The 72,089-nt window shown below is 47.2% G+C and overlaps 1 protein-coding gene across 2 annotated transcripts; it reads right to left on the reverse strand.

Moving 5' to 3' along the window:
- Nucleotides 1-16,406: 16,406 nt before the first annotated feature.
- LOC123425989 (zeta-carotene desaturase, chloroplastic/chromoplastic) lies at nt 16,407-39,485 on the reverse strand. Of its 2 annotated transcripts, none has more exons than XM_045109766.1 (14): nt 39,080-39,485; nt 37,619-37,743; nt 37,384-37,518; nt 36,991-37,063; nt 36,614-36,687; nt 24,422-24,508; nt 23,918-24,162; nt 23,734-23,821; nt 23,575-23,617; nt 23,332-23,488; nt 23,029-23,157; nt 22,775-22,847; nt 17,063-17,227; nt 16,407-16,873 (listed from the first exon to the last, which is right to left on the reverse strand). In XM_045109766.1, exons 1-14 carry the CDS (start codon nt 39,213-39,215, stop codon nt 16,715-16,717), a joined length of 1,689 nt encoding a protein of 562 aa, XP_044965701.1. In that variant the 5' UTR covers nt 39,216-39,485; the 3' UTR covers nt 16,407-16,714. The 2 variants fall into 2 exon arrangements, with proteins under 2 accessions (XP_044965701.1, XP_044965700.1); XM_045109765.1 differs by having other exon boundaries at nt 24,404-24,508.
- Between the last annotated feature and the right edge of the window lie 32,604 nt (nt 39,486-72,089).

Here is a 72,089-nt window from a genome sequence, read left to right on the forward strand (position 1 = left end):
GCTTAGTGTCGAGTGGATTATAGGATTACAGTAAATGCCAACCCGTGCACCAGTGGGGAAGGACGGCTTATATAGAGTGCGCTGCCCTTCATAATGGCCCGGTGAACAGGGGTGGAATGGTGGCGAATAAATGTCTACGTTACAGGTAACGTAAGCCTTAAATGTTAATAATGGTGTATGAAAACGTATGACCGTTGCTCTCCTGGGAGGTTACGATGTACAGAGTGGAATCTAGTCGGTACGTTAAACATGCTCCGAGTGCTCGTTGCCGACTGGATGATGGGGGAGTCCTTAGTTCAGTCGGAACTGTCTAAGGGCCTTGTCCTCTATGAAGGGTAGTCCTTGGGTAGGACCTATAGGGCAGGTCTATGACCCTACCCTGGGACTATAACCCCACCAGGGAGCCTCTACGTCGATGGTGACCTTGCTTCGGCGAACGGCAGCTTCGGGCACCACTGGAACTCACCGAGGGACTCGCCTGCAATCAAATCAGATGGGAGCTCGGGAGGAGGGGATCACTAGGAAGCTCCTGACAAGCTCTGGGCGTTCCTCTTCGCTCACCTTGCACGAATCCAACCGGAACCCGAAGCGGATCGGAGCGGTCGCAGCTGGAGCCCTCTCTAAGGCCCTTCTCTAGCTTGGGCAAGGTTTCGGAGTGGGGAGGAGATGTGGTGGAGTGGATGATGGGTTCCGCAGCTTGGAGGGGGCTCTATTTATAGAGGCCCGAGGGAGGTGTCGCGGGTCTTAACTCCGGCGAGCAATTCCAGTGATCCAGGGGGTTAGTCGGGCGGTTAGGTGGTCTGGTTCGTACCTACTCATCGTGAGGGTTCCATTTTTGGTCTAAATGCACTCGATCATCGATGAAGGACCCGGCTCTATGGAGCGGTTCTCTCTGGTCACGACGGCAGCAGAGTTCGCGTTCTGCACTGTCAGGGACGTGGCTATGGCAAACGTGGCGCGTACTGGGTCCAGGGACACGCGGAGCGTTCAGGTGAAAGGGGTGGTGTCGGACGGCGCGGGGCTGCAGCAGGGGAGGCGTTGGTGGCCGTGGCACCCGCTGCAGTTGCTGCTGTCGGAGCTGACTGGCTCGGCCAGCTCACCACCGACGCTCGCAAGCGTCCAAGGTGATGCGCGGCGCGTGGATAAGCTCGAGCACAGGATCGATCGGCTCTCGTCTATACTGTGGTGATTGACACTGCGCAAAACTGAACAGTGAACTCTAAATCTTGATTGAATCAAGTTCACAAACAAGGGCAACGGTGCATGCTAGGTGTACGACCGAATGAAAATGGCACGTGCACAAAATATTTTGAGCTGGAAATTTTTGGGGTGGTCTCTCATTGGGTGCAGAGACAGCCTGCAAATTTTCAGAATTTTTGAAAAAAATTTAGTCAGGTTTTATTAAAACACATTCTTTTGAGTCAAACTTGAGTCAAATAAAATTTGAATTTTTCAAACCTGTGACTCCAAGGTTGTTGGTGAAATGGGTTGAGGGTACTAAGGCTTTCTAAGGGTAGGAGTTTGGGTTTCAAATTCCAAAGGAATCACTGAGCTCCTTTGTAAATTTGCTGGGTTTAAAACTGATTACAGAAAATGCTTTTATTTGAATAAAATATAAAAGGTGGTTAATGCCTTCTAAAATTGTGGAAAAACAATGAAAATGAAGTCCTAGATGTTAGAGAAGTGCCAAAGGGTCTAAATCGGAATGGAAGGAGGAAAAGAAATCATGAAGAGAATTGACAATTCATCCTATAGAAATAAATTCCATGGTTTTGCAAAAGAATAAAAGATTCTCCCAAACCAATTCATTTAGATAAGAGGCCAAAAGAATCTTTTGTCAAACCAGGTAGGTTGAGCAAATAAAGCCCCAAAGATTTTCTTAAAGAGGTTTTCAAAGAACTTCAAAGATTTTTATCAAAGCCAAATTTTAAAAATCAATTTTGAAAACAATCCAAAAATCAAGAAATCCAAATTAAAATTTTGGGTGTTACACAAGACCTCCATTCGAGCGCCAAGATGAATAGGTCAATCATCCCAAGCTTCGATTCCGCTTTTGCCAAGGGAGAATCGGGTCCGAGTGAGGACAACCTCCACACTCAAAGGCTTAACCGCGAACCAGCTCTCGCCTAAGTCACAAACATACCCGAGTGAGGACAACCTCCACACTCGGGGCCTCGAGCATGAACCCACGTCCGACCGAGTATAAACAACCCCAAACAAAAGCAAATCAGAGCAGATGAAATCTGAGACCAATTACAGAAAAAATAGATGGAGGTCAACTCATTGGTGCGTGAAAGAGCAGGCCGAGGGCCCGTTCGGAGTTTGGGGTTACACCAAACCACTCGGCATACCGAGGCAAATTTAAACTTAATGTTTTCTCCTCCGAGTCTCACTCAGAGACCGAAGACTCCACTGCTTCGACAAAGATATCAAGGTCGATGCCCTCTGCTGATCTATGTGGCCGCCGCCATGAACATCTCAATGAAGTCTTCAAAGTTGGCACTCTTGTTGTTCACAACCCAAAGATTCTTCAACTTCTCCTCGTCCACTCCCTCGCAATGGATGTGGGTGAGCGAGAGGGCAATGTCGGCTCCGGCCCTCGTTGATGACGTATTCCATGACTTGAGCTCACTAGGGATGGCCTTCACTCGGCTCACGACGGTTTGAGCACCCTTCACAGGAGCGTCCTCAGGTGCCTTCTCCTAGTCAATCTCTCCAATAGCCGAATGAAGCAGCTTGCAAAAAGACGCCACATATCCAACACGTTCCTCCAATCGGAGGAGAGACAAAGCAGCGATATCCTTCAGGAGTCCTCTCTTGGGATTGAGCTCCTTCTTGATCCGGGACATCTCCTCCTCGGCGTCAGCAGCAAAGGCTACACTCAGCAGAAAACAAAGGATGAGAAATGTCAGTCAAAGGCTTCAGAATGATCGTGGGAAAACATTAGAACACTCGACGCACCTTGGAGCTTCTCGCAGAGTTCTACACTGAAGTCCTCAACGAACTGCTCCAGCTCAGCTTTCTTGGCGGTGGCAATCTTGAGGTTGGTTTCCCATTCGCAATAATGCCTCTTTAGCTCAGCAAGCTCTATCGCGGTCTTCTCGGCGCCAACCTTCACGAGCTGATTTTCTTCCTCCATGGTGCCAGCCGTCTTGAGCTTGGACTCAACCGCTAGTGTCTTCCACTTGATCTCCTTCCAAGCGGTTGTTAGTTCTTCGTCCCTCTTTTCAAGGGCTTCCTTCATGGTCACTAGAGAAATGGAATTCTTCAGCCTCCCAGAAAGGCGATCTCACAGGACAGACTCAGTCGGATAAGGAAAGACGACCGAATGGAGTATAAATTAGATTGCAAGAACATACCTTCAACCGTCCGCTTTTCCTGCTCCAACTGCTTGTTCTTGGCCTTCTCAGCATCGAGATCCAGTCGGAGTCCCCGTAACTCTTCTTCCATGGCGTCATCATGGCCAACGGGTCCACAAGCTGTCTGCAATCAACATAAATGAAAAAAGGCATAACATTATTCACAACTTTTAGACTACCACCGACTGCCACAGTCGACGGTAGCCTCGGGGACTACACCCAGGGGGTGCGCTCAGCGCGCCCCCACTAGAAGGATGGAAGAAAGGCAAGGGCTTTGTACCCCCCTAGATTTTGTCCATCAGAAAACGAAAGAAACTGAGACTACTGCCGACTGACTCAGCTGACAGTAGCCTCGGGGACTACACCGAGTGGGTGCCCTCAGCGCGCCCCCGCTGAAAAGCAACACCAACATCCAGTTGGTGTGTACACACTCGGGACACCCACTCGGATTCAAACTTACCCGAACATTCTTGGCCACGGCCTCACTGGCGTCATACGCCTCCTTCAATCGTCCGACCATCAGGTCCAGCTGAGCTAAGGCTTCCTTGCGCGCCTCCTCCTGATCCTCTGGGATGTGGAGCTGGAACATGCGGCGATCCGATGGAGGACGCAACGGACCCGTTCCGAGTGACGTCTCGGCCGAGGTGGTCTTACGGGCCACAGAAGTCTTAGTACTGGCAACACTCGGCTGGGAGTGGTGGCCTGCTTAGGCGACTCTTCAACTGCAGAAGGAGCCTCAGGGTCAAGTTCAATCACGTTCCATCGTTCTGCACATGTTCACAAAGAGTAAATGCCCAAGCATCAAATACCTAGTGAACCTTCAAAAAAATTCAAGACTTACCTTTGGAAGAAGCAGCATTCGCGTCAGTTTCCCCCTTGTCAATGGCCTTAGCTTCCAGAGAAGTAGTCGAAGTATCGGCTCTACAATGAACACAACAAGAATACAACAATCATTCGGTGAAACATAGCCAACAAAGATAAAGTCATTCGGCGACGACACTTACGCCAAATCGATGGGCACATCGACCTTGATCCGCGGCACGATACTCTTCCGAGGTTTGGAGCTTATGACCTTGGGTTGTTTGGCGGTCTTCTCCAGCGGCGTCATGGCCGCACTTCGACCCCATTTGGAACTACGGGTCGACATTGCCGATACACTCGGCTTTGTCATCCTCGAGGTCCTCAAGGTGCCAGCATGGGTCCCCGGATCCTGGCGCGCCTTGATACGGGCCTCGGGCAGGACCTCATCTGACGGAGACGGCTCCACCTCATCCCCCTCGTCATCGTCGTCACTCTCCTCCACCTCCTCATCGAGGTCTTCATCATCGTCATCTTCATCGCCACCTGCATCCGAGCCCTCTGGGTGCTCGGTGCCACTGTCCACATCGATGGGCATTCGGTCAACCACTCGGACAGAGCTGACTAGCCCGGTAAAAGCCTGCCAAATGGAAAAGATCACGTTACAAACAAGTATTCGGACAATGAGGAAAATCACTTGGACGTAAAGGGCAGTAGCTTACTTCATTCGGCTCCGACTCCACTGAGAAAGGAGGCAACGTGCTAGTCCCCCTCGGGTTGTCCCTCACCGGAGTGATGGCCATGATCTTTTCTTCTAGCTGCTTCTCCGTGAGCTCCTCCGGGTGAACATGAGTTCCGTCATCCGACCCCTTGTACATCCGCATGGGATGGCCTCTGGCCTGAAGGGGTTGGATCCTACGCTGAAAGAAGACTTCGAGGAGGTCCACTCCGTTGATGCCTTCGCGCATCACAGCAACCAGCGCAATCACCAGAATCTCTACATCAACTTTCTCCGCCTTCGACACGGTCAGGCAGGAGCCGACTGAACCCTATTAGTGGAATATGGTGGAAGACCCGGATGACCCTCGCCAACAAGAACATCCTGGCAGTAGAACCAAGAGTCCTGCCACCCCTTCACAGAATTGGGAAAGCTCATTTGGGGGAAGCTACTCTTGCCCCTGAGCTGGATACCTAGGCCTCCGCGGAGCTACACTACGTTGGTTTTGCGTCCCTACTGAGAGGACTTCTTAACAGTCATCACTTGGCAAGTAAACAGGTATTTGAACAAACCCCAGTGCGGATGGCAACCAAGGAAGTTCTCACACACAGATACAAAAGCAACTAAGTAGGATACAGCATTCGGAGGAAGATGATGCAACTGTGTATAGAAGAAGGCTAAGAAAGCTCGAAGGGAAGGATGTGGAGGCAGGGAGAAACCTCTCTCGACGTGAGTGACGAGCAGCACTCGCTCATCGTCTCTCAGCGCTGGCTCAAACTCACTGGCGCCAGGCAGCCGCCAGCTCCCCGGAGCAATGAGACACTCGCCCTCCAGCTCCTGCAGACGCCCGTCCGTGACCCGGGACGGTAGCCAATGGCCCTGGATCTAGCCCGGCGGGAGCGTCACGGTGCTCGAAGAAGATCCACACGATCCCCTCTTGGCTCGCTCGGCCTTCGTCGTTGCCCCTTTCACCATGGCGCTCGCTGGAAGGAGAGGGATCAACAGACGTCAACGCCGAAACATGGTGTGGGGTTCTGGCTGTGAGGCTTGGAGACGGGGAGAGAGGAGCCCAGATCTGAGGCACGGTACCTCCCCCCTCCCAGCCGAAGGCCTTAAATACCATCGAAGAAGATGCCCCATCAAGTGCGCTGCCTCCCCGAGGAAGATCCACGGTATCCCGATGGCAACGCGCACTGTAGCACGAGGCGACAGTGCAGGCACGGAAATCGAGGCGTCGCACCACTACCTCCACTAACCATGTCGCCTCCAATTTCGCCGCCCCTGCGTGCGCCTTCAATTCAAAATATGCAGAGGAAACCGCTCCCCCTCGCTACCCGAATGGACTCCACGTCCACGGCGTATGACGAGAAGGGTCGAGCGCTCTTTCCGCTTGTCCCTCCACGGGACCCCGATCATTCAGGCAACACAAAAAGGCGATCATGTCGGCCCTACCCCAGTATGGGTGGATCCGTTCCAACTCACCGACTGGATACATGGAGCTCTGGGCCAATGATCATCCATATCATCGAACAAATCTCCCCGAAAGGTGTTCAATCTTACCGAAATGTGAACTTACCGGCATGCCCGAACATTCAAGATTTCTTTCTCTTGAATCCGTAGTGGCTATCTAAGAGTCCGAATGACGCTGCCTCTGATGGTGACCCCTGTGTCTCCGAAACACCAAGGGAGTCATTCACTCGGCCAGAAAACCCCTACCGATTTGGGGGATAATGACGGGGTTATAATTAAGGGGTAGGCCTACGGACCCGTTTCCATATGACCCACCTAAGTACCCGTAAGGACATCAGTGTCCTACAAGTCATCGTGATTATCTCAACCTCACTCGGTCATCGTGCTCTCACTCGGACACATGAGGTCACTCGGTCTGCTTTCTAGCAATGAGACGCCCCCCGGCATTCGGCCCACAACAAGTCAAGGACAATGAAGAGTTTGCAACGGCCAAGGACTTAAACACCTGCGTGAAGGCCCATGAAGAACCGCGTTACCTGTAACGTTGCAATTAAAACCACAGTTTCTAGTAACTCCCATAGTTATTAACATTTATTGCCTTGTAATGGTGCTTGATCGGTCGTGGCAGCCTCTATATAAGCCACTCCCGGGCACCGACTCAAGGTTCAGCACTTGTAATCCTTTACATCCTTCATAAGCAAACACCAGCCTCAAGGCTCGAGACGTAGGGCTATTACCAATTCCGAGTGGGGCCTGAACTCGTAAATCCGTTTGCATCCACTGCGCCTAGCTAGACTTCGCCCCTTAGTTTGGACCCTTGGTACTATTGCTCGATCATTCCCCCGACAGGCGGTGAGGGTTGAGAGTAGGAGCTCATCTCCAACCTTGAAGCCGATATCATTGAGCTCATCAGAGAGGGTCTTGAGGCAGAGAGAATAGGCATCAATGGAGGAGTCGTTTTGGAAGATGTTCGAAGATACGGTGAGGAAGAACCAAAGGATGAGGGTGGCGTCGATGATGAGCCAGTTGGTGTCGTGGCCTATGGTGAGGAGGTTGGTCGCCGTCAACGTAATCACGAAGGGTGTACTCCCGAAAGAGAAGGTTGAAGTAAGTCTTCCATGTGTAGTAGTTGGCCTCCTTGTAGGAGAGTTTGATGGGGCTTGAATGGAGAGACGAACCACGTGGATGTGGATGACGTTGGGGACCTCAGAGTCGGAGTCGAAGGAGGGACCGAAGGGGTTGCTCCGGCCGGAGAAGGACATGGCGGCGGCAGGCGGGAGTGGCGGCTCGATGTAGGGTTGGGGTTTGGCAGTGCAGGGTGGTGGTGGGCTAGTGTTTTGGGTGAAGAGGAGGGAGAGGTGCGGGTGGGGGAGGGGCACGACGGCCAGAGGCAGGCGGCGGCACGGATGGGAGGAGGCACACAGCGGCCGGAGGGGACGGTGGAACGACAGCTAGCGCAGCGGCGAAGAAGAAGGCACGGCGCGACAACGGCTAGGGTAAGGATCGTGGATAGGCTGATACCATGTAGAGAAATAGGATGCAACTCTTAATGTGTTAATCAAATGCAAACGCACGTATATATGATGTGTAAAGTGAGCATGACCTTAATTATACAAAAATCTATGAGGTGGACCACGTATCCAGATATACATGGGAAATATGTTCAGTAGTAGATACATGTACATGATTTAGAAGGGACTTCATAGTGAGCTTGGTTCGGGGCCAAACTTCTTAAAACTAAACTTTACCTTTGCATTGTTGAGAATGTGCTTTACTTATCTATGGGAAGATAGGCCAATTTCTTAAACTAAATGTAAGTGACACAAAAGAACTGCGGTGATTTCTCACACGCATTCGACTTGATCAACGAAGCTAGCTGGTTCGCTTATAAGGGGGTTTCAGAATTCTTCACTCTCCGAGTAAATGGGTTCTAGAAATACATGCACGTACACTTATCCCTACAGACATACCTTGTCCCTACAGACATACATACACGTGGGCACCTTTAAAAGACTAATCTAACTCGGTTTTAACTGAGCACGCTGAAGCTTACAATCTTACTTCACACTTTAACCCCTCTGAATGACACAACTTACCCTATCGTGTGCCATTAGCAATGTCGTCATCGTCAACGCCCCCTGTTCCACTCCCATGCATCTGCGTGAGGCCGCACTAGAGTGCCCCCACCACTGGCCTCGAGCCCCTCTCATGCCTCCTCCTTCCTCCCTGCCATCGTCGGGGGCGTCGTCGGGGAAAGCATGTGCAGTGTGGCGGCGACAGATCCTCCGAGGCATCGATTTGGAGGGCCGTGGCGCATGCGCGAGCTTCTCCAACGACGGCGTTGTGGGGCAGCGACGGACGGTGAATGGCTCGATGGGACGCGTGGCGACGGTGACGAGCAGATTCGATCTGGATCCTTGGGGCCAGGCGAGCCGTCTCTCGTGCATCTTCCCGAGCGCACACCCCTACCACACACCTCCTGGGTGTGTGGCTGCACCCTCAACATGAGGATGCTGAGGTAGAGGGCCCGGGCATGGCGATGTCCCTACTCCGCCGGAGTTGGGCGGCGAGTTGTGGTAGATCTTAGGATCCCACATCTTGTGATAATAATGGTGGTTTGGCCCTAGCGCGCTTCTTCCGTCAAGTCTAAATCTTTCCTGGATGCCGACCTCTTGGATCTGACCACTCACGAGTTCCAATCTTTCCTGTTGGAGATCTATACGGATTGACATATGTCGCCGTGGATATCTATATATCATTAAGGCCCAAGTAGCGCACACTCATATTATCGGTCAGCACGGTCTATATCATAAAGGCTCAATGCGAAGCTTTGATTTCTTATTGGTGTCATGGCATGTATAAATCAAGATTCTCAATACATTGGTAGAGGTGGAGAAAGTCATGAAAGGCCATCAAGGAGCCAAGTCTACACCCGGATCGCTTCACCGTGCACAGTAGCGCCAAAAGGCACTGCAGCCAAACCATCCCTCACCGGCACCACCACCAACCCCACACACCTCCATCGATAACACCACAACGCCCAACTCCACCAACAGCTAGCACATCTATATGTCAGGCTCTGCTTACTGTCGAGAAGAAGAATAGGGGAATTCCGCTCTAACTAGCCTCTTTACTCACTGATTTAAGGCCGAAGGCCGAGTTATATTACAAAACCAGCCAGGAACACTGGCGGCGCACAAGGGGGAAACCCTAGAAAGATAGAGATGCCCTACACGAGCTCGATCATGGCTTTATATAGCCTACAGAAAGGAGAGGGAAAGTAAAGTAGAAAGAAGAAAGAAGAGGAGGGCGATCGTGCCGGAAGCGCGACAGTGACACTCGAGGTTACTATCACTCCACGATCTGAGATCAACGGCTGCCGAGGCTTCACTTAAAGCGAATCGGTACGATGGTCTGTCATGCGTCGGATCCTGGATGGACGGCTTCCGTTGCTTCCCGCCAATCTTCATGTTTGAAACAGAGCTGCTCATCGCTGGTAGTCCTTGGGTCCTGACAATTCCCCCTGAGAAACACCAGACCTGTCCTCAGGGCTGGAATGTTGGAAAGACTTTTTGTATGAAGGAGGCATCCTCCCAAGTAGCATCTTTCTCCTCCAAATTAGTCCATTTGATGAGCCACCTCACCACTGGGATCTGAATATCCCCTTGCACTCTTGGGATCAGTTTTCTCTCCAGTAGTTTCTCAGGTTCCAGCAGGATTGTTCCATCAGTGTGTAGTAGTGGCAGGTTGGGGTTTGGGATTGCTTGAGGTCCAAGGTGCTTTTTGAGTTGACTGACATGGAAAGTAGGGTGTAGTTTGAAGTGTTCAGGTAATAATAACTTGTAAGCTACAGGTCCAACTTTTTGGATGATTCTGAAGGGCCCATAGTACTTAGAGTGCAGCTTGAGGCATCTGTGCAAGCTAAGTGTAGTATGCCTGTAGGGTTGCAATTTTAAGTATACCATGTCTCCAACTTCCAGGGTCCTTTCTGATCTTTTTCTATCAGCATACATCTTCATCCTTTCTTGAGCCTTGAGCAGGTTACCTTTGATCTGGGCTGCAATCTGCTCTGCATTGAGAATGGAGGAAAATTCCTGGGCTAGATCAGCAGGGTATAGAGCAGCTTCAGACAACATATTTGGTGGTCTGTTATACAGGGCTTGGAAAGGAGTGAGCTGTAGTGAGGAGTGATAACTAGTGTTGTACCACCACCCGGCTAGAGGGAGCCACTGGAGCCATTTTTGTGGTTGTAAGAAGGCCATACATCTCAAGTAGTTTTCCAAGCATTGATTGACTCTTTCTGTCTGCCATCAGATTGAGGATGATAGGATGTGCTCATGTGGAGTTTAATACCCAGCTTCTTGAACAATTCCTGCCACAGGAGGCTTGTGAATATCCTGTCTCTGTCGGTAAAAATAACTGAAGGGAGTCCATGTAGTTTGAAGATATGTTCAGTGAATGCTTTTGCAACAGTAGTGACAGTAATGGGGTGTTTCAGGGCAATGAAATGGCTGTATTTAGTGAACCTGTCCACCACTACCAGGATCATGTCCTTTGCTTGTGAAATGGGGAGGCCTTCCACAAAATCCATGATGATGTGGCACCAAGCAAAGTCAGGGACTGGGAGAGGCTGCAACAGACCAGGATATTTGCAATGTTCTGGCTTGTTAATCTGGCAGGTAGGGCACTGTTTGATGAAGTCCACAATAAACTTTTTCATGCCAAGCCAGTGGAAAAGAAGCTTCATTCTCTGGTATGTAGCTCTGTGTCCAGAGTGGCCACCCAGTTCAGAGTTGTGTAAGGCAGATACCAGTTTAGTTCTCAGGTCAGTGTTTAATCCAATGACAATTCTGTTTTTGTATCTCAACAATCCTTGCTTGAGGGAATAGTTAGGGACAGCATTGTCAGATATTGCCAGTTGGGACAGAAGATCCTTGCATCTTTGATCATTGACATAACTCTGAACCACTTCAGTTAACCACACTGGTTGAGCTTGACTTGCAATAAGTGCTTGCAATCTGTATTTGACTCTAGATAAGGCCTCAGCAACTTTGTTGTTCTTTCCTTGCTTGTACTCAATTCTGAAGGTGTACCCTAACAACTTGATCAATAGTTTGTGTTGGATTCCTTCTGTTAACTTTTGCTCTTGTATATATCTCAAGCTCTGCTGATCAGTTCTTATCACCAGGGCAGAAGCAGCAAAATAGTGTTTCCAATGTTTAAGAGCTTCAATTATTGCTAGTGCCTCCTTGTCATAAGTGCACATAGCAGCAGCCTTTGGTCCAATGGTTTTGCTGAAGTAGGAAAGGGGTCTACCTTCCTGCATTAGGACAGCACCAATCCCATAAGCACAGGCATCTGTTTCCAATATGAAAGGCTGAGAAAAATCTGGTAAGGCTAACACTGGAGCTTGGGTCATCTTGTGTTTTAATGTATTAAAAGCATTCATTTGCTCAGACCCCCAAATGAAATTGTCCTTCTTCAGGGAGTGAAACAGAGGCTTGCAGATAAACCCATAATGCTGGATAAATCTTCTGTAGTAACCATTTAGTCCCAAAAAGCTTCTCAATTGAGTGACATTTTCAGGTGTTGGCCACTGTGTGATTGCTTCAATTTTAGTAGGGCCAGTAGCCACTCCATCACCTCTGATGACATGTCCAAGATACTCCACCTTTGGTTGAGCAAAGGAGCATTTGCTCAATTTTGCAAACAGTTGATTAGATTTTAAAGCTTCTAGGACCAGTTGTAAGTGTTGCAAATGTTCCTTCATATTTTTGCTGTAGATGAGAATATCATCAAAGAAGACCAGGACAAACTTTCTTAAATAAGGAGCTAGGATGGTGTTCATGGGGAGTTGGAATGTTGCAGGAGCATTTGTTAAGCCAAAGGGCATCACCAAGTATTCATAGTGCCCACAGTGTGTACTGAAAGCAGTCTTTTCAATGCCTTCCTCCTTCATTCTTATCTGGTGATAGCCACTTCTTAGGTCTAACTTAGAGAACATTGTTGCTCCCTTTAGTTCATCCAAGAGATCTTCAATAACTGGGATTGGATATTTGTTCTTTACTGTTTGCTCATTAACTTTTCTGAAGTCATTAACCAATCTCCATGTCATGTCCTTCTTCTTTACTAAGAGAGCTGGTGAGGAATAAGGGTTGTTGCTGTCTCTTATTACCTTAGACTTGATCATGTCTTGCACTATACTTTCCATTGCATCTTTTTGGTGATGTGGGAGTCTATAAGGCCTCTGATTAATCACTTTAGCTTGTGGTGTGAATGTAATCACATGGTTTATAGCTCTCTTTGGAGGTAAGGAAGTAGGGGTGCTAAAAACAGGGGAGTAATCCTCCAGGATTTTCTGTACTGGCTCAGGCACAATTTGATCCCCAGGGTCTTGCACAATGATCCTGTTTAGTATTAAGACAGCACCACAGACAGGCTGCTCAGGTATTGCTTCTTTGAGAGAAAGTTCTTGAACAGGAACAGTAGGTAAACTCTCATCTTGGAATATTTTCTTTTCTCCATCAGGTAAGGTGACCTTCACATGCATTTCATCAAAGTCTGGCTCAATAGGGTTGTATGAGGCCATCCAGTCAGCACCCAGTATAACATCATAACCTTGCAACTGTAAAACTCTGAAGTCAGTGGAAAAGCCTGTGCCTTGTAAGGAAAAGGGGACGTTTAATGCAATAAACTCTGACCACATGGTATCTCCATTTGCCACAATTACTTGTTTCTTCTTAGTGGGAGTGAGAGGACATTTAGCTTTCTTAGCTAAGGTTGGAGTGAGGAAGGTTGCAGTACTGCCACTGTCAATAAGTGATGAAGCTGGTATATTGCCAATCATAACTGTTACTGTAAAACTGAGTTTCCTAGTAGTTCTAATTCCCATCAGAGCATGCATGGAAATGTGAAGAGGGAGATCATCTTGATCAACAAGGGGAGGTGTTTCTGCTTCATCACTCTCAGCAGTGTAGTATACTAGTTCTGCATCATCAGGGTAACACTCCTGCAGAGCTTGGATTTGTACTTGGTTTGCCAGTTTACAAACCTTCTTGTGACCAGGAAACCATGTGTCCTTGCACTTGTAGCAGATGCCTTTCAGTTTTGCTTGTTGAATCACAGCAGCATTGGAGTTGGTAGGTACCTTACCAGGGTCAAATTGAATCTGTCTTTTCACTGTTTGGTTCAGAAAAGTTGGAGGAGGCCTTTTAACAGGTTGTGCTTGCTCCATTCTTCTGGCTAACCAGATAGCTTTCTCTAGGTCAGGAGGTTCATGGCATTGCACATGATGTTGGATGCTGTCTGCAAGGCCAGCAATGAAACTTGCCTTGAAATAATCAGGAGGAAATGCAGGATTATCCCTTCTGATCAAGTTCATTGACTGTTCAAATTTCAGTACATAATCATTGACAGTTCCATTTTGATTCAAGGCATGGAATGTTCTCACATTGTCACACACTGAGGATTCAGAAAATCTATCACCCAGCAATCTACAGAACCTATACCAGGGCAGGGTGTTTGCTGTGATTCCAGTTCCTCTCCACCATTCAATGGCAGGCCCTGTTAGATAGGTGACAGCAATTTCAGTTTTCTGTTCCAAGGGAGTTCTTGCTGCTTCAAAGTACATCTCAATAGTTTGGATCCAAGAGTCAGTATTAGGACCATCAAACTCCGGGATATTGTACTTAGCAGGCTTCACCAGAGTGCGCACTCTTCTGTTATCCTAAAGCCACTCTCTGTTGGCCATGCCAAATCTCCTATCCAAGTGTGCATTTTGGACATCACCTTGGTCTTGTTCCACATTGATCACCTGCTGGCCCAGTCCCACTTGTTGAGTAGCAGCTTGGTTTTTGATCTCCACCTGTGGTTGCTTGTTATCCACAAAGTGAGGATGTCTGTAAGGCGTCTTAAGTGTACCATCCAAGTTCAGTTCTTTTCCAGAAGCTTTGTCCACTAATGTGGCAGATCCCATAGTGGCAGGGGAGGTATGTGCATCCAAGAACTTGTTCACAGTGCCCAGTGGTGAATGAGCAATTGTGCTAGATTGGGGAACTTCTGGGGGGTTGTGTTGCACTTCTCTAGGTTTTGGAAAACCAGATATGAAAGTGGCCAAAGAACCCTGTAAATCACCCAAAGTTTTGTGCAAAGATTGAAAAATTTCATGCACCAGATCTCTGAGTTCCTCAAATTCCTGTTTATCTTGCTCTCTGTTTCTCTGAAGCAGTTGAACATCAAGTTGGAGAGAGGAGAATTCAAGCTGATCTGTGGAAGCTGAGTTTGTAGGGCCCACCATCTTAGCCATGACACCGCTAGAGAGGGTTTTGACAGGGAGGTGCAGTTACCTCTATGATGATGAACAGACCCCGAGAGGGATTTAACTACAGCCACTGCTGCAGCCCGAGCTTGGTGATGTTAATTCTACCGTCGCCAGCACCGCCGTCGTCGCCACCATAGTACACCGAATCTGGGAGGGTGGTGGGATTTTACTGCGCAAGCCAAGAGCTTTTGCAACCACTTGCCACCATGGTGTTGCCCAAACCTTCTTTCTGCTTTCTAGGGTTTTCACCGGCCAACCCCCAGCATCATCTCTACCAGATCTAGCCTATGCCGAGGATGAACTTGCTCTGAATACCATTGTCAGGCTCTGCTTACTGTCAAGAAGAAGAACAGGGGAATTCCGCTCGAACTAGCCTCTTTACTCACTGATTTAAGGCCGAAGGGCGAGTTATATTACAAAACCAGCCAGGAACACTGGCGGCGCACAAGGGGGAAACCCTAGAAAGATAGAGATGCCCTACACGAGCTCGATCATGGCTTTATATAGCCTACAGAAAGGAGAGGGAAAGTAAAGCAGAAAGAATAAAGAAGAGGAGGGCGATCGTGCCAGAAGCGCGACAGTGACGCTCGAGGTTACTATCACCGCACGATCTGAGATCAACGGCTGCCGAGGCTTCACTTAAAGCGAATCGGTACGATGGTCTGTCATGCGTCGGATCCTGGATGGACGGCTTCCGTTGCTTCCCGCCAATCTTCATGTTTGAAACAGAGCTGCTCATCGCTGGTAGTCCTTGGGTCTTGACACTACAACTGCTAACAGACTCCACCGACGACACCACAGCGCCCAACTCCACCAACAGCTAGCCACACCTACAAATGCTAACAAGACTCCAAAGATGGCGACTCCAAGGAGCAAGTGATGTGAGGACATCACCACCACCCGAGCGGACCACGTCCGATCTAAGGTTTTCAGGAAGATTGGATGAACAAAAATCACAACGGCACCTCCAGGGAGGAAAACGACGCCCGTGGACGTCGTTGCCGCCGGCATCGACCATGTTGTTGCAAGGTTTTCACCTGGATTTGAGCAGCGAACCAAACCTGCAGAAGGGAGAGTGCGGAAGCACACATGCGAGGAGCTGAAAGTGGAGCACCATGACACCGCTGCAAGCCTCCGCCACCAGAGACGCGCGTCGTCGGTGCAGAACCGCCACCGCATGAGGACTGGCCCACCCGGGCCCAGATCCATCGGTCAAAGCCCACCGGCAGTTCGGCACTGTGCCTCCACCACACGCTCACCACACCACCACCACACACCTAGCAAAGGGAACCAACTCGAGTCACCAGCGCCAACCTACTGCCGGTCGCCGCACCCATGAAGGCCATATCCAGATGGATGCGAGCCAGCCGACTGAGGCAAGCTGAGCGCCCATGGCCAGCCTCCGACCTGGACCAGAGCCACCACGGGAAGGCCATCGGCCCTGAGCCACCAGTACTACACCGACGAGGCAGCCGCTTTTGCCCCGCCCTGAGAACGAACCCTCAGATCTAACACGACGGCACCGCTCCTTCCCTAGCGCTGCGGCAACGAGATGCACTAGGAGCGCCCCGCCGCCACCTTCCCCAGAGCGCACGGGGCGTTCGCCGACAGCCTTCTCTGGTGGCGACGAGACAATTAGGGAGGAAGGGGGGAAAAACACGGCAGGGCTAGTGGGGGTTCCCCCGAGTCGCCAGAGCATAGCCACATAATGTATAGGATCACTGGTAATGGTGTGGGTATCTTTCCAGGCAAAACTCACATATTTCTCAGGATAATTCTGAAAATGTGCAATATATGGCATCAATCGTTCCAATGGGGGTGCTAAGGTTTAACTGAACATACACGCTGCCTGATCATATTCCTATATGCCACACGGACACCTGGTTGCCAATTGTAAGATGAGAACATGCGCTGCGCAAATGTGCCAAGGCTAAAGAAAAGGCAGCAGTGAATCTAATGCTCAAACAGGATTTGTAGAAATCACTGTGACAATCGCCTACAATCCTGAAACCTATAGTTTGGGCATTGTGGTTATGGTGATTGCAAGGTTTAACTTGTTTGCAACATTTGAACCTTCCCGGAGGCCTTCTCGACGTGATCAACAACAAGCTTCTTTCGAATGGCTAATAACTCCTCTCCAGCACCACAGATGTAGGCTGCTGTTCGCCTGCCAGAGAGAGTTGCTCCTTCCATGCTGTCGATGTAGTCCTACAAAAACAATAAAGGAGGTCATGATTTTGGTCACATTTACTATTTCCTAACGACCGTGTATCATCCCATGTTGCAACTTGCAAGCATTCCTCTGTTTTAAATTGACTCCACAAATTACTGAGAATTTGAACGCAAATTGTCTGCTTTGGCGGTCAGGACTATGTCAATGCTTTAGGTGTACTGTACCTGTTTCGTGTAAGAGCCAGACAAAAAGAAATTTTTAACTGGTGTCTTCTGGTCAGGTCTAAATGGATCATTTCCAGGAGCCTCGCGGTATAAGGATTGTCCGATCTTTACCACGCTCGACCATGTAACCTCCAAGCCTCGGGCTGATGGGAACAAATCTAAGACCTGCACAAAATTATAAATGCATTAGAATCGAGGGGACACCAGAATCAACCTCAGTGCTAAGGAGTATTAGTATTAGGGTTCGGCTCTCCTGCAGGGATCCCTGCATGCATTACTGTGCAAGGCCAATCAATGGACGACACGTGTCCTGATAAGCCCCACCTCTCAAAAACATTTTTTTCCTTTCTTGCATCTTCTATTGATGTGGTGTCTTCCTTTGATGCACCATATCTCCTTTTGGCTTGACTCTATAGGTTTTGAAGACTCTTCATGCTACGAAGACACTCTCAAGACGCTGATTTTGAATTATCATTTTTTTTCCAGTGTTACACGTCTTCAAAGCAATGCTGTTGTGTACGCTTTGCACTTGAGGGGGGGGGGGGGGGGGGTTGGCTTTGGTGCCAAACGTGCGGACGCCGATGATTACTTTACGTCAAGTTCCGGCTGGGCGATCCTTTGCCCAACAAACGTAACTAGAACACTAAGCAGGCAAGCAGCTGGATGCTTTCTGGCAAGCTAGCTTTGTACTAGAGTTACACGATACGTACTAGTCACCGGGTTGCTGATTGATCGCTCGAAAACACAAACGAGACTCGGTCGAGCTATGCCGGTCCTGTGATTTTCTATTGCTTTGATCTTTCTGATCTGATACAAAGACTACACAGGGGTATACGTATATATATTGCTAAGCTAGGCCTACTGCAAACCGACTCGGTTTGCAATACTACTACTAATCCTACTCGGTTTGCAATACTAACCAAATTAGGACACACGTGTACGTTTAGACTACAACTAGGTTAATTACTACATTCACCTCCTTAACCTTGTTGATATATCTTCATTGCTTGCACTCCGACTTTCTTCCTCATCTCGATGAACTTCTGTCGACCGAGGGACTTGGTGAAAATATCGGCAAGCTGGTCCTTCGTATTCACGTGCAGAACTTCTATCGTTATCATCCCTTCCTCAACGCACTCCCGGATATGATGGAACCGGGTATCTATGTGCTTGCTCCTTTCGTGATGAACCGGATTTTTGCACAATGAGATTGCAGCTTGGTTGTCAATCTTTAATGACACCTTCTGCACCTCCCGCTTTGCAAGAATAGCTAGGAGTCTTCTCAGCCAAACTGCTTGACAAGCCGCCGTGCTTGCCGCTATGTATTCTGCCTCGCATGAAGACAGTGCCACCACCTTTTGCTTCTGAGAATTCGGGCCAAGGTAGAAAACCATGCCCGTTGTGCTCTTTCGGTCATCAACATCACCTGCCATGTCACTATCTGAATATCCACGAAGGATCAATCCTTCCTTTCCCTTTCTGTACGTGCAGCCAAGATTAATTGTGCCTTTCACATAGCGTAGAATTTGATTGACCGCGCTCATGTGTTCGGTTGTCGGTTTCTCCATGAAACGACTCACGATCCCGACTGAATAAGCCAAGTCAGGTCGGGTATGCACCAAGTATCTTAGGCTACCCACAACGCTTCGATACATTGTGGTGTCCACCGGCGGATTTGAGCTACGCTTGCTCAACTTGTGACGTTGGTCCATTGGAACTTGTGTCGCGTAGCAATCTGACATGCCACACTTGTCCAATAACTTGACCGTGTAAGCCGATTGACATAGGGAAATCTCTCCGGAGCTTTGCTTCACTTCGATGCCCAAGTAATAGCTGAGTAATCCCAGATCACTCATGCTAAACTTGTTCTTCATTTGCGCCTTGAAACGTTCAATTTCTTGTACGCTATCTCCAGTGATAATCAGATCGTCGACATAAACTCCAACTAGCAGATTTGAGCCTTTGAAGTTCTTTGTATAGACTGCGTGCTCGAGGGGACATCTCTTGAACCCGAGCGAGACCAGACTTCGGTCTAACTTTGAGTTCCAAGCTCTTGGCGCTTGCTTTAACCCGTAAAGTGCCTTCTTGAGCTTGTAAACTTTCCCTTCTTCGCCTTTCTTCTCGTAGCCGAGGGGTTGTTCCACATACACTTCTTCTGTGAGATTGCCGTTGAGGAAAGCGGATTTAACATCCATATGATGAACCTTCCAATCCTCTTGTGCTGCCAAAGCTAGGAGCACTCTCACCGTCTCGATTCGAGCAACCGGTGCAAACACCTCATCATAGTCAACTCCTTGACGTTGAACGTAGCCCTTTGCAACGAGTCTTGCCTTGTACTTCACAATGGCACCCTCCGTGTCTTTCTTTAACTTGTAAACCCACTTCAAACCTATCGTCTTTTGGTTTGGAGGTCGGGTTACCAAAGTCCACGTGCCATTGCTCTCAATTGCCTTCATCTCCTCATCCATGGCGTGCGTCCAGCTAGGACTTTTTCTCGCCTCTACGAAGTTCGCCGGCTCCTCAACTCCGAACAGACATAGTCCGGAGTACTCGAGCGTAACTGGCTTTGTGTACTTGTAGACTTTCTTGAGGGTCTTGTAGCGACGAGGCCCTGAGGAGTCCGTTGTGGCTTGCGAGGGAGGCGACACAAATTGTGTCGGTGTTGATGCACTTGAGGAAGACGGCTGAGACCTTGGTGTGTCATCGACATCCGTGTCGTCGGCGTAGTCGTCGTGACCGTGACCATCATCTTGATTGTCGTCGTCACTATGCGCCTCGTTGTCGATGTTGTCGTCGAGATCTCCGCCTGTGTCGTGCGCGGCGTTGTCGCTATCTCCTTGCGACCTATGCGCGTCGTCGTCGGTGTCGGCACCATGATGATCACTACCATTGTGGTCACCTTGGTTGGGCGTCTTGCCAATCACCTGGACATCCTCCCCTGCATCATCATCAGTTGGAAATTCAACTGCAAATATGTTACTGTTTGGAGCATCGTCGGCTGCGGCGCTCCAATTCCACGCTTGGTTTTCTTCAAACACGACGTCGCGTGAAATCCGTAGACGCTTGGTTTGTGGATCGTAGAAACGGTATGCCTTGGTGCCAGAACTGCTCTCGTATCCGATGAACACCATCTTGGTGCTACGATCGGCAAGCTTTGAGAGGTGCGGCTCCGCCGTCTTCACATGTGCCACGCACCCGAATGTCCGTAGATGAGACACATTCGGCTTACGTCCGTAAATTGCTTCATACGGAGTCTTGCCGATCACCGCCTTCGTTGGAGCCCGGTTGAAAAGATAGACTGCCGTCGAGACAGCTTCTCCCCAAAAAGTCCCTGGCAGGTTCTTGCTCTTGAGTAAACTCCTTGCCATGTCAACGACGGTTCGATTGCGCCTTTCAACGACCCCATTCTGCTGCGGCGTGTAAGGTGTCGTGAGGAACCTCTTTATGCCAATCTTCTCGCAGTAGTCGTTGAACTCATTCGACGTAAACTCTCCGCCGCGATCTGTCCGTAGAGCGCGAACCTTCAGCTTGTGTTCCATCTCTGTTGCAGCCTTCAGCTTCTTGAATGCTTCAAATGCCTCATCTTTAGACCGTAGGAGAACGACCCACATATATCTCGAGTAGTCGTCTACCACAAGGAAGAAATACTTCTTTCCAGCGTGAGTTGCCGGGGTGATAGGGCCACATAGATCACCATGGAGCAGCTCGAGTGCATCACTTGCACGAAAGGTAGACTGAGCAGGGAATGGCCTGCGGTGCTGTTTTCCAACCAAGCACCCGTCACATACTCGATCAATATGGTCGATAACTGGCATCCCGGATACCATCTCCATCTTTGACATCTTCTTCAAGGCGTAGAAGTTAACGTGTCCAAACCTAGCATGCCATAACCACAAATCATCATCACTCTTGGCAAGCCAACACTCCAGTTGAGATTGATCAAGGTTGAGGATATAGAGCCTATTCCGTGTGCGATTAACACGAGCTAGCACGTTTCGGAGGTTGTCGAAGATCGTCATCACTCCGCTCTCTATATTCACCTTGCATCCATTCTCGTCAAGCTTTCCAATAGAGATGATGTTGTTGCGCAGCCGTGGGATGTAGTACACTCCGGTGAGTATGCGATGTTCGCCTGTGAGACCCTCAAAGAGGACAGATCCTTGCCCACAAATCTCCACAGCTGAACCATCACCGAACTTGACCGAGCCTTCAACATCAAATTCCAGCTCGAGGAATTTCTCCTTGCACCCCGTCATGTGGTTACTGGCACCCGTGTCGAGATACCACGACACGTTCTGATCACCGGATAACTTTGGTGTCACTTTTTCCTCATGAAGTAGCACCTTCCGGCTTGGTTTCACAACCACCGTTTCAGCGAGATCACAAACTTCGGCCATCAGAAGACCTGGACCTTCGTCTTCCTGCTTTGCCAAATTTGCCTTGATCTCCCGCTTGTTAGGCTTTGGACAATCCTTCGCAAAGTGACCCATCTTATTGCAGTTATAGCACTTGACCTCAGACAAGTCCAAGTTCCGTGGTTTCTGCTCTTTAGATTTGCCCGCCTTACCACGACCTTGTGGTTTGCCTTTTCCTTTGCCTTTTCCAGTTTGTCCATCGCCCTTCGTGTTGCTTGAGCCTTCGCCACCGTCACGCCTTCCTTTGCTACTTGGGGCCTCCCAATCTGCGCGCGAGTACATGAGTTGGTCATTACCTCCTCCTTTGCCTTTCCGACAGCCACGAGCATTCTCTTCCCATGTCCGCAATCGTCCGATCGCCTCCGTTATGGTCATGTCGTCGATGTCGTAAAGTTGTTCGAGCGTGCCGATGATGTACGTGAATTTATCAGTGACTGAACTGAAAAACTTCTCCACGATCTCGGTCTCATCGAGCTTTGCACCAAGCGCGCGGATCTCTCCCACCAAACTAGTAAGACGCATGGCATAGTCATTCACTGATTCAGTTTTCTCCATCTGCAACTTGTGAAATTGGCGCTTCAGCACTTGTGCCCGAGCCTTGGTGACGCGATCTTCTCCGATCCTCATCTCCTTGAGTGCGTTCCACGCCTCTCTTGCCGTCTCGAACTCCGCCAATGTCATCAGCACGGAATCCGGCACAGACTGGGCTATGGCGGCCATGGCACCTTCGTCGCGCTCCTCGTCGACGTCGTCGTCCGTGATGGCCTCCCACACTCGAAGGGATCGAAGAATAATCTTCATCTTCACCGCCCACACGCCGTAGTTGGCGTCGGTGAGCATCGGGTACTGGATGGGGATGTTGCGATGCGCCTGGACGTTAGCGCCGCTCGTTCCTCCACCACTGGTTGCTGACTTGACGCCCTTCTTCACCTTGTCGCCGTTCTTGTTCGCCTTGGCACCGCCGCTGCCGGACTTGACCGACTCAGCGTCGCTGTCCGTCATCGTAGATCGTAGATCGTCGAGGCTCTAGATACCGGGGGGGGGGGGGGGGGGGGGGGAGGGGGCTAAGGAGTATTAGGTCCAAGTGTCCTATTCCTCGTACCCCAAAGTCTTGTGTAATATATATACGCCTCTTGGGCTATGCAATAGAGATAAGTTGCATCCATAACAAGCACAATAAAATCACATTCTGTGGAACTGCTTCAAAACGAGGCCATGCTTAGATATTGGTCAAAGAAATCATCTGCATCAACCAATTAGAGTGATCCTTTCACCAACAAATTATGTACAAGCCCACCTGTTTTTCAACCTTGCTAATAATCTCCTCATTTGGCAATGGCATGTAAGGATCACCTGGAGTTAGCACAGCTCTGCAAATAAAGCAAACACGCAAGGTGAATTTATTTACAGAAAGATAAGCCGATTCGCTGCATGAACTTTAGAAGTTATACTGCACAAATCACCCAGTAAACTGCCCAGATTATGTAAACATAAACCAGTGTTTCAAAACGTCAAACAGTTAACTTTGTGAGTGCTGGATGGTAGCCTTACTGGATAAGGGAACCTTGTCCTTCAATGTAGTAGTCAGCAGGAGATGACAGTGCAAGGTCTGAAAAACAGGAGAAGTCTGCATCCGGAGTATAGAGTAGATTATCCAAGCCAACTGCCTTTTGGAGTTGTCTAAATCAAAGATAAAAAAAGCATCACTCAGCAAGGATTTGCTTTTGCACAAGCATATTTTAGCAGACATAAATGTACTCTTCCTGAAAATATCAGGGATGTGCCAGAGAATATTAATTGGTCTAACATAAATAAAAACAAAGAAGTAACAAAGAGCCCCAGGGTTGGAATTACCTTGATTTCTCCAAGTCTTGGACTTCAGTAACCCATCCATTGTAGCGAAGCTGAACAGTGACTACAGGAACACCATCTAACTTGTATATATTGTCAAACATATCCCATTCCCTCCATTCCAATGGTAGTAGTCTTTTGATCCCTGGGACATCACAAGCTGCACCCAACAAAAGGTGAAACATCAATTTATGCTTGAAAGGTTGGGAATCAATCAACAAAAGAAACATCGAGAAGAAAAATAACCTGCAACATATGCATCAGCTTTGATTATCTCACTACTTGTAGCCTGCAATGCCCAGATGTAGCAACATGTTAGTGAGAGTACTAACAGAAGTACCAGAACAGTGCATAAATACCTTGTATGATCTAGCAGTAATCTTGCTACGTAGACGAAAAGCTAACCTTAGAGATGAGAAGGCCTTTCACATAGGTCTCTCCATCAAGTGACTTATCGTAGAGAACCTCTCGGCATCCCCACCTCAAGTGAAACCTGAAGGATTTTGTTTATAATGCAAAAAGAGACGGTGGTACTGCAATATTTATTACATAGACAACTGAAGAGAATTATTGGTCTCTGTCAACATACCTACCACCCCTGTCTGTTATGTACTTTTTTATTGGGCCACTTAAGTAAACATCAGGTGAACCCTTTAGCATGCGCAACAAAGATGCCTCTGTCTTTGTGGCAAACAGGGTGAAAATAGTAAGCATGCATCGAGCACTGATATTATCACAGTCGATGAAACCAAGAGCATAAGCAACAGGATCCCACATTCTTGTGATGCTCTCTCGAGTACCACCTCTAGACATGAACCAATCAGTGAAACTTACCTGAAAAAGTGTATATACAACTTTATATCTAAATTTTGGAATCAGCTACAACTGAGTTACCCTTACGCTGGGGAAAAACTAATGAATTGTTCTGCAGTCCCATACGCGCATGCTAGACTAAACAGTTTGCAAGGAAGATGAAATGGAAGCAAGTGCACAAGGAACCCACTATCCGAATTTAAAATATATAGCATATATGCACACTACTAATGACACAAACAAAAAGAAGATAAATTCTTACACCATCCAAGTCTCGTACTTGTTGCAATGCACCATCTGGATCAACAAGAGCTTGAACAACTGGGCTTAGGGCGAGAGCAACTGCATTCCTTGCCTTATCATAAACCTGCAACACAATTTAAATATTTTACAGCAATACATACAATTAAACCATCTGACAGAGCAATTACACTCTTCAACAGCGAAGGTGTCATGTGGGGTCAGTCCTGTAGGCGCAAGGGCCCTGTACCGGCCGGCCCTGCACCTGCCTAAACTATGTCCTAGTTTAAATATAGAGTCCTTTTAGAATTAGGAGTCTGGGTATTAAGTTGAAAAGGTTTAGTCCCGAAGAAGGTTACCCTGCCAACACCCAATTAGAGTTGGAGTCTGTAATCCGGTCTTGTAATCAGGCTACTTATAGCCAACCCTTGGGATCAATCAAGCAAGCAGAAAATAATCTAAATCTCACCTCCCTTGCTCCTGCGCCACGGCGCCCCTCCTCACCTCCTTCTCCGACAATAGGCCGGCGAGGGGTTCGCCCTCGCCCTCCAACCTCTCACGCCTACAACCTCCGCGGAAATCCACCGGCCCGTGACAACTTGGTATCAGATTCCTCGGCGATCCCGGCGGCCATGTCCCCGCCGCCGCCGCCTCTACCGCAAACCCTCGAAGACCTCGCGGCCAAACAGCAGGAGGATCATGAGGTCGTGGTCGCTACTCTCAACAGCCTCTCCGAGGAAAACCACACCGCCAGGTCGGAACGCGCCGAGGACCGTGCCACCCTCCAGTCCATCGCCGAGACACTGAAAACCGTTCAGGGCCAGCTTGCTGATACGTCGCAGCAGCAGCGCGCGCAGAACCTGGCCCTCCTCCGGCTGGAAGGGAAGGGCACGCCTCAACTAGGTGGCCTCCAGAGGCGTCGTCCCACACTAGGGCCACGGCCAATTCGGCCGCCGCGTCCGATCAGGCTCCATGCCTCTATAAGATCGATTTTCCCCTCTTTGACGGGCCAGCGATCCACGGCCGTGGTTGACACGCTGCAACCTCTTCTTCCTCAGTCAGCGGACGCAGGATTCCGATAAGACGTGGCTCGCCTCCTACTACCTCACCGATGTCGCCGCATTATGGTATGGCCACCTCGAGGCAAAGCTGGGCCAGCGGCCGACTTGGACCGAGTTTCAAAAACTCATCGCCAACCACTTCGGACCGCCGACACGCACCAACCCCTTTGGCGAGCTGATCTCCACTCGCCGCTCTGGCACCGTGGCGGAATACTCCAAGCGCTTCCTCGAGAATCTCTCTCGTGTGCGTCCCATTGCCGACGACGTTGAGCGGGATATCTTCACCAACAATTTGGGCGAGCCCATGAAAACTCAGGTTGAGATGCTGAAACCGGCGACCTTGGACGCGGCGATGGACTTGGCAATCTCGTTCGAGCACCTCAATACCATCACCGGCGCCGCGACCACCGCTGCATGGCCCAACCATCCACTCCACCCCATGGCCGCACCTAGTTCGGCTTTACCGGACTCCTCCAGCTGAGATGGATGAACGGTGCGCTAAGGGCCTTTGCATCAATTGTGACGAGAAGTTCGCACGGGGTCATCGCTGCAAACGGCTTTTCCACATTTAGTCCGCCGACGACGACGAAGAGCAGTTTGAGGATTTCCAGGAGGCCAAAATCTCGCTCCTGGCGGTCACAGGAATTCCCACCAGCGACACCATGTAGGTCACTCTTCGCATCGAGGACCGTGACCTGGTCGCCTTGCTTGACTCGGGCAGCACTCATAACTTCATCCATGAAGAGCTGGCCACCGTCGTCGAGCTGCCTTTCTCCTCCAATCGCCGTCTGGGAATCACGGTTGCTAATGGTGATAAGGTGACATGCCGCGGACTCCTTCAGCAGGCTGCTATCACCATTGACAAGGAGCGTTTCATAGTTGATCTGCACGCCATCCCATTGGGCGGGTTTGACATCGTCCTCGGCACACAATTCCTCAAAACTCTCGGGCCAATTCTATGGGATTTTACTACGCAGTGGATGTCGCTTTGGCACTCGGATCACCGTGTAGAGTGGTCCAGTCTAGGCTCCCTCGGCCGGCCTGCGCACCTTCATGTGTACAACATTGCGGGTCAAACCGTCGTCCTGTAGAACTTGCCTCTTAGCTTTTGTGGCACCCTCTTGTCATAGAGAATGCCAGAAGCTTGGCGCCACTTCATCCATCTGGTTTTAATTCGATGGTTCACAACTTCATCGATATCCCCATTCTTCTGCAACATTGACCACAAACATCGAAAGGTGTCCTTCCGAGGCACCACCTGCCCATCAAGGCTAACATCCCCCTCGTCCTCGTGCCTAGTAATACTGAAAGCGCACCTCATGTACTCGGTCTTAGTCCTACTAAGCCTAAAACCTTTCGATTCCAAGGTTAACCTCAATAACTCCAACTTCCTGTTGACCCCCATCCGACTATCATCGACTAGCACCACATCGTCCGCAAAGAGCATACACCATGGGATATCTCCTTGTATATCCCTTGTGACCTCATCCATCACCAAGGCAAAAAGATTAGGGCTCAAAGCTGACCCCTGATGTAGTCCTATCTTAATCGGGAAGTCATCAGTGTCGCCATCACTTGTTCGAACACTTGTCACAACATTATCGTACATGTCCTTGATGAGGGTAATGTACTTTGCGGGGACTTTCTGTTTCTCCAAGGCCCACCACATAACATTCCGCGGTATCTTATCATAGGCCTTCTCCAAGTCAATAAACAGCATATGCAAGTCCTTCTTTTGCTCTGTATATCTGTCCATAAGTTGTCGTACCAAGAAATGGCTTCCATGGTCGGCCTCCCAGGCATGAAACCAAACTGATTTTTGGTCACGCTTGTCATTCTTCTTAAGCGGTGCTCAATGACTCTCTCCCATAGCTTCATTGTATGGCTCATCAATTTAATTCCACGGTAATTAGTACGACTCTGAACATCCCCCTTGTTCTTGAAGATTGGTACTATATACTCCGTCTCCATTCTTCTGGCATCTTGTTTGCCCGAAAAATGAGGTTGAAAAGTTTGGTTAGCCATATTATCGCTATGTCCCCGAGACCTCTCCACACCTCAATGGGGATACAATCAGGGCCCATCGCCTTGCCTCCTTTCATCCTCTTTAAAGCCTCCTTGACCTCCGACTCCAGGATTCGCCGCACAAAACGCCTGCTAGTATCATCAAAGGAGTCGTCCAGTCCAGGATTCGCCGCACAAAACGCCTGCTAGTATCATCAAAGGAGTCGTCCAGATCAATGGTAGAGCTCTCACTCTCCCCATTGAACAACTTGTCAAAGTATTCCCGCCATCTATGCTTAATTTCCTCGTTCTTCACCAGGACTTGCTCTCCTCCGTCCTTGATGCACGATTTGGTCAACATCCCTCGCCTTCCTCTCTCGGATCTTGGCCATCTTATAGATGTCCCTTTCGCCTTCCCTCGTGTCTAACCGTTGGTAGAGGTCCTCATACACCCGACCCCTTGCTTCACTCACAGCTCACTTTGCGGCCTTCTTTGTCATCTTGTACTTCTCTATGTTGTCTACACTCCTATAGAGATGGGTTTCATCTCCATAAGAGTGGCTGAGTTTTGACATTGGCTCGCCAAGCCTATCACAACCCTCCTCCTTCACCCGGGCTTGGCACCGGCTATGTTGAGACAACATAGGCGGAGTTGAAAGGGCAGTCTGGTGCATGTAGCTCCCGCTTACGCAGGGTCCGGGGAAGAGTCCGACCACTTCGGGTCTATTATACGCAGCCTTTCCCTACATTTCTGCAAGAGGCTGTTTCCAGGACTTGAACCCGTGACCTCATGGTCACAAGGTAGCAGCTTTACCTCTGCGCCAAAGCTCCCCTTCATACCAGAAATTGGTTGGGAGGTTGTTGTACTTGTGTCATACCAGGCCTGACATTACATATGCTATGGGGGTGGGTGAGCAGATACATGCATGAACCAAGGAGTGGGCATCTTGACATTGTGCACAAAATCCTGAGATACTTGAAGGGGACTCCGGTAAAGGGTTTTGGTTTGGGAAGAGTGGACATCTTGAGGTGGATGGCTATAGTGACTCTGACTGGACCAGTTGTCAAGATGATAGAAGATCAACTTCTGGCTACTGCGTGTTTGTGGGAGGAAATTTGGTGTCATGGAGAAGCAAGAAATTGTTGGTTGTGTCTAGATCAACAGCAAAAGCCGAGTATAGAGCATTATCCCAAGGGTTGTGTGAGATGCTCTGGGTGAAGTACCTACTGAGCGAGTTGAAACTTCTGAGGAAGGGACCCTTGAAGGTGTGGTGTGTCAATCAGTCAGCTATAGCCATCGCTAATAACCCAGTTTAACATGATAGGACAAAGCATGTGGAAACTGATCGCTTCTTCATTAAGGAGAAACTTGATGCCGGGATCATCAGCCTTACTCATGTCAGCTCTGGACAGCAGTTTGCAGATTGTTTGACAAAGGGGTTGGGAACAAAGGACCATAACTTGGCATGTGACAAGATGGGAATGATAAATATCTACCACCCATCTTGAAGGGGAGTGTTGAACCAGTATGGACCCAGCCCATCCACTTATCTCTTAGGGCCCAAGCCCATGTAAAGGGACTGACCTAGAAGGAGGCTCCAAGCCATCCCGTTCTCAGTCTGAGCCGCCACACACACGAGATGGGAGAACTCACGGGAGCTACCAGACAAGAGGCCTTGTCCCTTCTGGAGGTACTCCTCTTTCCCCCTCCCGATTCTATAGCAAGTGATAACACAATAGCATAGCATATATGCAGATGCTCCACCTGAGAACGCAACTTCTGGGTATATCTTTATTCATGCCGAGGGTAGATTGTACCAGCAATGGATAGCTGTATGTATGCACTTTTGTTTGTCTCATCCTTCCTCCTTAATGGCTTTGATTGCTAAATATCTGTTATAATTGTCCAATAGTTTTTTTCTGTTTAAGCACAGATATGGTGCAATCTGCTGCTATCTCCAATATTCTACCTAAGAAAATTTCCTATCAAGGTTGGTTTTTGCTTAAGCATAATCAGGGTAAACCTAATATATGTGTTAAAGTTAATCTCATTCATTTGGTCATTTTAAAAATTTCTTGGCAATGCACGTTACTGCTTGATGTTTGTACATACATGTGCTTCTCTTAATAAACACACACACGCACACACAACCCTAATCAACTTAATTTCTCACCTTTCAAAGTTCCCATTGTCTAAAATATTTGCCACATTTAGATTTTTAATGACAGATACTGAACAACTCAACAATGATGAATAGTCCAAATAAGGTTCTTTGCCCAATCATTTTGGTAGTCATGTTGACGTTCTCCCCTCCTCTTAACCTCTTATATTGCTCACTATGGTTTCTTTGACCATGGCAAGAGAAAGTGGATACACATATGAATCTTATCTGACCATTGGCAAAGTATGTCAGAACAAAGTTCAGCATTCTAAAAAAAGGTGTGTTGGTTGTTGGAATATGGACATAGAGAGTTTTTATATTGTACTCATTTTGCTTACTAAAACAATGAAAGGGGTGTCAGTGATTCTTGCTACTCGCCATGTTTGGATGTTTAGGGTGCTTTAATTATTGTCATCTTCAGAGTTGTCGATTGCACTAATATGATCAACTTAGCAGCGACATGGGGGCGCCCGGAAGGCTGGAAGGGTCACTAAGGCGGCGCTCGGGGCTTGGGACAAGGCCAGCATGGGGTTTGGGAGGATGAACAACCTGGTTCTTGCCATTGCACGCAGGCAACGACATTCACCTCTCACTGCCTGTCGGTGAATACTCACAACATATGCCATAGGTAGGCTAAAGTCGGTGAGAACCGAAGGGACAACGGAGAGCGCTGGGGACGAGGTTGGTACAAGCATGAAACGCACGATGTACCCAGGTTCAGGGCTCTCCGTAGAGATAAGACCCCTAGTCCTGCCGAAGTGTATGATGTATATGGATGGATTACAAGGTTGCTCCTGGAGCTGTGTTGAGGAGGAAGAAGAGGGGAGCAGACGGCTCGTCTCTGCCTCTCTTTATGTGGTTGGTGGGTGTGATATGTGGTTCGACCGACCCTCTGCATGGAGGGTGACCGGGGGGGTTTATAAACGAACCCACCGGCCTACAATATGGATAAAGGGTACAAGAGTGGGACCCGGCTGGCAGCCTTGCCGGCTGGCCAGGGGGCCCACGAGGGTCTTGTCTTGTCGCTTGAGGGGCCCGCCGGCTGCGAGGTCTCGTCTGGCTGTGGGACCCGCCGGCTAGCCAATGAAGCTCTCGCGTAAGGTTGACGCCGAGCACGCGCTGTACGTCCGGCGTCGTCCAACGAGATCCGTCATGGGCAGATAGTACGACCGCCTCCACTGTTCCCCACGCCAAGTGCAGTAATGGAGTGGGAGTTTGACGGTCCGACACTATGCTGGGTGATGGATCAGAGCCGGGGTAGGTCAGCGGCGTGGCCGCCGACGCTCGTACCTGTCGGGCACTCCGATCCAGTACCTTTGCTGACGTGTAGCTGTTGGCTTTTGATGGCTAGATCAAATCTCCCACAGCTACGACGTGTGTGCACTTGCAAGCTAGCAAGCACACAAGCAGCTGGATGGATTCCAGTTGCACTTCTTATTCGTATACGAGTTTGTGAGTAGCCTGGGCAAGCTAGCAGGACCGATACGATCGATCGTCTCGTCAGTGGATCGTTACTTGGCGAACGGCTGAAACAGAACGGAGGAAATATTTGGTGATTGCCAAAGCCTCTTGACGTGCCTTGTTTGCTTTATTGCTCGTCTATTTTCTGATGTTACAAGCAACACCCCTAGGGTGCCTTTTATACACATCCACAAGGGACTATGGAAATAGACTAGGACTAGATATCCTAATACTACTAGGACTCGGTTTGGCTTTTTTCCTAATCCTATGTGTACAGGGCAACGTGATTAACTCACATTCACCCCCTAAGCACGATGTCCTTACTTCCGACCTGGGTCCCAAACACGATTGCTGCTTCTCATAACTATTATCATCGGCATGGCCTTTGTCGTCCCTTGCAGCATTTTATGGACCGTCTTTACTGTCGTCGGCTCGTCCGTAGCTCGATGACAACACTCCTTTTTGGTCATGTCTTCAATCTTCACCTCTTCTTCGGTGCTTTGTAGATTGTCCTTCGAATCATCGAGGGCACATCTTTTGAACCTGAGCGTGACCATACTTTGGTCTAACTTTGAATTCCAAGCTCTTAGCGCTTGCATCAGCCCGTAAAGTGCCTTCTTGAGCTTGTCAACTTCCGCTTGTTCGTCTTTCTTCTCGTAGCTGAGGGGTTGTTCTACGTACACTTCTTCTGTGAGATCGCCGTTGAGGAAAGCGGATTTAACATCCATATGATGAACCTTCCAATCCTCTTGTGCTGCCAAAGCTAGGAGCACTCTTACTGTCTCGAGTCGAGCAACCGGTGCAAACACCTCATCATAGTCAACTCCTTGACGTTGTACGTAGCCCTTTGCAACGAGTCTTGCCTTGTACTTCACAATGATACCCTGTGTGTCCTTCTTTAACTTGTAAACCCACTTCAAACCTATCGCCTTTTGGTTTGGAGGACGGGTTACCAAAGTCCACGTGTCATTGCTCTCAATCGCCTTCATCTCCTCATCCATGGCGTGCGTCCAGCTAGGACTTTTGCTCGCCTCTACGAAGTTCGCCGGCTCCTCAACTCCGAACAGACATAGTCCAGAGTACTCGAGCGTAACTGGCTTTGTGTACTTGTAGACTTTCTTGAGGGTCTTGTAGCGACGAGGCCCTGAGGAGTCCGTTGTGGCTTGCGAAGGAGGCGACACAAATTGTGTCGGTGTTGATGCATTTGAGGAAGACGGCTGAGACCCGGGCGTGTCATCGACATCCGCGTCGTCGGCGTAGTCGTCGTGACCGTGACCATCATCTTGATTGTCGTCGTCACTATGCGCCTCGTTGTCGATGTTGTCGTCGAGATCTCCGCCCGTGTCGTGCGCGTCGTTGTCGCTATCTCCTTGCGACCTATGCGCGTTGTCGTCGGTGTCGGCACCATGATGATCACTAGCATTGTGGTCACCTTGGTTGGGTGTCTTGCCAACCACCTGGACATCCTCCCCTACATCATCATCAGTTGGAAATTCAACCGTGAATATGTTACCGTTTGGAGCATCGTCGGCTGCGGCGCTCCAATTCCACGCTTGGTTTTCTTCAAACACGACGTCGCGTGAAATCCGTAGACGCTTGGTTTGTGGATCGTAGAAGCGGTATGCCTTGGTGCCGGAACTCCTCCCGTATCCGATGAACACCATCTTGGTGCTACGATCGACAAGCTTTGAGAGGTGCGGCTCCGCCGTCTTCACATGTGCTACGCACCCGAACGTCCGTAGATGAGACACATTCGGCTTACGTCCGTAAATTGCTTCATACAGAGTCTTGCCGATCACCGCCTTCGTTGGAGCCCGGTTGAGAAGATAGACTGCCGTCGAGACAGCTTCTCCCCAAAAAGTCCCCGGTAGGTTCTTGCTCTTGAGTAAACTCCTTGCCATGTCAACCACGGTTCGATTGCGTCTTTCAACGACCCCGTTATGTTGTGGCGTATAAGGTGTCGTGAGGAACCTTCTTATGCCAATCTTCTCGCAGTAGTCGTTGAACTCGTTCGACGAAAACTCTCCGCCGCGATCTGTCTGTAGAGCGCGAACCTTCAACTTATGTTCCATCTCCGTTGCAGCCTTTAGCTTCTTGAACGCTTCAAACACCTCATCTTTAGATCGTAGGAAAATGACCCGCATATATCTCAAGTAGTCATCTACCACAATGAAGTACTTCTTTCCTCCGTGAGTTGCCGGGGTGATAGGGCCACATAGATCACCATGGAGCAGCTGGAGTGCATCACTTGCACGATAGGTAGACTGAGCAGGGAACGGCCTGCGGTACTGCTTTCCAACCAAGCACCCGCCACATACTCGATCAACATGGTCGATAAATGGCATCCCAGATACCATCTCCATTTTTGACATCTTCTTCAAGGCGTAGAAGTTAACGTGTTCAAATCTAGCATGCCATAACCACGAATCATCATCACTCTTGGCGAGCCAACACTCCGGTTGAGATTGATCAAAGTTGGCTGCAGGGGTCTCATAGACGGGCTGGTTGCCGCCTAGGATCTCAGCAATGAACCGGCCGCGGCCGCGGACCGATCCAAGCCGGCTAGGGGCCTCGGAAATCGGAGTGAGGCCGTATGCGGAGTTATACTCTCGCTGCGTGGCCTCCATCCGACGTTTTACCGAGGCGACGGCAATGCCCTCCTCCAAGATATGCTTGCGAGCCTCCTCCAATGAGGCTCGGGCGTCGTTAGGGTTTGTGGAAGCGGCGATGGGTGAATTCAGGCCGGCGAGAGCGTCCTGAAGAGTATCAGCGGTGACAGCAGCAGGCTCACCAGCGTCTGCAGACGCCTTGCCATGAGTCGTGCTGGTGCCAGCACCGATGACCATCACCTCCACGACGTTGGAGACGGTGGCGACATGGTACGGGGTGAAGAACCCCACCGACGGCGGAGGGCCGTCGAAGACGAGTACGTTGCTGGGGTACACGTCATGCGCAGGCATCTCAGCGATAGAGAGCCTACTGAAGCTGGCGCATAGCGCCTCAACATCGAAGTCCTCGCCGAAGTAGCGAGGACCGTCGTTGAGACGCAGGTCGCTAAAGAGAACGCTGAGGTTCTCCATAGCAGCGACGACGACGACGCTAGGAGGCGCCTCGTCATCGGAATCTTCGTCTGAATCCGCATGGCGGACGGGGACGTCGATCATCATCGGTGTTGCCTCACCGAAAGCGGGCTCCACGGGCATGCAGATCGATCCAGACGCGATGCATCCGGTGGTGTAGGTGCGGGGCCCCGCCCAGCGCGTAAAGCCAGCCGATGTCGCGATCGGCCCCATGGTGGACGCCAAATGTCGATGAATACTCACAACATATGCCATAGGTAGGCTAAAGTCGGTGAGAACCGAAGGGACAACGGAGGGCGCTGGGGACGAGGTTGGTACAAGCATGGAACGCACGATGTACCGAGGTTCAGGGCTCTCCGTAGAGATAAGACCCCTAGTCCTGCCGGAGTGTATGATGTATATGGATGGATTACAAGGTTGCTCCTGAAGCTGTGTTGAGGAGGAGGAAGAGGGGAGCAGCCGGCTCGTCTCTGCCTCTCTCTATGTGGTTGGTGGGTGTGATATGTGGTTCGACCGACCCTCTCTATGTGGTTGGTGGGTGTGATGTGTGGTTCGACCGACCCTCTGCATGGAGGGTGACCGGGGGGTTTTATAGACGAACCCACCGGCCTACAATATGGATAAAGGGTACAAGAGTGGGACCCGACTGGCCAGGGGGCCCACGAGGGCCTTGTCTTGTTGCTTGAGGGGCCCGCCGGCTGCGAGGTCTCGTCTGGCTGTGGGACCCGCCGGCTAGCCAATGAAGCTCTCGCATAAGGTTGACGCCGAGCACGCGTTGTATGTCCGGCGTCGTCCAGCTAGATTCGTCATGGGCAGATAGTATGACCGCCTCCACTGTTCCCCACGCCGAGTGCAGTAATGGAGTGGGAGTTTGACGGTCCGACACTATGCTGGGTGATGGATCAGAGCCGGGGTAGGTCAGCGGCGTGGCCGCCGACGCTCGTACCTGCCCGGCGCTCCGATCCAGTACCTTTGCTGACGCGTAGCTACCTTTAATCATAGGGTCTCGTCATGACCTACGATCTGATGTGACTTGACATCCCCGGCCGGCTAGCCGGGCTAGCCTGCTTGGCTAGCCGGCATGGGCACGGCCGCCTCGTTCCTAGCCGGCTGGCTTGGCCAAGACGGTCAGGAAGAGGTAGCCGTCTCGCATCTAGCCGGCAGGGGTTGCCTGGCCGGCCAGAGAGTTGGCCGCCTCGTCCTCCAGCCGACAGCCGGCAGCCGGCCAGAAGACTTGGGCCTTGGGAAACTATACTTGGTCATCCCTTTTGGGCAAGAGATGAAGGAGCAGGCTCGATGAGCCTACCCCGGGGTTATCCCCCCGACACTGCCTCAATCAGTGTCCTTGGCTCCTTGCACCAAGCCATTTGATGCTTCCGAATTTGTGGCTTCGTCAACGGCAAGCATGAATATGGTTGTACTACCAGCTACCTAGAGCTCTGGCGATGAAATATGTTCTGAATGTCCTGTTAAGCAATTAATAAAAAGTAAACGAGTATGGAATCACTTTCTACAGTCCAGTGTTAACACTTGGGAGATATGTTGCTTCTTTTGACCTCATCAGGTCATCGCCTTAAGGCTTAAACGATGCTACGATGTTAAATTACTTTTTTCTTACAAACTGTTTTTAGAATGAAATGGGAAAGGGCTGCTGGCTGCCTGGCACCGCCCAGTACCGCCTCACGAGGCACGCCCAGGGCGCGCCCCAACCACTCGTATGCAGCAAACTAAAGCGACGGGCAAAGTTGACAAGACTTCCAGTGGTTATGTTGCGCTCACGCTTATAGAATCTTTCACTTGTTACAAGTTCAGACAGAAAATTCTCAATAAACCTACTATTTAAAGTATTTGCACAAATAGGCTCTCAATAGACCTGAAGATAGGACGGTCATGAATTAGGTATATACTATTTAAGGTATTTGCACAAATAGGCAGTTGTGAGGACTTCACAATGCTTTGATTATCCATAAGACAGAAGAATAACAGAACACACAAACTGTAATAAACTGTACTTTGTCTGAAATTAGCATGAGCTACAAGCTATTTATTTTCGAAGGGAATAGATTGCTACAGTTAACAGACTGATCAACTGTAACTGCTTTCGAGAAATATTAGCCCATATTCAGCTGATTGCATTGTGACCTAATGAAAAGGGAGTGCTGAGGTGCCAGAGTACTACTTTCACAAAGTAGTGACGCATGGGCTGAAAAGACATGCTTTCAGATGAATTTCAGAAGATGTTCAGAGGAAATAACATACAAAACGATATTTAAGTTGCAGATTTAAGTAGAGAGATACGGCAAGAATCATGGGCACGATATTAATAAAGTGCAAGGCAAAAATGTTACAATAATTTGCAATGTGTAACTACAAACTATAAGGGAAACAAATTGCAAAGCCAAATTACTTCATATGATTTTATTGTTCTGTGTGGTAGTAGCAAATGAAATTCTGAAGTGATTACCTTGAGTTGATTGGTTCTTAGAAATGCTTGGATGCCATGTAAAGGAGCGCCCACAGGGAACCGAAAATCAAGTTCTACACAGAAAGGCAAGCGCTATGAAAACCTCCAAAAATTAAGTAAATGTGAATATGTATAGCAAATATGAGTTCAGCTGGTTTGGCCAGTAAAGTACACAATACGGCACAAAGCTAGCAAAATATACAACATTTGCCCTTGAACTTCAGAATTCAACTATACTACAACAAATTGGAACATTATAGTTTTCAATTATATTAAAAAAACTCGAAAGTAATCATGAATGAGTTTAACATTACAGCCTAAGACCATGTTTCCTCCTACGACTGTTAGGTACTTCAGTATATGATAAATGAACATACCACCAACAATGCCCCCTTTATTTACAAAAGTATGGGTATGCTCCTTGACTAGTAGATTATTATCAGCCCCAACCTGAAATACAAAATATCAAATTTCACCAACAATTAATACTGTTAAGTGAGAAAAATCTTGCAGATGTACCAATCACACAGCCACACAACAAAATTTACATGCTTCATACAGACAAAAGGATTCTCCATGCGATAGGCTAAATTTATTTAACTCTGAAGTATACAGGCCCAATTCCAACCTTTTCAGGTTATAATATCTCAATCATGTCCATAGCTGCTTTTTTCGGCAAGGCATCTTCATAGCTACTCAAGGTAGTCAACAGTAAAAACACACTCCACACTGGCTGTTTCTCCAACAATCCAAGAGTAAAAAAACAGTACCTTCTTCATGAGGCGGAAAAGATTGCTGTAACAACCAAAGAAGACATGCAGCCCCATCTCGATATGGTTCCCTTGCTTGTCGACAAAAGAACCAACCTTGCCACCAATAAAAGTTCGGGAGTCATACAGATCAACCTGCAAGGGTCAAGACACCAATTTTGGCAGTGTTACAATGACACTGCTTTTCCTGGAGGAACGCGATTTTCGCATTGCTGAAGGCAGCAAATCAGCAAACCTCGTGTCCCTGGTCCAAGAGCTCTACTGCGGTGGACATGCCGGCAAGGCCGGCACCTATGATGGCGACCTTGAGTTTCGGGCCCCTGTAGTGCTCAGGCTCCGGCGGGAACAGTCCTTTCGGTGCTGCAGCAGAGAGAAAAGGCCAAATACGCAAATCAAGATATCTTCCAGTCAATGGCACTAGGGCAAGGTTGTTGGGAACCAAAATGGGACCAACTAAAAATACATGGTCTGCATACAACTTATCCATGAATTCAGCATATAGGATTAGCTAATACCCGGTTGCAGCCACAACTCCGACCAAATTAGGCTGTGTAAAAGCTCATAAGGTTTTAATTAACTCATTTCTCAGCTACACCAGTTCTCCAATTAAGTTCGTTGGTGGATACGGCACTCCGGGTCGAAGCTATTGAACCCAAGCGGAATTAACGACATACAGAAGAAATTCACAAATTTAGGTGCCAGACAAGTCCCAATTCTCAATTCCATCTACAACTTCGCACAAAAATTACAGCACTGTGGGGACTCGCTGATTTGGCAGTATACGAATCTAAAGGGGGGGTACACCACTGGATCATTATATAGTATCATCGATTTTAGAGGGATCCAGCCTATCTTTATGCCTTCTATTGTTCCATTGTTGATCCTCCTAGGATTCAAATCTTCAAATGGCTCCTCTCCCACAATAAACTTATGATTGATCATAGTCTCAGCAAGAGAGGAATTGAAAAAACTACAGAATGTGTTTCCTACGCTGAGCAAGAATCTATTGAGCATTTATTTTTCCATTGTACTGTGGCAAAACAGATTTGGAGGTATATTTCCAGCTTCTTTTCTTGTGAATTAGGTACCAATTCTTTCTCTGTTGCCAGATTCTGGCCTGCACATAAGAACCATATCACCCTGAACTCTGTTTGTGCTTGTGTAGCATATGCAAATATAGAAATTCCCATGTCTTTGATAATGCTAAAAGGATCGACATGAAACAGATACGGTAGCTTATTCTGGTGAAGATTTAAAAAAAATGGCTGATTCTTTTTAAGGAGGGGCCTCTGTTGAATATGGAGGACTTTGCTCAGATGATCTCTTCTATCCTCAAGGCCCCCTTCCAGCTGACAGTGGGGTAAGATGCTGACAGAAACACTGAGGGTGTTTTCAGTCAAGCACTACTTACCAAACTATCAGTGGAAGGTGCCTCTCGGATAGATGAAGCTATATCGGCACCTGCATCACCTCCAAGGAGCCCTGGACTGTGGCGCACCAAGCAAGCTGCGCCCCCATCACCCCGCTGAGCTGCCCCTCTCCCCGATCCAGTCACTTAGGAAATTCAGAGGCCCTACCCTCCTGATAGTCCAAATTTTTTTACTGCGCTCAAAGTTCACAAGGATGAACTAATTCGCCTTGTCTGTGCCATTCAGATACCAAAACAGGGATTAGATACCCAAAGAGACGTCCTCACCGTTGACGGCCATGTCGGAGACCTTGCTGTCGAGCGAGCATCGAACCACACCGATGGGCGCCGCGCGCCGGCGGGACGGCCCGCGGCGCCGGCCGACTACGAGGGCCGAGACTAGCGCGCACGACGTGGCGGCCATAGCCGTGGCCTAGCCTCCTCGCCGCAAAAGCAGCACGAAACAGGAGGAGCAATGAGGGACGGAGCTGGGAAGATGGAGCCACTAGACGAGGAATGGTATAAATTGTGTGAGCGCAGAGAGGAGAAACCAATGAAGATGGGAAGGGAAAGCACAAATTTGCTTGGAAGACAAAGATGCCGTCGAGTTGGGGATTTGTCGTGTGGCCACAGCCTCGTCGACGTGCCACCACCATCCACCGGTGCGGTGAGAGTGGATTATTGCAGAACATCTCAACCCGTTCCGCGCCCGGGCTTGAATTAGGGTCGGCTCGGACGCGTCGGCGAAAAAATGGGTATGAAAGTTCGGGTTTTAAGTCGTCTCCAATCGTCGATTTCGGTCATTTTTAATACTAGTAATCGTGCACTTAGAAAAAAGTTTACAACACACGAAAGATTAACATAAGATACGTGTAATCTTAAAAAAAAGGTTTGCAGCACACGAAAGATTATCATGAGATAGTAAAATACTTAGTTTTGAACAACACATAGCCACATAAGTTACATGTTGAGAGAAAATACAAATTACTAAGCTAGTAGTACATAATTTATTTCCACACCTTTGGCTAGTGAGCACTCTATCATACAAGGGGAAAACAGAGAAAATTCAGTGACATGCATGTTGCTTCTTGCTTGTACACATAAATCATAGTTCCTCGAAATGTTCAGCAGCAGCTTTTTTGTTAACATGTAACATAATCTTAGGTTTTGTTACCAGTGTTCTTTGAAATGAAGATCATTGTGTTTTATGCTCATCAAAGTGCCGTGAAGTCACGGCCATCAGCAAACAGATTAAACTTATCTGTGTCTCGGTCAGATCTAGAGTGTCACATGTATCCACAGGGTAGACATATCGTCTATTGAATGCCGTGACAATAGCAATTTTCATTTTTTCATCCCATAACCCCAAGAACGCATGGATAGTTGTACCATCCGGATGACGGACTTGAACCTGTAGTGAGAAAGCCTCAGTACATACAATGATCAATCACCATCATATCATAGCAGATGAAAACATACACTGAGTTTCACTAACCACAAAATTATCATCTCTGGTTCTGTTATTCTCAAATTCCACTACAAAATCTCTAATGTGCATGAAGCAGCAGAAATATATACAGTGCAAACCTTCAACTTCAGGTATGACAATGTTCCGACGGAGATTAACCGACTAAGATGCAGAGTTAATTATCACGCCTTAAAGCTCGTACCTGATATTGAAGAAATGGCTAATAAGCTGGCAACAAAGATGAGGAACCAAACTTGCAGCGGGAATCCATACATGTAAGCTGCAGTGAATACAACAAAGAGGGCATGTGATTTGAAAGTTCGTTTGACATTACGCACTCACCTTTGCAACGTCAGGTGCGGGTCGGCGATATGGCAGTGACACCCGGCTCTGGAAATATATATACATCAGGGTGATTCTCCTCTCATTACATCTATCAAAAGGGTCAAGTCTTTAGATACGTGCCTAAAACATGCCAGAGTACAAGCAGTATATTTTCCCTAATGAAATATGAAATACTTACACATATGATTCTGCTCCCAGATTTATTCTCTAATGAATAACTTGAACATAGGGGGGGAGAGGTCGTCACCTTCCTTGGTAGAAAATAGGGGGAACCAAATTAAACCCAAGCAACCGGAAGAGCTTGGCAACTTCACAGACCGCACAAATTCCATGCCATCATCTCTGCCAATATCTTCAAAGGAGGATACTAAACCTATCAAAGGAAATATAGAACCTGAGATTAATGTGGAGTCAAGCCGAAACTTGTTGAATCTTAACAATTATGCAACAATTTCAAATGATGCCCTTAAGTGTGCCTTTTTGTCCATTGATCCAAGAACAAGGCTTGCCTATCAGTGAAATTACATAAATAATTTAACATATTCATATACAGATCAGCGGACTAAGGACCTTATAGATTGTAACTTGTAAGAATAGATTAAGGCTGGAACATATCATGGACCCTTGGAATACATTTTTTTAATGTTTAAATGGACTACTATTGACACAAGTAGATTTAGTCCATTAAAATTGAAATCAGTGAATTTAAAATAAAGAACATCACATAAGATTGGATCTCATCAGTGCAAGTTTGGTAAGCAGAACTCACGACAACTTTCTCAGTAAGGATAGGAAGCATGGCGCCATTCCATGAACCAATCGGGGATGTGGATGTAAACAGTGTCCGTTCCATCCCCTAATAGACATTAATCCTGCTGGTCCTCGACATCTTCATTTTGTCATGCTACCGTCAGGATACTTTTTTCATGTTTATTAATGGAAGTGAGCCAGGAGAGACCCTGCACATCAAATGTCTTGAAAACTGACTGCTACCTTCACGTTTAACTGCAGTGCCTGAAGATAAATCCTGTGAACTGACGGGAAATACAGTCACAGTGTCCAATAAAGATATCCCTGGGGCAGAGGTCCAGGCTTACAACGATGAAATCCCCATTAAGTTAGGTCAACTTGACGGTGATCGCATTGGCTCCCTTGCCAATGTCCTTACTGAACCACTGCAACATGAAGATTCTTGTTCTGGGGATTCGAGAAAACTGACCAATAGTAGTAAGTTGTTGCTACTGAAAGAAAACATAGCCAGGGAGCTTGAAAAGACTGAGCTTGAGATTGATTCTGTGGTCGGCATGTGCGTCCAATATCTCCTGTCATCGATGGCAGTTATGACCAGAGCTTTGGAGGATAGCGCCATACAAACCCTACCTTTGCTCTTCTCTAGCCAAAATTCCTGCAATTACAAAGCACACAAAATATAAGCCATTTAGCACTAAAAATAGTCCTAGCCCCTGAAGATAAAAAAGGGAACCAAGATAGTTTTTGGTGCTGAAATTGTTTCAAATTTCAGAGAATAATTAAATCAGGCATTCAGGCTCCATTTTGTGACGTATTGTTGCACTAATTAACTCTGAAACGACTCAGATGTCAATATTTGGCTAGGATAAACAGATATGTGGATTAAGACATCAGACTCGGTAAATAACAATGATTCAAGCACAAAACTAATTGGCCAAAATCATATAGACAAGCTCATGAGGGGTCTTGTTTGCGTTGCCAAAAAAATTCATAGACAAGCACATGGAAAGGGACCTATATTTATGTAGAAGAATATCTGACCTTGGTGCCGTCGTCGAAAGAGACAGGCCTGGAGAGCCTCGCGTAGATCTCCTTGGTGCCGGCCCGGTGGCGCCGGCGCCTGCCCTCCTCGCCCCCGCCCTCTACGTACCGATGAGGTGGCGGTAGTTCTCCGACATCTTGGCCTCCCACACGAAGTCTGCCCCCCGCGGCGCCGCGGAACGCGTGGTTGAGCCGAGCGAGGCGGCATATCTCCGGCGCGTCGAACCGGAGCAGCACATGCGTTGCCCAAGCTCCCAGCTGGCATGGCTCCGTCGGGCGCGTCCAAGCTGCCTGCCGGCTCGTTGCACCTTCGCCTTGCGTCGCCTGCTTATTCCTTGGACGGCTCCCCGCACCTCCGTCTCGCCTTCTTCGGCCCCGGTCGGCTAGGCCCTGCACCTCCGCCTCGCCTACTTTCACCTAGATCCGGACTCAGTTCACCCCGCTTGCCAATCCGTCGACGACGACGGGGATGGATGGGCGGGGCCGGCGCAGGGGCCGGCGGCGGCGGGGATGGATGCGCGGGGCGGGCGCAGGGGCCGGCGGCGCGCGGGGATGGATGCGCGGGGCGGGCGCAGGGGCCGACGGCGGCGGGGATGGATGCGCGGGGCGGGCGCAGGGGCCGCCGGCGGCGGGGATGGATGCGCGGGGCGGGTGCAGGGGCCGACGGCGGCGGGGATGCTGGGCAACGTTGGAACAACGGGGTGGGGCGGTGGGCCGGCGGCGGCGGGGACGCTGCAGGCCAGGGGAGGGGGAGGAGGAGGAGGCGGACGGGGAGGGGGAGGAGGGGGCGGATGGGGACGGGGAGGAGGAGGCTGATTTTGTGGGATTAGATAGGCACTCGTGATTACAGTTTCCTAATTGACCAGGCGTTCATTTTCCTTTGAGGAGGAGGTGGAGCACGGTCAGCCTTACTTTAATTGGTAAATGCACACGGTGGTGCTGCGTGGATGGTGGAAGGCCGTTAGATTTTTATTTGTTGTCTAATTGTGTGGTGGTGATTGGTCTTTGTTTTTGTGGGGGTAATAGGTGTGTGTACCTAGTGAAGTTTACGTTTGATCTTTTATTAGTAGTATAGATAAATTGACTCACTCTTGATGTATATTTGACGACATAAATTCAATAGATATTTTTTTATCATATGATTCATCACAGAAATTAATATAAATTAAAATATTTCAACAAATCAACACAAATCAAAATAGTTCAACAAATCAAAACTCATAATTCATTACACATCGATCTAGGCATTGCCCTTGAGCCTTCATAGGTGTTCCATCAAATTATGCTGCAGTTGTTGATGCACGTGTGGGTATCGAATCTCCTCACGCATGTTGAGAAAGGCAGTCCAGGTTGCCGGTAGCTAGTGATCAACTTGAACAAGAGGACCCTGCATGTAATATGGTTCAGTGTCAAACACTGGCTCTTCGTGCTCGCTCTCAATGATCATGTTGTGCAAGATGACACAACAAGTCGTGCCTTCCCACATTTAATCTTTCGACCAGGTCTGAGCAGGGTACCGGATAACAGCAAATCGAGATTGGAGCACACCAAATGCCCGCTCCACATCCTTCATGTAAATCTCTTGACACTTGGCAAAGTAGGAGTTCTTGCCTCCTGCCACGGCCCATGGTGTTTGAGATAGTCTTCATAAATGTGGATCATCTCGGATAGGTGTCATCTGCTTGGTAGTATCCCTTGGTGTAGTGGTGTCCATTGACCTCAAAGTTCACCGAAAGAGCATGACCTTTAACAATCTTGGCAAAGACATCCGAGCATTGCAGTACGTTGATGTCATTATGAGTTCCTGGCATACCAAAGAAGAAGTGCCAAATCCAGAGGTCATGTGTGGCCACTGCCTCAAGTACCACACTACAAATGCCTTTGATGCCTTTGTACATCCCCTGTCAAGCAAATGGACAGTTTTTCCATTTTTAATGCATGCAGTCGATATTTCCAAGCATCCCAGAAAATTCTCTTGTTGCATTGTGTGCTAGGATCCGAAAAGTGTCTTCAGCATTGGGCGATAGAAAGTATTGAGGTCCAAACACTACCATCACTGTAGTGCAGAACTTGTATAAACACTCAATGATGGTGGACTCGGCCATGCATCCATAGTCTTCTTGAGCATCACAGTGAGCTCCATATGCAAGCATCCTCATAGTTGTCATGCACTTCTGAAGTGAGGTGAATCCAAGTGTGTCGGTGCAATTCTTCTTGCACTTGAAGTAGCTGTCGAACTCCCTGATAGAATTTACAATCCTCACGAAGAGCTTCTGGCTCATCCGATAACGGCGCCGAAATAATTTCTCGTCGTGAAGTGGAGCGTCGGAGAAGTAGTCGGAGTAGAGCAAGCAATAGCCTTCCAGTCGATGCCTCTACTTCGCCTTCAGCCGGCCCGGCGTTGAGCCACCTTGCCGCAGCTTTGCATTGCTTGCGAATAGGCTGGCCAGAGCAGCGAGGACCATGAGGTGCTCTTCGTCCTGGGCGTCGGTATCGGCTTCCTCCTCCAGCAACGCCATGAGCGTCTCCTTGTCGTCGAAGTCCATCGCTGAGACAAATCGTCGAACACCTGGCGGGCGTGGTATGCGCGCAGCCGCCCATATCCCCGCTTGCGTGGACAGAGCGCCGGAAAAGCTTGCTCAAAAGCAGGGGCGATGCCGTGGCGAACCCTCTCTTTGTCGCCGGGGAGATGACCTTTCTAGCGGCGGTATGCAAGTGGGCAGCGCCAGGATCGGAACGGGCTGCGAAAATGTAGTGCACGAGGGGGACGAATGTGGAGGTGGAAAAACATTTTTCACCTGACAATGGTGGCCCACACGCCGGTTTTCCTTTCGCCGGAGCCCCCAAGCGCCCCTTGTGCGTTGGGTTCAGCCTAGGATCACGGGGCCAAAAAATGGGCCTAACCGGCGAAAATCGGTGTCCTGGGGGCGCAATTGGGGGATTTTTCGGCGTCGATGGCAAAAAAGCGCCCTCGAGGGCCTGTTGGGGGCTCGGCTGGAGATGCTCTTAGCGGGCTGTTTGGTTCTATGCCTTATATTATCATATTTTGTCACACATTTCTACCAAGCTTGTTTAAGATTAGTTTAACAAAATAAGAATCATAAGTTACTAAAAAATCTTTCCATACTTTTTGCATGTATGTAATGTGGGACCGTAATGTGGTTTGGCTAAGGTGTCACTTGAACCAAACACCCATCTAAACTGATCGAATTTTCCTAACTTTCTTCGGCAAACTTAGTCTTAAACCAAACAGCCCATACGATGTTACAAGCATGGGATCCTTGTTGTGTTCTAGGTGCACACACTCATGCAGTATGAGGAGGTTCGGTCGTGTCATGTCAGATTGGTGGACCAAACACACGCGAACACACGTCAAAAACCATTGGTACGATGAGAATGCCACACCAACGCGTCGCCCGAGGGGCCAAATCTTACTTTCTACGGACGACAACCCCTTAACCCTATTCAGCCCCATTTCCACCCCCCCCCTTCCGCACCACCCTTAATCCTCTCAGAGCTCGCTGTCCGTCGGAAGCCATGGCTCGCCACCGTATCATCACCTACGCCATGGTCACTTCGGAGCGCTAGTTGGGGCTCCTAGCGGAGATCTAGACCTGATGTGATGCTCGGATTGTAGCCCGCCTGCCTCCAAACTCTCTAGAGGAGGAGGAGGCAAAGCAATAGGCATCGGACAGAATTATGCAGTCGGAGGAGGAGAATGAATAGGAGGAAGGCGGAGTTGTTCCAACGCCTCCGGTTGCCGGATTTGGCATAGGCACCGTGCTAGCCGAGTTTAAGGTCGCCCAAGCGGAGGAGGCAGCAAAGCAGTAGGCCATCCTCGACTCCATCCACTCGGAGGTGGAGGTGATTGTTGGTGCAATATTTTTTCTTCGTATATGTTTTGGAGATTGTTTTCATAAATAGTGTGGGACTAATGTGTTTGCTAGTGCATGCGGAGTGTGAAAGTTTTTGAAGTCATTGAGTTTGGTAAGATAATCTCCTGCGTGGCAGCGATGGTTATCGCCGAAGATATGCATGTCGAAAGTTACCCCCCCCCCCAAAAAAAATTTATTGAAGTGAAGCAATTGGTTCGGTATCTCTACGAAGAAGTTGACTGCACACGAAAAGATTGAGATGAAGCGATGACATAGTATTCGTTTTCTTATTCTCTTTCTCGAGTCATAGGACCACCGTACTCTCAATAGGAGTATAGTGTTCGAAGCTTACGGTGAGACAAGATAAATATCCTTGTGATCCGAACAAATACTTGCCAGCAAGAGACGATGTTCTTCTTTGCTGCAAGAGGTTTGGTTTAGACCGAGGAGTTAGCGCTTCTTGCTCCGCAAGTAATGTTATCGTTGTGCTAAAAACATACGATTGTTGAATACGTGTCGGTTGGTCATTGGCCGAGCGGTCATGTCCAAAATGGTTTTTTTCCACCGAAAAGGTAGCGGCTATAAATAACCCACCCCATCGAACATTGTTTGTTGGCTGCTCCATGAGATTTTGAGAAGATTAAGTGAGCACCCTCTTTCCTGAGTGATTTGAGTTCAAAATCCAGAGACAAAAAATTAGATAGTGGTTTAGCATCACTCGAATATAAGTCCACTATGCTCCACCTATTACTCTTGAGAGGTGCAAACTCTCGAGACGATTAGGTGTTAGTTTCTTCAGCGACCAATAGTAATTGTGGTTCACGAAGAAGAAGTATGTAATGGTTTGGATATCACCTCAAGTATCTACCATGATTGATCGCCACTAATTGAAAAAAGAGTTCTCGAGGAGAAAAGGGCGGGGAGAGTTTATCTCATGTGTTAAATCACAACCCCTCCATCCAAATGTAGTCCTTCTGCAGAAGGGCGAACTGGTCTACCATATTATTTAATGCCATCGAGCATCACTGATTACCTCTATCCTTGTTTACATTTGGTATATTCTCCGTGATTAGTTTTGACCATGTGATTCCACTCGATGAATGCTTTAGTTCTTGTTCGTTGGCTGTACTCTGCTTAGTTTTCTCTCCACTGCTAGGTTCCGAGAGATTTGAAGTTTTTCAAAGAAAAATTTAAATATGCATTCACCCCCTCTCTGGTAGACATACTCCATTCCTACAGTTAGTATCAGAGCAACGTACTCCTTGTATCTTCTTATTAAGGTCTAACAACATTGGTGTTTAAGTATGTTACACATTGAGCTACAAGTCGCATCTCAAGATCTCAGTTTTCAATGGGACGGACTATCCCTTTTGAAATGAGAAGATGAAGATGCCCCTTTGAGCTATTGATGATATGTGGCATGGTGTGCAATATGGTTATGTCATTCAATTGCCTTAGTATTCTACAGACTACGATAATAAACTCATTCAGATGGATGCTCAAGCAAAAGCCGATATTAGTGTACATCTTTATCGTGTGCAATTTATTCGCTATCGTCAGTGTAAATCTGCCAAGGTTCTCTGGGATATCCTCAAAAAAATCAATGAGGGTGTGTCCACTCAGAATTAAGCTCGCATCATTACCATTCATGCGAAATTCAGCCGATTAAAGAGAGTTGGAAATGAAAGTTGTTAGTAAACTTTTGATTGACTAAGTGATATTGCTAATGAAGTGCACGGCCTTGGTATCGGACGACATGTGCAGAACACGTGCATGACACCGTGGATGGTGTACGTCCAATTGATGGTTCATGGATGGGGCACGAAGGTTTGGACCTAAACTACTCAAAATGGACACGATGATTTATCCAGGTTCGGTTCGCATTGCGTGTAGTACCCTACTCCTGCTTTTTGTTTGTTAATGTGGTGGATTTTGGGGAGCTACAAGTCCTTAGCGGGAACGGAGAAGTGTTGTGAAGTCCTACTATTCCTCTAATAAGTGCCCAACCCCTAATATGTCTTCTCTATCTCCAATAATCTCCAACCCCAGAAGACCTTTAGCCTGGTCCTCCTTTTATAGCTCAAGTGGTACCAAAAAGGTTTTGAGCTAAGGAAAGTAACCAAGGTTCAACCAAGTAGGTGGGCACATTTACTTCTTGGCTGATGTCTCAATGTCTTTTATCTTCCGGGAACGAATGCATGTCTTGTCATAACCGACAATGGTGATGTCTCTCTAGGGCATGACACGTATTGGTGTAGGTGTGCACCATGCGACGACATGTGTGAGTGAGCCACCCTTTGCGTCTTGTCCAACCTCTAGCCCGCCTGCCCTCCTGCCATGTGGCTCACATGCTCTCTTAGTGCAGACCAAGCACGCCACATGTTGGGGAGACGATTTCTTACTACCGAAGGCTGACTGGGTGTGGGCCAGCTAGGACTAGTAATTTCTGGGCATTGTCGTTCCCGGGTCTTGGACCGCACGGGTCGTTGTCAGGCTCGATCTGCATGCCACCACTCACATGCCTTCTTCACGTGTGATTACTTGGTGTTGATCTTCACGAAGATTTGCATACCACCATGGAGCCGCAGTGATACGTGATATGTATCCATCTCCATCTTATATATAACTTTTTATTGTTTGATGCCATTATTTTACATTTTCCATATACTTTTGGTTACACTTTATATGATTTTTTTGGACTAACATATTGATCCAGTGCCGAGTGCTAGTTCCTATTTGTTGCATGTTTTTTGTTTCACACAAAACCCATATCAAACAAAGTCCAAGCGTGATAAATTTTTATGGTGATGATTTATTTTGGAATATTTTTTATTTTTGGGAAAAAGAATCAACGCTAGACAGTGTCTGAGTGGTCCATGAGATCGCAGGGCTCGCCCTTGAGCTTGTGGGCCCCTTGAAGGTCGGAATTACAGATATCTAGCTATTTAAGAAATGGTGAAATGCCAAAAAAACATGAATGTGAAACAGAAGAGAAACACACACACACACACACACACACACACACACACAGAGAAAGAGATCCAATCTCACTGGGCTCCTACCCTACAGGAGCCATGCGTCCATGGACTAGAGGGGAAATTGTCCTCCCATCTAGGGGGAGGCCAAGCAAGAAGAAGAAGGAGGGGGGGTCTCTCCCCTTCTCTTCCGGTGCGTCGAAACGCCATCAGGGGAACCAACGTGATAGCGATCTACACCAACAACTACGACGTCCTCCTCAACAACACCATCACCTTCATCATCTATTTACAACGGTCCACTGTCTCACAACCCACTCTACCCCTACTTGAACATAGTGCTTTATCCTTCATATTATTATGCAATGATGTGTTGACATCCTATGATTTTTGAGTAGATTACTTTTGTCCTATGCGTCGATTGATGATCTTGATTGGTTTGAGTTTTATATTTTATTATGGTGTTGTCCTACCATGCCTTCCATGACGCGCACACGTGGGGGATTACCGCTCTAGGGTGTTGCAACATATTCATGATTCACTTATAGTGGGTGGAAAGAGTGACATAAATTTACACCCGAGTAAGAGGTTGTTGTGTATGGGAGTAAAGAGGACTTGTTACTTAATGCTATGGTTGGGTTTTACCTTAATGATCTTTAGTAATTGTGGATGCTTGCTAGAGTTCTGATCATAAGTGCATATGATCCAAGTAAGGAAAGTGTGTTAGCTCATGGCTCTCCCTCATATAAAATAACAATAATGATGTAACAGCCCAAGTGCAATTTCCAATTTTTTGTAATATTCCATGAGTGAACCTTCCATGTTGTGCCTCATGAGTTTGAATAAATCAAGTTGGCTTCATAACTTCATTGCATCATGTCATCATATCATCATAACATTCATTTATTTTATTTGCTCCTTCTTGCTTGTTTGGTGATTGATTGTGGTGTGGAGTTGTGTTGTGTGGTTGCTTCAAGTGGTTAATCATGAGTAAAACCCACTCCATTCAAATGCTTGCAACAAAATCCCTTCTCCTTTAATTAAAATCTAGTGCTTGATGAAATATTGTTTTGCCCGACACCATGTTGCAGATGTTGTAAATATTATGTTGTTAATTTAGATTCAACCTTCAAGTGTGTTATTTTTTTCTGCTATTTTAAAAACTTGCGAAAAAGAGGCATTGGCTAAATTAGGTGCATTTATTTCTGCCAATAGAAATTGTCCAATCAACTTTATGAAATAGGGCATAATTTTGGGAGCCCAAAACATATTTTGTTGTGTTCAAAACCTCCCTCTAATATTTGTGTTTGATTTTGCCTTTTTCTGTTTTAGTTTAAACCGCAGAGCTCTTCTGAGAGGGAGAGAGAAGTATGTGGGCTTCTTCTTCCCTTGCAGCCTGCAGTAACAGCCCAGCAGCGGCCAAGTCTGGCTCCCCCGTGCCCGCTAGCGCCCTCCCCTTCCAGTGTGGCGTAGCCAGGTCCCACGTGCAGCCTCTGAGCGCAGCGTCGTCGTCCTCCCTCCTTTCCACCTCCCTCTTATAGTGAGAGACAGAGGGGCGCACCATGGACACGGAGGCAAGCTCCTAGCCCCCCTCCGGCCTTTTTAAGAAGCAGTTGCGGCCCTAGGGTTCCCCTTCCCCCACTCCTCCTCCTACGCCGCCACTAGGTAAGAGCAGCCCCACCATAGTCGTCACCGCCATGGTCAGAGAAGGAGAAAGCCCCTCTCCAACGTGATCATCACCGCCACAGCTCCCTTGACAACGAGACGAGGAACGGATCGTCCTCGTCATTCCCGACGTCCTCACCTCCGCTGCAACAACCCCAAGCAGCCGCATCATCGTCCTCGACGTCCTCTACTTCACGGAGCAGAACCCCGGTGCGGAGATGCAGCCCCTCATCGTTGCCGTGCAGCATGCTAGGCCAGATACGTGTGTCGATAGGTAGTGCAGGTAACCACCGCTCCATTCACTTCGTCACTGTCCCAATCTAGCCGTGTAGGCCTCGCCGGCGTCATGCTCCCCGCGCTCCCACTCTTCTCTGATGGAGTTCGTCATAGAGGAGCAGGCGATAGTTTTCGCACCCTCTTTCCCCACGCACGCTCCGTGTAGTTTCCGTGTCCCATGAGTGAGCTTTTGTGTGCCCCGTAGCACTCGCCCGTGCTCGCTGTCGACCTGTCGTGTCTGTTGCTTCGTCACGTAAGCATCCGAGCCGAGCTCTTGCTTGAGCTCGAGGCCATAGCCTCTCGCATGGCAGCCATAGCCTCTCGCATGGCAGCCATAGCCTCGCTGGGGATTGGAACTCCTGCAGAAACCAGCACCCCGCCTTAGGTTCGCCGCTCCGCTGGTCGCTGGAGTGGCCGCGTGTGCCATCCTGCAACTTCTGTGCCGCCATGGGAGAAGTTGCGCCCATGGGTTGTTCTTAAGCAATGGATCCTTGTTAGGATCAGTTGCCCAGTGGTAGTGAGTGATACGTCCATTTTGCATCATGTTTTCATGTTGATATTTATCGCTTCTTGGGCTGTTATTTCACCTCACGGTACAATTCTTATGCCTTTTCTCTCTTATTTTGCAAGGTTTACATGAAGAGGGAGAATGCCGGCAGCTGGAATTCTGGCCTGAAAGTGGAGCAAAGTTGAGATACCTATTCTGCGCAACTCCAAACGCCGTAAAAATCAACGAGGGTTGTTTCCGGATTTATAAAAAATACTGGGCCGAAGAAGCGCCAGAGGGGCGCCAACAGGTGGCCACAAGCCTGCACGGCGCGACCACCCCCCAGGCTGCGCCATGAGGGCTTGTGGGCAGCCTGCTGGCCCACTGGCCCCCCTCTTCTGCTATATGAAGGGTTTCGTCCATGAAAAAATCAGGGAGGAGCTTTTTCGTGGATTCGCCACCGCCACGAGGCGGAACTTGAGCAGAACCAATCTAGAGCTCCGGCAGGACGATCCTGCCGGGGAAACTTCCCTCCCGGAGGGGGAAATCGTCGCCATCGTCATCACCAACACTCCTCTCATCGGAGGGGACTCATCACCATCAGCATCTTCATCAGCATCATCTCATCTCGAAACCCTAGTTCATCACTTGTAACCAATCTCCGTCTCGCGACTCCGATTGGTACTTGTAAGGTTGCCAGTAGTGTTAATTACTCCTTGTAGTTGATGCTAGTTGGATTACTTGGTGGAAGAGTTTATGTTCAGATCCTTGATGCTGCTCATTACCTCTCTGGTCATGAATATGATTATGCTTTGTGAGTAGTTACTTTTGTTCCCGAGGACATGGGATAAGTCATGCTAATAGTAGTCATGTGAATATGGTATTCGTTTGATAATTTGATATGTTGTATGTTGTTTTTCCTCTAGTGGTGTTATGTGAACGTCGACTACATAACACTTCACCATTATTTGGTCCTATAGGAAGGCATTGGGAAGTAGTAAGTAGATGATGGGTTGCTAGAGTGACAGAAGCTTAAACCCTAGTTTATGCGTTGCTTCGTAAGGGGCTGATTTGGATCCACTAGTTTAGTGCTATGGTTAGACTTTGTCTTAATTCTTCTTTCGTAGTTGCGGATGCTTGCGAGAGGGGTTAATCATAAGTGGCATGCTTGTCCAAGTAAGGGAAGTACCCAAGCGCCGGTCCACCCACATATCAAACTATCAAAGTAACGAACGCGAATGATATGAACATGATGAAAACTAGCATGACAGAAATTCTCGTGTGTCCTCGGGAGAATTTTTCCTCCTATAAGACTTTGTCCAGGCTTGTCCCTTGCTACAAAAGGGATTGGGCCACTTTGCTGCACATTTGCTACTTCTGTTACTTGTTGCTTGTTACGAATCATCTCACCACACAATCACTTGTTACCGACAATTTCAGTGCCTGTAGATTTTACCTTGCTGAAAAGCACTTGTCAGATCCTTCTGCTCCTCGTTGGGTTCGACACTCTTACTTATCGAAAGGACTACGATTGATCCCCTATACTTGTGGGTCATTAGTGAGCATTGTGCACCACCAGGGGGTCGTGGGTTCAATACCCCGCGTCTCCCCTTTTATTTTCTTTGTGTGCATTTCATGGGAGAGTGACACTAATAACCCACAAGTATAGGGGATCAATTGCAGCCTTTCTTGATAAGTAAGAGTGTCGAACCCAACAAGGATCTAAAGGTAGAACAAATATTCCCTCAAGTTCTATCGACCACCGATACAACTCTGCGCACGCTTAGCGTTCGCTTTATCTAGAACAAGTATGAAACTAGAAGTACTTTGTAGGTGTGATAGGATAGGTTTGCAAGATAATAAAGAACACGTAAAGAAAAACTAGGGGCTGCTAAGATAAAGAAACAACGAAGTTAGTCTTAGTAGAGAGCTTTTTGTCACAAGAAGGTTATTTGTCCCTAGGCAATCGATGACTAGACCAGTAATCATTATTGCAATTTGATATGAGGGAGAGGCATAAGCTAACATACTTTATCTACTTGGATCATATGCACTTATGATTAGAACTCTAGCAAGCATCCGCAACTACTAAAGATCATTAAGGTAAAACCCAACCATATCATTGTAAGGTAACAAGTCCTCTTTATTCCCATACGCAAACAACCTACTTACTCGGATTTGTGCTTCTATCACTCATGCCACCCACCATAAGCGAATCATAAACATATTGAAAACCCTACAGAGGGGATCCCTCACGCTTGCGCGACACGGAGAGCACCATAGGACAACACCAATAATAAAACATGCAACTCAAACAAATCATGACCATCAATCAACCCATAGGACAAAACAGATCTACTCAAACATCATAGGATAGCCATACATCATTGGGAAATAATATATAGCATTGAGCACCATGTTTAAGTAGAGATTACATCGGGGAGAAGGGGTATTCCACCGCTGCATAGTGTAGGGGAACGTTGCATGGGAAACAAAAAGTTTCCTACGCACACGAAGACCTATCATGGTGATGTCCATCTACGAGAGGATATTTGGATCTACGTATCCTTGTAGATCGCACAGCAGTAAGCGTTAAGAAACGCGGTTGTTGTAGTGGAACGTCTTCATGTCCCTCGAACCATCCCGCGATCCGTCCCACGATCCGTTCCGGTCTAGTGCCGAACGGACGACACCTCCGCGTTCAACACACGTACAGCTCGACGATGATCTCGGCCTTCTTGATCCAACAAGCAAGACGGAGAAGTAGATGAGTTCTCCGGCAGCGTGACGGTGCTCAAGTGATGGTGATGATCTACTCTTGCAGGGCTCCGCCCGAGCTCCATAGAAATCCGATCTAGAGGTAAAACTACGTGGTATAGGTTTGAGTTGCACGTGGCAAAGTTGTCTCAAATCATCCCTAAAACACCACTATATATAGGAGTGAGGGGGAGGGCTAGCCTTGAGGTACAAGCCCTCAAGGTGCGCCGGCCAAGGGGAGGAGGAGGACTCCTCCTCCAATTCGGTTTGGGAAGGAGGAGTCCTCCTCTTCCTTCCCACCTCCCTCTTTCCTTTTTTCTTTTATTTTCTTTTGGTATTTTCTTATGTGGCGCCATGGGCCTCTTCGTCTGACTCCAACAGCCCACTAAGGACTTGTGGCGCCACCCTAGTGCCTTGGGCTCACTCCCGGGTGGGTGGGCCCCTCCCGGTGAACTCCCGGAACCCATTCGTCACTCCCGGTACATTGCCGGAATTGCCCGAAACTTTCTGGTGACCAAATGAAACCATCCTATATATCAATATTCGTTTTCGGACCATTCCGGAAACCCTTGTGACATCTGTGATCTCATCTGGGACTCCGAACAACATTCGGTAACCACACATATAACTCAACTATACTAATATATCATCGAACCTTAAGTGTGCAAACCCTGCGGGTTCGAGAACTATGTAGACATGACCCGAGAGACTCCTTGGTCAATGTCCAATAGCAGGACCTGGATGCCCATATTGGATACTACATATTCTTCGAAGATCTTATCGGTTGAACCTCAGTGTCAAGGATTCATATAATCCCGTATGTCATTCCCTTTGCCCTTCGGTATATTACTTGCCCGAGATTTGATCGTCGGTATCCGCATACCTATTTCAATCTCGTTACCGGCAAGTCTCTTTACTCGTTCCGAAATACAAGATCCCGTGACATACACTTAGTCACATTTCTTGCAAGGCTTGTGTGTGATGTTGTATTACCGAGTGGGCCCCAAGATACCTCTCCGTCACACGGAGTGAAAAATCCCAGTCTTGATCCATACTAACTCAACGGACACCTTCGGAGATACCTGTAGAGCACCTTTATGGTCACCCAGTTACGTTGCGACGTTTGATGCACACAAGGTATTCCTCCGGTGCCAGTGAGTTATATGATCTCATGGTCATAGGAACAAATACTTGACACACAGAAAACAACAGAAATAAAATGACACGATCAATATGCTACGTTCATAGTTTGGGTCTTGTCCATCACATGATTCTCCTAATGATGTGATCCAGTTATCAAGCGACAACACTTGCACATAGTCAGAAAACCTTGACTATGCTTGATCAACTAGCTAGCCAACTAGAGGCTTGCTAGGGACATTGTTTTGTCTATGTATCCACACATGTATCTATGTTTTCATTCAATACAATTATAGCATGGATAATAAACGATTATCACGAACAAAGAAATATAATGATAACTAATTTATTATTGCCTCTAGGGCATATTTCCAACAGTCCCCCACTTGCACTAGAGTCAATAATGTATTTCACATCACCATGTGATTTTAACGAATCCAACACCCATATAGTTCTGGGGTTTGATCACGTCTTGCTCGTGAGAAAGGTTTTAGTCAGTTGTTCTGAATCTTTCAGATCCGTGTGTGCTTTACAAATATTTATGTCATCTTATAGATGCTGCTAATACGTGCTATTCAGAGTTATTCAGATTAGTGTTAAAGCTTGCATCGACGTAACCCTTTACGACGAACTCTTTAACCACCTCCATAATCGAGAAAAAAATCCTTAGTTCATTAATTTACTAAGGATAACTTTGACCGCTGCTTTAGTGATTCAATCCTGGATCACTCTCTGTACCTCTTAACAGACTTGTGGCAAGGCACACACTAGGTGCGGTACACAACATGGCATACTTAAGAGTCTATGGCTATGGCATAGGGGACGACCCTCGTCCTTTTTCTTTCTTCCGCCGTGGTCGGGTCTTGAGTCTTACTCAAATTCACACCTTACAACACAGCCAAGAACTCCTTCGTTGCTGATCTATTTTGAACTCCTTCAAAAACTTGTCAAGGCATGCATTTCATTCCAAAGTTCTATTTAGCATTTTGATTTATATCCATAAATATTGATGCTCAATGTTCAAGTAGCTCTATCCAGGTCTTCCCTTGAAAAACCCCTTTCAAACAACCTTTATGCTTCACAGAAATTCTACATTACTTCTGATCAACGATATGTCAACCACATATACTTATCAGAAATTCTACAATGCTCCCACTCACTTCTTTGGAAATATAAGTTTCTCATAAACCTTGTACAAATGCAAAAGCTTTGATCATCTCATCAAAGCGTATATTCCAACGCCGAGATGCTTATACCAGTCCTTTGAAGGATCGTTGGAGCTTGCATACTAGTTAGCATCCTTAGGATCGACAAAAGCTTCTGGTTGTATCACATACAACCTTTCCTCAAGGAAACCGTCGAGGAAACAATGTTTTGTCATCTATGTGCAACATTTCATAAATAATGCAGCAACTACTAGCTTAATTCCAACAGACCTTTTAGCATCGCTACGGATGAGAAAGTCTCATCATAGTCAACTCTTTGAACTTGTCGAAAATCTCTATGCGATAAGTCGAGCTTTTCTTAATGGTGAATAGTCACCATCATCATCTGTCTTCCTTTTAAAGATCCATCTTTACTTAACAGTCCTACGACCATCAACTAGTTCTTCCAAAGTCTACACTTTGTTTTCATACATGGATCCTCTCTCGGATTTCATGGCCTCCAGCCATTTGTCGGAATCTGGGCCCACCATCGCTTCTCCATAGCTTGTAGGTTCATTGTTGTTTCAACAACATGACCTCTAAGACAGGGTTACCGTACCACTTTGTAGCAATATACGACCTTGTCGACCTACGAGGTTTTGTAGTAACTTGATCCGAAGCTCAATGATCACCATCATCAGTTTCCACTTCAATTGGTGTAGGCGCCACAGGAACAACTTCCTGCGCCCTGCTACACACTGGTTGAAGTGACGGTGCACTAACCTCATCAAGTTCCACCACCCTCCCACTCAATTCTTTCGAGAGAAACCTTTCCTCGAGAAAGGACCCATTTCTAGAAACAAACACTTCGCTTCCGGATATGAGATAGGAGATGTACCCAACTGTTTTGGATATCCTATGAAGATGCATTTATCCGCTTTGGGTTCGAGCCTATGAGGCTGAAACTTTTTCACATAAGCATCGCAGCCCCAAACTTTTAAGAAACGACAACTTAGGTTTCTCAAAACCATAGTCTATACTGTGTCATCTCAACGGAAATATGCGGTGCTCTATTTAAAGTGAATGCGGTTGTCTCAAATGCATAACCCATAAACGATAGTGGTAATTCGATAAGAGACATCATAGTATGCACCATATCAAATAGGGCGCAACTATGACGTTCGGACACACCATCACACTATGGTGTTCTAGGTGGCATAAATTGCGAAACAATTTCCACATTGTCTTAACTGTGTACCAAAAACTCGCAACTCGGATATTCATCTCTATGACCATATCATAGACAGTTTATCCTCTTGTCACGACGATCTTCACTCTGAAATAGCTTTGAACTTTTCAATATTTCAGACTTGTGATTCATCAAGTAAATACTCCTGTATCTACTCAAATCGTCAGTGAAGTAAGAACATAACGATATCCACTGCGTGCCTCAGCACTCATTGGACTGCACACATAAAAAATGTATCACTCCCAACAAGTTACTCTCTTGTTCCATGTGGTATGTATTTGCATGTCTCAAGTGATTCAAAATCAAGCGAGTCCAAATGATCCAACTGCATGGAGCTTCTTCATGCATTAATACCAACAGGTACGGTTTGCATGTCTGAAACGTTTCAAAAATGAGTGAGTACAAAGATCCATGGAGCTTCTTTATGCATTTTATACCGTCATGACTCAAGTGGTAGTGCCACAAGTAAGTGGTACTATCATTATTACTTTGTATCTTTTGGCACCAATATTATGAATATGTATAACTCTACGATCTAGATTCAATAAACCATTGAAGGTAATTATTCAAGCAAATAGAATAACCATTATTCTCTTTAAATGAATAATCGTATTGCAATGAACACAATCCAATCATGTTCATGCTCAACGCAAACACCAAATAACAATGATTTAGGTTTAACACCAATCCCGATGGCAGAGGGAGCGTGCGATGTTTGATCACGTCAACCTTGGAAACACTTCCAACACTTATCGTCACCTCGCCTTTAGCTAGTCTTCGTTTATCCCTTAGCTTTTATTTCGAGTTTACTAATCACTTAACAATCAAACTGGTACAATTAATCATATTACTTAAGAACTCCCACTCAAAAAGTACATCTCTCTAGTAATTTGAGTGGTACATGATCCAAATTCACTAACTCAAGTCCGATCATCACGTGAGTTGAGAATAGTTTCAGTGGTAAGCATCCCTATGCTAATCATATCAACTATACGATTCATGCTAGACCTTTCGGTCTCATGTGTTCCAAGGCCATGTTTGCACATGCTAGGCTCGTCAAGTTTAACCCGAGTGTTTCACATGTGCAACTGTTTTACACCCGTTGTATGTGAACGTTGAGTCTATCACACCCGATCATCACGTGGTGTCTCGAAATGACGAACTGTCGCAATGGTGCACAGTCGGGGAGAACACATTTTCACCTTGAAATTCTAGTGAGAGATCACCTTATAATGCTATCGTCGTTCTAAGAAAAATAAGGTGCATGAAAGGATTAACAGCACATGCAATTCATAAGTGACATGACATGGCCATCATCTTGTGCTTCTTGATCTCCATCACCAAAGCACCGACACGATCTTCTTGTCACCGGCGCCACACCATGATCTCCATCAACGTGTCGCCATCGAGGTTGTCGTGCTACATATGTTATTACTACTAAAGCTACGACTTAGAAATATAGTAAACGCATCTGCAAACACAAACGTTAGTTTAAAGACAACCCTATGGCTCCTTCCGGTTGCCGTAGCATCGACGTGCAAGTTGATATTAACTATTACAACATGATCATCTCATACATCCAATATATCACATCACGTCATTGGCCATATCATATCACAAGCATACCCTGCAAAAACAAGTTAGACGTCCTCTAATTTGTTGTTGCATGTTTTACGTGGCTGCTATGGGTATCTAGTATGATCGCATCTTACTTACGCAAAAACCACAACGGAGATGTGCAAATTGCTATTTAACCTCTCCAAGGACCGCCTCGGTCAAAACCAATTCAACTAAAGTTGAAGAAACCGAAACCCACCAGTCATCTTTATGAAACGAGGTTGCATGCCAATCGATGAAACCTGTCTCTCGTAAGCGTACGAGTTATGTCGGTCCGGGCCGCTTCAATCCAACAATACCGCCGAATCGAGAAAAGACTAAGGAGGGCAGCAAATCGAACATCACCGTCCACAAAACCTTTTGTGTTCTACTCGATATAACATCTACTCATGAACCTAGCTCATGATGCCACCATAGGGGAACGTTGCATGGGAAATTAAAAAAATCCTACGCACGCGAAAACCTATCATGGTGATGTCCATCTACGAGAGGAGATTTGGATCTACTCACCCTTGTAGATCGCACAGAAGGAAGCGTTAAGAAACGCGGTTGATGTAGTGGAACGTCGTCACGTCCCTCGAACCGTCCCGCGGTCCATCCCAGGAACCGTCCCACGATCCGTCCCACGATCCGTTCCGATCTAGTGCCGAACGGACGGCACCTCCGCGTTCAGCACACGTACAGCTCGACGATGATCTTGACCTTCTTGATCCAGCAAGGAAGACGGAGAATTAGATGAGTTATCCAGCAGCGTGACGGTGCTCCGGTGGTGGTGATGGTCTACTCCTGCAGGGCTCCGTCCGAGCTCCGCAGAAATCTGATGTAGAGGTTAAACTACGTGGTATAGGTTTGAGTTGCACGTGGCAAAGTTGTCTCAAATCATCCCTAAAACACCACTATATATAGGAGGGAGGGGGAGGGCTAGCCTTGAGTGACAAGCCCTCAAGGTGCGCCGGCCAAGGGCCAAGGGGAGGAGGAGGACCCCTCCTCCAATTCGGTTTGGGAAGGAGGAGTCCTCCTCTTCCTTCCCACCTCCCTCTTTTCCTTTTTCTTTTATTTTCTTTTGGTATTTTATTATGTGGCGCCATGGGCCTCTTGAGCTGACTCCACCAGCCCACTAAGGACTTGTGGCGCCACCCTAGTGCCTTGGGCTCACTCCCGGGTGGGTGGGCCCCTCCCGGTGAACTCCCAGTGAACTCCCAGAACCCATTCGTCACTCCCGGTACACTACCGGAATTGCCCGAAAGTTTCCGGTGACCTAATGAAACCATCCTATATATCAATCTTCATTTCCGGACCATTCCGGAAACGCTCGTGATGTCTGTGTTATCATCCGGGACTCCGAACAACATTCGGTAACCACACATATAACTCAACTATACTAAAACATCATCGAACCTTAAGTGTGCAGACCCTGCGGGTTTGAGAACTATGTAGACATGATGTGAGAGACTCCTCGGTCAATATCCAATAGTGGGACCTGGATGCCCATATTGTATCCTACATATTATCCGAAGATCTTATCGGTTGAACCTCAGTGTCAAGGATTCATATAATCCCGTATGTCATTCCCTTTGTCCTTCGGTATGTTACTTGCCCGAGATTTGATCGTCGGTATCTGCATACCTATTTCAATCTCGTTACCAGCAAGTCTCTTTACTCGTTCCATAATACAAGATCCCGTGACTTACACTTAGTCACATTGCTTACAAGGCTTGTGTGTGATGTTGTATTACCGAGTGGGCCCCGAGATACCTCTCCGTCACACGGAGTGACAAATCCCATTCTTGATCCATACTAACTCAACGAACACCTTCGGAGATACCTGTAGAGCACCTTTATAGTCACCCAGTTATGTTGCGACGTTTGATGCACATAAGGTATTCCTCCGGTGCCAGTGAGTTATATGATCTCATGGTCATAGGAACAAATACTTGACACGCAGAAAACAATAGCAATAAAACGACACGATCAATATGCTACGTTCATAGTTTGGGTCTTGTCCATCACGTGATTCTCCTAATGATGTGATCTAGTTATCAAGCGACAACACTTGCACATAGTCAGAAAACCTTGACTATCGTTGATCAACTGGCTAGCCAATTAGAGGCTTGCTAGGTACATTGTTTTGTCTATGTATCCACACATGTATCTATGTTTTCATCCAATACAATTATAGCATGGATAATTAACGATTATCACGAACAAAGAAATATAATAATAACTAATTTATTATTTCCTCTAGGGCATATTTGCAACACATGGAGGGGGGAGAGTTGGTGATGACGGCGGCGAAGTTGTTAGTGTAGATCGCCGTCATGATGATGGCCCCGGTGGCGTTCCAGCACCACCGGGAGAGAGCCCCCCTCCTTGTTATTCTTCCTTGGCCCCCTAGATGGGAGGAGGGTTTCGCCTCAGGTCCTTGGCCTCCATGGCAGCGGAGGAGCGAGATCCCCTCCGAGATTGGATCTCTCTCTCTGTTTCTTTCTGTTTCTGTGTTTATGTGCGTTCCAGATTCTAGCGTTTCATCGTTTCTTATATTCCCGGAGATTTGTAACTCCGATTACGCTGAAATTTTAACATGTTTTTATCCGGAAATTAGATTTGTTGCAGTGAAAGAAGGGCACCAACTGCATTATGGGGTGGCCACAAGTCTGCCCAGCGCGACCTACCCCCAAGGTCGCGCCCCTATGGCTTGTGGGCCCCTCGGGCACCGCCTTTTGTTGATTCCACTTCCCAAAATTCACATATATTCCAAAAATATCTTCTTAAGTTTTTATCCCATTTGAACTTCATTTGATATGGATTTTCTGTGAAACAAAAACATGCAACAAACAGGAACTAGCACTCGGCAGTGGATCAATATGTTAGTCCCAGAAATAGTATAAAAAGTTGCCAAAAGTATATGAAAGTTGTAGAATATTGGCATGAAACAAACAAAAATTATAGATACGACGGAGACGTATCAACATCCCCAAGCTTAATTCCTGCTCATCCTCGAGTAGGTAAATGATAGAAATATAATTTTTGATGTGGAATGCTACCTAGCATAATCTTGATCATATAATCTAATCATGGCATGAACATTAAGCCACGAGTGATTCAAAGCAAGTTTTAACATAATGACTTCAATACTCAAGCATGTCAACAAGCAACCGTGTATTTCAAAATATCAACACTAAAGAAAGTTATCTCGAGCCCATCATGCTCACTCATTGATCCATTCATGAAAGACACTTAAATATTAGCAATGCTCAGTGCAAAAGTACAATCATAGTTTTCCCTAGTTGGTGCTTATAAGAGAAGATGGAGACTCAAAGCAAAAATAAAAATTGCATAAAGTAAATAGATAGGCCCTTCACAGAGGGAAGTAGGGATTTGTAGAGGTGCGAGAGTGCAAGGTTTAAATTGAGAGATAAAAAATATTTTGAGTAGCATGCTTTTCCTGTCAACGAAAACGACAAAGTAGCTCACAATACTTTCCATGCTAGATACATTATAGGCAGTTCCCAAATAGAATGGTAAAGTTTTTACTCCCCCTCCACCAATCAATCGCACTCTACGCTGAGCCGAATCCACGGGTCCCTTCCATACCAACAACATTACCGGGGGAGTTTTGTTTCATTATATTTGATTTGATTTTTGAGCATGGAACTCGACATCCCGAATACCAGCCACTTTCTCGTGAATGATAGTGAATCAACACATATCATGAGAATAACCCACCTAGAATGGAAAAATATTGGATACTCCCCACAATTTCATGAGCGGTACGGACACACAAAAGAGAAAAAATATTTTGAAAATTTAGAGATGGCACATACAAATTTGCTTGGAACGACATGGAAATACCGCATATAGCTAGCTATGGTGGACTCATGATGCAAAACTTGGTTTAAGAATTTTGGATGCACAAGTAGTATTTCTACTTAGTACAAATGAAGGCTAGCAAATAGATTGGGAAGCAATCAAACCAAGAAACGAAAATTCACATAAGTGAGCATTGAGTCATAACTAACACCGAATAATGCACCATAGTAGGATGTAACTTCATTGCATAACTATTGACTTTCGTGCATGCATAGGGAATCACAAACATTAAAACCAATATTCCTAACTAAAGTATATTTACTCACTAATCATGACTCTAATATCACCATATTTATATCGCAAAACTATTGCAAGGAATCAAACATATCATATTCACTGATCTACAAGTTTTATGTAGGATTTTATGACTAACCATGTGAATGACCAACTCGTGTTAACTCTCTAAATAGATATAAGTGAAGCATGAGAGTTTAATTCTTTTTACAAAAGATATGCCCATGCTCTAACAAATATAATTGAAGCAAAAGAGCATTCTACAAATGGAGGTTTTCTATGTGTAGAGAAACAGGCAATCCAAACTTCAAATGATATAAGTGAAGCACATGAAGCATTCTATAAAGCCATACTCAAAAGATATAAGTGAGGTGCAAAGAGCCTTCTATAAATCAACCAAGGACTTTCTCATACCAGCATGGTTCAATATTAAAATAAAAATAAAAAGCACACGACGCTCCAAGATTTACGCATATCCAGGGCATCCCCAAGCTTAGTTGCTTGGGAGTCCCTCAATATTACCTTGGGGTGCCTCGGGCATCCCCAAGATTAGTCTCTTTCCACTCCTTATTCCTTCATCCATCGTGATCTCGCCCAAAACTTGAAAACTTCAATCACACAAAACACAATACCCCTCGTGAGATTCGTTAGTAATAATAAAGCAAATTACAACTTTAGGTATTGTCGCCAACCAATTCATATTTTATTTTTGCATTGTATCTGCTGTAACATAACTTTTCCATGGCTTATACCACCGATACAATCGATAGTTTCATCAAAACGAGCAAAACAATGCATCAAAAACAGAATCTATCAAAAACAGGACATTCTACAGTAAAGTCGGGACCCCGATCCTAAGCCATAGGAATCCAGCCTGTAACACATCGCATCCCTTTGCGGTCTCACGCACGGTTAACCCCACGGCTGCAGCCTTACCTTAGCCGGGACCGTTTGCGTCTTTTGACTCACGTATGCAATTGTGTCGCTAGCATTCCAATGTCAAAGAACCCGGATCGACAAGTCTAGTCATAAACCAAAGTGGCAGTACCGCACAGGGACATGCATACATGACCCAACAAAGAAGGTGTCGGTCACCAGCGAATGTAGACGAGTCGTAGCAAGCTACAAGGACTCCATTACATCGCGTGACATTTCCCCAAAGGGGACAGACACAACAGCTAAGAAGGACACATGCCGGTCAACCAATGTGTCCGGAGCAGTAGCGAGCTACCATGGCTCGTTGGATCACAAAGGGGCATTTCCCTGTAAGGAGTGCTACTAAAGTTCACGACTAGGTAATCGAACCCCATACATATCAAGTATGACACACGTACGCATGGAATACCTATATGTATAGATACATCGATGGCATCACACCATAACCATAAACATACAAGCTTTATTTAAGAGGCTCGGAAGAGCCACACACATAATGTTACACAGTAAGGGTCTCACGACCCATAATAGCAGCCATTCAGTTACAAGCCAGCGGAAGTGTTTAAAACTGTCTGAGTACAGACAAGTGCAACTAGAAGGCACATGGCCTGACTATACTACAGACCCAACCTAGGGCCAGATCGTAGCTGGGACACCAGCTACTCTTCATCGTCGATGTTTATGAAGAACCCTCCATTAGGGTCATTAGCAACCTCTGCAACATTTATTAAACAAACATGAGTACAGAGGTACTCAGCAAGACTTTAGGGTAACTAACTACTCTTGCAATGTATCAATAAGGTATGGTGGGGTTTCATGCGGAAAGCCAGCATTTGACTCGTGGCTAGACAACTTGCATTTTTAAATAATTTTGACAACTTGATTTCTCGCACACGAGTCCACTAACACCACAACAAAACACCATCGTGGAATTATTCCGTCTCCATACGGAAATGCCGTCCACGACACTCACGCTTATCTTGACAATTTTATGAGTAGCCATTGAAGTTATCTATGAACAACATATGTCTCCAAGTAGTCCATATCCGCGGACGCGGCTATTTGAATAGATCATAACCCTGCAGGGGTGTACTTCATCACACACGCTCTCACCACTTATCGCCATGTGCACGTCATGCACCTCGGCAACCTTCAAGCGGAAGCCCAGCGAGGGAGTTGGCCACGACCGTTAACCACACTAGTACCTAGTCCAGGTTTATCGCCTATCCGAGAGTAACCCGTACGGAAGTTCGGCCGAGGTTTCCGCCACGGCCTCAAACGATGTGCGCAGGGTTCCCAAGCCCACCATCCGGGTGCCACTTGGTACACCGTGCCACTGCCTACCGCATCACAGCCCACCTCTCAGGTCAGCACCATGCACGGCCTCCAGCATGACTATAAACACCAGAAACTACTTGCAACTCCTGGACCGAGTACTAAACGATTAATAAGTCGAGAGGGTCAATTAAGTATCCCAACGTGTAGTATTCTAGTCTTGGATTACATCCACGGAACTCAGTTCCTAAGGACGGTTCCAATGAAACAACCCGCCATGTACTCCTACACAGCCTTTCACCGGTACCTTTACCAAATCAGGTTCAACACACAACCTTTGCTTACCGAACACATTCTCACAATTCTGTTCATCTCCTAGATGACAGACCATACACAACTCTAAGCATAGCATGCATAGCAGGATAAGGCACATCATGGCTGAAGCAACTACCAGGTATGCTAGGTTGCAAGGTTCAGCTATTTACTGTGACAAGGATAGGTCATGCAAAGGAAGTGGGTTCAACTAACGTGGCAAAAGCAGTTGAAGCATTTGATCCTAATGCAATAAGTAAGTGCAGGAGCAAGAACATGGGATTTATCGGGATGATAAAATATGGTTGCTTGCCTTGTTGCTCAGAGGAGTGACAATATCCGTCAGACGGATATTCGGTGGAATCCGGGGGAGCGGAGCCTACCGAAAGGAATGACAACAACCAATATCAAACATATGCAATCAAGATGATGCATGAGCATGGCATGAGAATGCAAGATGGTAAACTATTATAGATAACATGTATTAGGTTTGAAGTTGATTTGAATCAAATTCAAATACCACTTCAAACGAGGTATTCTCGGATACCATTTTAATTGATTCGACCTGATGCTCAGATCGACTTGATGTTAACATGCATGGGATGACATGTTAGGTTGTTGGTTTGTAGTTAGGACAGTGTTTGATCATGTCATTTATAGTGAAATTTAAATATTTTCCAAATTCCATCTACAAAGTATTTATAAGAATTAACTTATTAATTAATCTACATGTTTGGATTCTGTAACATTTTCAAACATGTCTGAAAATGACATATTCAGATTCCTTGAATTTTTCTGATACTTTTTCATATATAAATTATTTTCATTGGAGTTACAGATTAATTTCTATGAATTTTAGAAGTTTTAAACATTTCTGAAATTATTTTTATACTGGAAAACCCCTTTATTGCGTGAGCCTGACATCAGCAGGTCAACTGACCTGTTCAGGTCAAACCTGACAGGGGGGCCCCACTGGTGAGCGTTTCAGGGGCTAATCCCGCGCTGACCAGCCCCTAAGTGGGTTTGACTTGGCCTTGGGCCCACTGTCAGTGAGTGTTTAGGCTTTAAACTTCTGGGTTAGGCTGGCCATGTCGGCCCCCACCGGAATATGGCCGGCGGCGACCACGGGCGTGACGGAGGGCTCGTCGGAGAGAGCTAAACGGCGCTACGGCCGTCGGTTTTGGGCGCAGAATAGTGCTACGGGCAGCTAGTGAAACGCCGCATCTAAAGGGAGTGGAGCTGGACCTGGTGGTCACCGGAATCTACGCCGGCGATGAGGTCAGCGGCGGCTGCGGCTCGGGCATCGACGGGAGTGCCGATGCAGGGGACTAGCGAGCTGGGAGAGAGGCCCTACGCCATCTACACAGCTCGAGGAGCTCATTCCTGAGCTCGGCCTCGCGAGCTGAGTACCACAACGACAGCAATGACATGGCCGGCGACGAGGTCCTTCGGGCTCCGGCGGCTAACGTGGTTAACGGAGGGGGAAAGCCTCGAGAAGAGGGGGAACAGGAAGAGGAGCTCACGGCGGATCTTGTGAGGCTGCCCGCAGGGTCAGGGAGGACCGGGAGACGACGGATTGACGACGACCGGAGCTTCGGGGGGAGAGAGATCCGAGAGGGGGAAAGGGGATCGAGGCTTAGGGGAGAGGATAGAGCCGCGGGGAGGAGGATAAGAAGGCGCACACGTCGTGCTGGCGCTCCTGGAGGCCTCCAGCAGCGGGTAGGCAGGCAGGAGGTGGCCGGGCTCGGCCGCCGTGCTCATCTTCTCCCCTGCCTACTGGCAGGAGGAGGAAGATGACCGGGGAGCCCCTGGTGGGCTGGGCCGGCGACAGGTAAGGTTTTTCCTTTTTTTCTTTCTCTTTTCTTTGCTGTTTTGTTTCTGTTTTGCTATTTCATTGACTTACTATTTTTTTCAGCTCCCAAATAGTTTGTAAAAACTATGTTGAACACCCCAGAATATTTGTTGGAATATTTCCAACCATTCCTAAAGTTTTCAACATTTTTGAAAGCTTAAAGTTTCTGATTTCAAATTTAAAGCTTGAAACCAGTAGCTTTTGCATTTATTTAAAATGCCAAGAGTATAAAATAAATGGTTTCCTTTATTGCTTATTTGTTTTCAAGAATTATCAGAAAAGTTGAACTTTTCTTGAGGCCATTTTGGGTTCATTGATTTTAATTAGTTTGAAATTTCCTTTATTTTAAGAAGTGGCTAGGGTTTTGAGTTTTCCTTCACCACTTACTTTATTCTTGTTGAAAATTTCCTTGGTGCAATGCAAAGAAAACATGAGCACAAAGCTAACTTGCTTAAGGTGTCAGGGATGTGACAACTCACCCCCACTCAAAAGAATCTCGTCCCGAGATTTAGAAGCCGTCAGGAATAACGAAGGATACTCAAGTCAGAGACGATCCTCTCTTTCCCAAGTTGCCTCCTTTTCAGAATGATTTGACCATTGAACTTTAAGAAACTTGAGGTTTCGACGTTGAGTGGTACGCTCAGCTTGATCATGAATACGCATGGGGTATTCTCGGTATGAAAAGTTATCTTGGAGGTCAAGCGTTTCATGGTCCACTTCACGGATAGGATCCGAAAAGCAACGCCTGAGTTGCGAGACGTGGAAGACATCATGAACCTTGGAAAGATGCGGAGGAAGTTCCAACTGGTAGGCAACTTCTCCTCGTTTGGCAAGAATGCAAAAAGGACCAATGTAACGAGGATCCAACTTGCCCTTGATACCGAATCGATGGGTACCCTTCAAAGGTGTAACCCGAAGGTAAGCCTTCTCGTCAACTTCAAAGGTCACAACCTTATGATGACGATCATATTGGCTCTTTTGACGAGACTGGGCTGTTTTCAACTTTTCACGAATAATGCGAACCTGCTCTTCTGCATCCTGGATCATATCCGGGCCAAAGAGTTGCCTCTCTCCGGTTTCTGACCAATTAAGAGGTGTTCGACATCTTCGTCCATAGAGAACTTCAAAAGGAGCTTTGCCCAAGCTTGATTGATAACTATTGTTATAAGCGAATTCGGCGAATGGAAGGCACTTCTCCCAATTCATACCGAACGATATAACACAAGCTCGGAGCATATCTTCTAGGATTTGATTCACTCTTTCTACTTGACCACTTGATTGAGGATGGAAAGCAGTGCTAAAAGATAAGTGAGTCCCCATGGCATTCTGAAAACTTTCCCAGAAGCGAGAAGTAAAGATACTCCCATGGTCCGAGTTAATCTCCAGGAGAACACCATGAAGAGACACTATTCGAGAGATATATAACTCTGCTAGCTGGCTAGCTGTGATACTCTCATGAACGGGAAGAAAATGAGCCACTTTGGAAAGACGGTCAATGACCACAAAGATAGCATTATTTCCTTTCTTGGTCTTGGGAAATCCGGTAATGAAATCCATACTAACTTTATCCCATTTCCATTCAGGAATAGCTAAAGGTTGAAGGGTGCCAGCAGGCCTTTGATGTTCTGCCTTAACTCGACGACAAACGTCGCAGTTAGCAACGAACTCAGCAATTTCTCTCTTCATCCTAGTCCACCAGAACCTCTGGTGTAGGTCCTGATACATCTTAGTACTACCGGAATGAATGGTGAGAGGAGAATCATGAGCCTCCTTAAGGATCAATTGCCGCAGACGTTTGCTCTTAGGAACCACTAAACGGTTCTGAAAGAACACAACACCTTTCTCATTGTTGGAGAAATCCCTAGCGTTACCGCTAGCAATATTCTCCTTGATCCGGGATATACCGTTATCATAATCCTGCACTGCTATGATTTGATCCCTAAGAGTAGGCTTCGCCACCAGGGTAGAAAGGAATCCTTTAGGAACAATATGAAGATTCAACTTCCGAAAGTCCTCATAGAGATGTGGTTGATCTTGTTGTAGCATCAAATTGTTACAATAAGATTTACGACTTAGTGCATCAGCCATAACATTGGCCTTCCCCGGGGTGTAAGTTATCCCTAAGTCGTAATCTGAGATCAACTCAACCCACCGTCTTTGCCTGAGATTCAAATCCGGCTGGGTGAAGATATATTTCAGACTTTGGTGATCAGTGAATATTTCGCAACGGTTACCCAGAAGGTAATGTCGCCAGGTTTTTAGTGCATGGACCACAGCTGCAAGCTCAAGGTCATGTGTGGGATAATTATCCTCATGTGGACGCAACTCTCGACATGCGTATGCGATCACATGACGATCTTGCATGATAATGCAACCTAATCCTTGTCGCGAGGCGTCGCAATAGATAACAAAGTCCTTAGAAAAATCTGGTGGTAGCAACACAGGTGCGGAAGTCAGGCGTCTTTTCAGTTCTTGAAAACTATGCTCACACTGTGGTGTCCACTCGAACTTTTTATCCTTCTTGAGGAGTTCAGTTAGAGGCTTTGCAACCTTGGAGAAATTATCGACAAAGCGGCGACAATAGCTCGCTAGACCAAGAAAACTCCTAACTTGCTTAACCGATTCAGGTTGAGTCCAATCAAGGACAGCTTGAACTCTCTCGGGATTGACAACAATACCCTTACCAGAGATTACGTGACCTAGATAGGTCACTTGTGGTAACCAAAATTCACATTTTGAAAACTTGGCATAAAGGCGATGCTCTCAAAGTTTCATCAATACCAGCCTTAGATGCTCGGCATGTTCTTGTTCGTTCTTCGAGTAGATGAGAATATCATCGAGGTATACCACGACGAATTTATACAAATACTCCATGAAGATTGAATTCATCAGACGGGATAAGGTGGCTGAGGCATTGGTTAAACCGAAGGACATGACGGTGTACTCGTATTGGCCATAACGAGTAACAAAAGCCGTTTTTGGAATGTCACCGTTCTTGATCTTGATTTGATGGTATCCTAACCTCAAATCCATTTTGGAGAAGACTGAGGACCCAGCGTGCTAATCGTACAGGTCATTGATCCTGGGGAGCGGATACTTGTTCTTTATGGTGACCAGATTAACTGGTCGGTAATCTACAACCATCCGATCCGTTCCGTCTTTCTTCTTGATGAAGAGGACGGGGCAAGCCCAAGGAGAAGAGCTAGGACGAATGAAACCTTTATTCAAGGCCTCATCTAGTTGCTTCTTAAGTTCGGCTAGCTCTAGGGGTGCCATCTTATATGGTCTTCTGGCTATTTGGACAGTTCCCGGAACAAGATCTATCACAAACTCTACATCTCTGTCAGGTGGAATTCCTGGCAGTTCCTCTGGAAAAACATCCGGGAAGTCACGGACTACCGGAATGTCTTCAAGTTCCGGAAGAGGGTTGGCATTTAGGGAATAGAGTTGGCATTTGGCAACTCGAGTAGAGACATTTACTATCTCACCCGAGGGATGGGTAAGCTGGACATTTCTAGAATGAGTATCAATCTTGGCATAGTGAGCTGACATCCAGTCCATACCCAAGATGATATTAATATCCGAAGATTTCAAGGCTATCAATGAGGCTAGAAAAACTAGCCTGTCTACTAGAATTTCATTGTCATAGGTTATCCTAGAGGTTTGCCATTTACTACCAGGAGTTTGGACAACCAATGGAATTGGCATATCACAAAAAGACATGTTATGCAAGTGTGCATAACTTTTTGAAATGAAGGAATGAGAAGACCCAGTGTCAAAGTGAACAGACGCTGGGTGATGATTAACAAGAAGCGTACCCAGTATGACGTCGGGATCCTCTGCAACTTCTTCTGCTGAGACATAGTTCACACGGCCACGTGGAGGAGTTGGCTTCACATAGTAAGCTTTGCCCGACTTGCCTTGCCCGACGGACTTTCCGGGTTGCTTGGCACCTACATTTTGAGGACACTCACGGGAATAGTGCCCTGGTTCTCCACACTTGTAGCATATCACTTGGTTGGCAGGTGG

Source organism: Hordeum vulgare, chromosome 2H (assembly GCF_904849725.1).
Source record: "Hordeum vulgare subsp. vulgare chromosome 2H, MorexV3_pseudomolecules_assembly, whole genome shotgun sequence".
Classification (NCBI taxonomy): domain Eukaryota; kingdom Viridiplantae; phylum Streptophyta; class Magnoliopsida; order Poales; family Poaceae; genus Hordeum; species Hordeum vulgare.

What these genes read in the sequence shown, in the direction of transcription:
- LOC123425989 (XM_045109765.1), bottom strand. Translation starts at nt 39,215, where the DNA reads ATGGCCGCCACGTCGTGCGCGCTAGTCTCGGCCCTCGTAGTCGGCCGG. An exon ending in AAGTACGAGACTTGGATGGT is followed by an intron (nt 24,163 to 24,403) that starts GTAAGAATTTAT and finishes ACACTTTTTCAG; the next exon opens with GTAAGTTTCACTGATTGGTT. An exon ending in AAGGCCTTCTCATCTCTAAG is followed by an intron (nt 23,618 to 23,733) that starts GTTAGCTTTTCG and finishes TGGGCATTGCAG; the next exon opens with GCTACAAGTAGTGAGATAAT.